Below are 72,089 nucleotides of genomic sequence, written 5' to 3'. Positions count from 1 at the left end.
CACAGTTTTGGTCTAAAAAGTTGCGCGAGACTTGAAAGTAAAAAGTCAGCGAGCCACGTGGTCAAAAATTTCGCGGGGCGGATTTATCGCGAAAAATGTTGAGGGGGGGGGGGGGGGCTGAATCAGCCCCCCCCCCAGTCTTTTTAGGGTTAAAGTAGGTAACAGAAAAATCTGTGAATACTCAATTATTTTATATATAGAACAGATAACATGACAGAGTAGGGTATATGTTTGATTTATAACAATATTACAATATCCATTAAATGATGTGTATAGTCGTAAATACACACAAACATATATTTTAGTGATATCCGTCACATGCAGGGGTTAATCAAACACGGCAATAATGTAACTTTTCATGATCATATATGCATTAATTATACATCCTAGTATTCCTCTATTATCACTTCTTCATCAAGATTCATCTTTTTTATTACTTTTTACAAATCAAAATAAAAAAAATAAATAAAATGAATTAATCTGGTAAAAAATTGAACAATATTGAAGAGTGAATATGGTTGCTAGGGAAAATAATGTTGCTAGGCAACAGTTTTGAAATAAAATATGTATGAAATATATATTTAGTTGCTAGGCATTATCATATCATTCAATCTGTAGTGATTTTTATCCTTGAAAATTTTATATTTATATATAAATTAGTATAATTAATTAATAAATCTAAATAATAAGTTGCTGCTTTGCATTAATCACAAAAATGGGCGTGGCCTATTCAAGGCTGGTTTCCGTGGTGGAGCTACACCCTGCGACAATTGTAACTCTCACTTCTGAAAAATTCAGAAAATTTTAAAGTTAAAAATTTGGCCTCTCGCCGCTCGCCTATTATTAAACATTAATCACTTTGGATGTTGTTTGAAGGTTTGCATGGTGGCATGTACAATTGCTATTAATCACTTTGTTGTTTATTTCTTAACGGAGAGGGACCCCCCCTCGCTGCTAGGGTCTTATACTCTACACATGTTATTGTAGTGCACATCTACATGTACCAATTATAAATCATCTAGGCCTCTACTCCTTGCACTACAAAACAATATTAAACATGTATAGGAGTTAGACACCCTATTCCATAGCTCTATCATAAACCCAGGGGGCTCCATCACCGTAGCGTCGGCAGCAGAGGACCGTCTCCCAAAGTTCTAAATTATAACCTACACATATACTAGATTGTATTGGAATTTTGATGTCAGAGTTAAAAACTCACGCTAAAGATTAGACATAGAATAGATCTAAAGTAACCTTTGTAGTTCTAGTAGATCTATAACGTTACTTGTTCAATATAAATGATAGATAGGCCAAACAAATGATTAGCGTATTAATGATGTAAACACAGTTTCAATTTTTGGCCCTGAGCTAGATCTATTCTAGTTCTCTTAGGTGAACTAGATTAGGTCTCGATTTTGATTTATAATAAAAGCATGAATGGAAGGAGCCAAAGCCAGACTCAGTCCAGGGGCAGGGCTGCACCACCTCATTCACTGGCCAGGACCAGGCCCAAACCAGAGTAGGCCTAGACTAAATGGTAGGGCCAGCTCAGCTCACCTAAGACAAGTTTACCTTAGATTTTTTTTTAGTTCTAGACTAAGTCTAAATTAGACCCTAGACTATATCTAGTCCTAGATAGGAAACTAGATAACAATAGATCTAGATCTAAACTACAACTTGATAAAGGGGCCAATCTATTACTTGCTAGGGCCTGGCCCTGCATTGACATCAGTGACAAGCCTGAATTTCAGGTTTGGTTTTTTTTTAATCTCCCAACATAGGCTCAGCACGACTAATTATTTAGGCCTGGGCTAGGCCCTCCGGTGAGTGACAGAACTGTATTGTATACATGTAGACTCTAGAGTGTCTAGTCTAGACTTCTAGTCTTATCTAGACAGTCCGGCTGTAACGTTAGACTAGGCCTAACTAGTACGTTAACGTAGATTTTTCCAGGAAGAACAGTGATGCTCTTAAAACAACTTAATTTCAAATACATGAAAATGTCCAAATAAATGTCGTGAAGATTAATTCAAACTGTTTTATGTCAGTGGTCATTCCACCCATTATTCATGTTCATCCGACACCGGAACCTTCAAATCAAAACTATTTAAACTGTTTTCTGACGGTGTGGATTCTATGCATTATTTGATTTCATTTGTCCGTGTCAGACGCCGGAACCTCCGGCTGGCACTACCGGCGTTGTACGGCTAAAGCAGCCGGAGAGTATCCAAGCAATCATTGCATAAAATTGACGGCGTTAATAATTCATTTAAACGATCTCTTCATACTTAGAAACTTTGAATTTTGGTCAGAACGTGACATATAACTATTATCTACGATATATAATAATGAAAATTGGATACATACCAAAATATGCCTCTATCCCGTCAAAATGGGAAGCCGAATACCCTTTTTCGCAAGAACTTGCTGCGGCTGAAAAATGACAACTTTTACCAAGTTTATGTCAACAGGCTCGTTCATGACTATTCAGTTTATGTAATGATGATTAAATCGCGTCATAAGCTAAAACAATACATAAATATTTTTATGCAACGGAATTTATGTCAACGGCATAAGCTATGCATGATTTTATGTCATGATCGAAATTTATGTCATTATGACATAAATTTTTATGCAACAGGGCCCTGGCCAGGCAATCGTAAATCGGCGCACACACACACCAATCCAATAAAATTGAATTTTACATCCTACCGGTTACCCATTGTAGGAAAATGACAAATGAAAAAGAGACTTGCCAAAAGACATTTGCGCCGGTTAGGATACGAACCCTTGATTTAAGAGTCTAGTGACTAAATGATACCTCCACAAAACCCACACAAACCCTCCTGCTTTTGATCGGCTGCTTACCTGCTGCAAATCGGCACTCTTCATAACGACTCAAAGCTGTTTCCCAATTGACCAAGGTAACAGCTTTCTTATAGCCATTTGGACCGCCATCGTGTATACGGGCGAAATCCTGGCAAGTAGGTTGACGTCCGAGGCGTTGGAAAGTAGCATAACGCGCCATGTAGCCTTGTACCGCCTGCTCGCTGCATTCAAATTCAGCCGTGCAATTCATCCAAGCTAGCACGGCAAGAATTAAGGGGAGAAAAAGAAATGTAAGTTTTAAAAACTAATTATTATTCAAGGAAAATTTGGTCATATTTCTAAACAGTATTTTGATAATTTGACAATCTCACTCAATTTAGAATTAAGGAGGAATGATACGTGTCAACTAAGTTTGAAGGGCGAAATGAACAATATACACACTATCAAAAAAAGGTTTACCCAATATTTGGTAAAATAGGAACATGCATGTCGGTTGGGTATTAAAAAAACAACCAAATATTTCGTAACGTTAACGCAATGTTGCGCTGGAATAGCTCAATATGGGGTTAAAAATTACACAGCAAACATGCGTGCTCCCTTTCTACTTAATATTGGGTAAAATTTTACTCAGTGGTTTTAGGGGGCATGTTCTTTTCTTCGAAGAAAGGACCGAAATTTTACTTACAGCCCATGAGTTCACCTCCTCTTAACCCCGCATCATTCCAGTATGCTTCTTTTATCTGGTATGGGCCGCATGAAAGTGAGTATACATCAAAATGACAAACAGGATTAGGTATTGTACACTCGGATTTGACCATGCAGATACACGCTAGACAGTCGGGTGAAACAGGAGTTGGGAGCGCTGGAAAAGAAAATTTGGGAGTATTACGAGGAGAACTATATCACTAATGACTAATTCTTCCAGGGGGGGGGGGCGAACTCAGTATATATTGCATAATGATGGGTATGTGCCGCGGAGGGGACCCCCATCCGTTCCAAGGCATGGCATTGTTGTCTAATTGCGCTTTTCACCGGCGAACTTCGCTAGCGAAGGGAAAAGTGTCTAGTATGAAAGGTACACAGGAGAACTTCACCAATGAAGTTCGCCGGCGAACTTCTCCACCTCTGGAGGTGAAGTTCTCCGGTTTGCTTTCATATTTTGAGCAATGTTTGTGATTTTGAAGAAGATGCGTATGTAACAAATAATTATTTCGAGCGCGAAGCGCGAGCAGAATTTTTTTATATGCGCTCTCACCTGATCGTACTGGACATTCAAAGCAGTTCTTTAATCATTAACAGGAAAGGTATATGACTATACACCTGATGCGAGAGCGGAGCGTGAGCGGAAACAAAATTTAGATTAACACCTAAAAACGGAACATCTCATGTTTCGTAAACATGGGGAAAAGGATGGATAATTGGATATCTACCTATATTAATAATGGCAGGACAATAATCTCAATACACATGCGTGTGCGTGTTTAGATTTATACCTAGAATCTTGACATTCTAATTCATTTTCAATGTGCGAAATATCTTATTAATAGCATTTAGAAAAAAGAACAATTAGACTAATTACAGATAGTCATCTTGCCAATTACAGTTTTATTATAATTTTAATAATGCAAGCGCGAAGTGCGAACAGAAAATATTTGATATTCCGTTCTGGAAAAAATGTGAGTTTAAACGATATTTCGAGCACTGTGTAGGAAAATGTATGGACATTTTGTAATTAGAAAAATGATGCATGGGTAAATAAATCTCTAACAAAAATAATGCGAGCGCATATTGCGAGCCGAAATTTTGATAAACTGTCATGAAAGAGGGATTTTAAATAATTTGTTAGAATTAATATAGGTATACATAAGTTCAATTTAAAATGCAAGCGCGCAAGCCTAGCTGATACTTTTCACAATCAGACCAGCCTGAAAAGGGATCTTTTTCAAAATTTAATGGAATACACGAAGAGAATAGTTACTTGACAAATCAAATAATGTTAGTACGAGCTGTATTAATTTTGTTGATATGTTTTGTCTATAGGCGTATTCTGCCACAATTGAATATTTAGACCATTAAACTTTAATTTTACAGAAAACTTTAAAAAAATCAATTTTTAAATCAAGCAAATAATGAAAGCTCGATGTCCGAGAAAGGTTTTGTACATTTACTTCAAAATTTTATACTATAAGCTCCATATATGTAGTCATGCATCTCATAGATTAGGCAATGCAAACAGGAATCGTGAGCAAATATTTTTGTGTTGTGACATGAAAGACGTTTTCCCTCGTCTTATTGTATTCACTCGTCTTTCTTCTCTTATTTTTCCTCTTATTTTTTTCCTTCTCCCTTCCCTTCTTTTTCTTTTTCCTTTCTTTCCCCTCTTTTGTTCCCTCCAAAAAGAGTGTGTGAGGGTTTGTATGTGTGTGTGTTGGGGGGACATTTGATATAGTTCCCCCCCCCCCTTAAAAAAGTGAGGGGACGCGTCCCGATTCCCCGTGGGATTTCAAACCATGGAAGCAATATTTGATTTGAAAGAAAAAAAATCTTATATAGCCTTTGTAGTCGAAACATGTGTAAAAATAGCATATTTTCATGAGAGATTTCTTTACTCTCGCCTGCTTCCGACTCGGATATAATAGCAAAATCAGGGTTTCTTGAAAAAAAAACCCCAAACCCCCAAATTGTAACCCTAAATGTATAAAAAATATATGAACATTTTTTTTTCTCTGAGTATTTGCAGGTTGCTCGAAAGTTATCCTAATTGTCCTAATCCTCGAATTTACCACTCGTAACGTTCTCCTAAATATCTCCAGTTCTGTCCTTATACAATCTGCATGCTGTCCGAGCCGAACACCGACAAATTTATTTAGATAATCCTTTCCTAGAACAGTCCAAAGAATGTCCTAGGACAATACGCAGACAGTCCTGGTCGCGCGTTTCCGTTTTACACCCTGGCGAAGGCAATCTCCGCAAAAATAGCTACAAAGCGACTGGTGAAGAGTCTACACACGTTGCTGGTTTCTCCCACACGACAACATAATCAACACAGCCACCGAACTCCAGCAAAGAGTTCAGAGGCTATAATATTTTGCAGTGGCGTTTGTATACACAAGAAATAAAGATTGAATTGAATTTAACAAGGAGGTGAAAAACCTATAGAAATAGGGCAATATCCAAAATTAATTTAGTAAGCAGTAATAATGGTGATAAGACGAGAATAATAACAATAGTACAAAACGAAGGAGGATCTAAGGCATGTAGAAATCAAGCAAGTTTGCTTGTTTCCACTTAAAATTGTTACATAATGTTTCTAGAATTGAAATATACTAGTTAAGAGTAGCAGTAGTATCGGTGGTAGGAATAGTAGAATTAGCATATTTTATTTCATCATTTAGAATCATATGTTTTGAAACAATAATAAGTGCAATCAACTGCTACATGCTGTAGATTCTCCTTCCTTAATATTCTTGTCTTATTATCATTACTGCTTACTAAATTAATTTTGACTATTACCCGAATTCTAGTTTTTTACCTCCTTGTGTATACAAACGCCACTGCAAAAGCATGTTCATGACGGCTATACATGAAGTGCCGTGGCCGTGTATGAACTCTGTGCTGGAGTTCATTGGCTGCGTAGATTGCATGTGGTGGTGTGGGAGAAACAAGCTTCGGTGTGTATACTCTTTACTAGTCGCTTTGTAGGTGTTTTTGCGGAGATCGCCTTCGGCAGGGTGTAAAACGGAAACGCGCGTCCTGGTCGTGTCCTAGGATAAAATCATTTGCATTATCTTTTACAGAATTTGGTTGCGAACAGCATGCCGAAATGACAAAAGTTGCTTTCGCAACCCTTCCTGGTCTTGTCCGCGCCCTAATGGAAAACCGCCTTTAAGGGGGTTTTCCCCTTAACGTCACGAGTGGTAAATTCAAGGACTAGGACAATTGGATAATTTTCGGACAACTTGCGAAAAATCCAAGAAAATTATCGTTTATATATTTTTTATGAATTTAGGGGTGTTATTTGGGGTTTGGGGTGCGCTTTTTTTTTAAAGAAAAGAATGAAGTAATTCGTCATGAAAGTACGCTTCTTAAAAACATTTTTCGACTACAAAGACTATATAGGATTTTATTTTGTTTCAAATCATATTGCATACATTGGTGGGAATTCTTGAGGGACAGGGAGGACGCGTCCCCTCCCCCCACCCTTTTTGGAACGAGCAAACAAGAAAAATGGAAAGAGAGGAAAAAGAAGGGAAAAGAGAAGAGAAAATGAAGAGGAAAAATAAGAGAAAGAAGAGTGAATAAAGTAAGATAAGGAGGGGTGGGATTTCATGTCACTATTTGAAAATTTCGCTCCCTTTGTGCTCGTATTGCCTAATCTATGAGATACATAACTTGCTCAATAGACTTATATTCAGCTTAAAATATCAAGTTTTAAAGTAAATATGCAGAATATTTCTCGGACACTGAGTTTTCAATTTGTTTGATTTACAAATAGGTTTTATTGTTTTCTGTAAAATGACTATTATAGTAAAAAAATGTTGATATTTAAACCATAAAATATAATATTTTATGGTTTAAATATCAACATTTTTCGCTCGCGGTGCGCACTAGCATTATTTGATTCGTCAAGTAACTATTCTCTTCGTGTATTCCATAATTTTTTGAAAAATATCAATTTTTAGGCTGGTCTGATTCTAAATAGTATCACCTAAGGCTACGTACTTGCATTTTGATTGGGGAGTTATGTATACCTATATCAATTGTTTGTCACTTATTTTTGTTAAAAGTATAGTAACTCATGCATCTTATTCATGCTAACAAAATGTCAGGTTTTCTGTCCTTAATATCAATTTCGCGCCTTTATTTGGCTTGTTAGATTAATAGGTAAGATAATAATATTTTCATGATTTCCTTATAATCATTGTCCTTTTTTCAGAACGGAATATCGACAAGTTTCGTCTCTCGACAAAAAACAAAAATCTCCTTAAATGTACCGGTCGCAACTCAAATTATATTTGTATTGATGAAAATATCAACTGCAACTCAAAATATATCAATTGATAAAAAGATCAACTTGCGCTTCGCACTCGCATCATTTATTTAGCGCGATCCATATCTAATTCGTAATTGCGCTTAAATCCATATTCTTTAGCTCGAAAAATCAAATATCTTTAGCTTGCGAATCGCGATCTTATTATTTATATTATCATAAAGAATGAAATTAAAATGTTAAGATTCTAGGTTTGAATCTAAACACACGCGCGTATGCTTATTAAGATACGAATCTCGTTCCAGTTTCAGATTAGATTATCAAATTATTAATGTAGGTATGTTATCCATTTATCCAATTATCCAACCTTTTCCTGATTTACAAAACGTGAGATGTCGAATTTCATTTAGGCTCGCGCTTTGCACTCACATCAAGTGTAAAGTCATAAACCCCTATCCTGTACGTGATTTTAAAAGGTGCTTAGAATGCCCTGTATTTAAGTGGAAATGCAAAAAAAAAATCAACTCGCGCTTCGCGCTCACATTATTTGATTGTTGATATATGTAAGCTAAAACAATTGTGTTTGTCGGTATAATGTAGTATTCACTTTTTGAAAGCAGATTTTGTGCATTTTTATACATGACAATAAATTATCTCGGATCTAAAGTAACTTTAAAAAGACTGCATATTTTCATAGCAAAGCCGAGGTTCCTTTTATAACATTACTTTCTAATAATTTTTCCACAAATTAATACATACATTACAAAAGAAGAAACGGGAAATTAGATTGCAAATTGCAGTCGACATGCAATTGCAGACCAAGGGGCGAGGTGGTTTTTCCCCCTTTAAAAAAGTACAGAAAAAAAATAAATGAAATGGGAAGGGAACCTTCAAAAATGATATGGTGGAAAAGCAAAAAGGGGGATGCCGTGCTGAATAACCAAAGAAGAGTGGAAAAGAGGAAGAAGAGTGAAGAAATTGACAGACGGGGAGAATATCACCGTTTCAGCTAGGTCAGTTTGTAGAAATTAATGGTTCATTTCGCTCTTCATACTTTCAATAGTTTAATTAAGAAGATTGTGCACGCTGTTCATTTTTACGAAAAATACTTTGGTCTTTACGTCTTTTCTTTTTCGTCCTTGATATTTGAAAGAAGTTCGAGCTTCGCGCTCATATTTTATGTTTATGAGAAATATGTTCTGACTCCCGCCTTGTAAACGGAGAGACTTAAATGGATTTGAATAACCAATTCCATCACCCAGGTGTTTTGTTATAAGATTGGCCTTCCCTGGCAGGAATTTAAAATGGATATGGTGTGATCAAACTGAAAATTTATAACCCATATGTCATCATGGTCACATTTCTTTTGACTTTTATTATTGAATTTTATTATTTGAAATTGTCATTTATTTTCTAAAGTCATTGTTCATTCCCTCATAAAGTTTCATTCTTCCCTCAACACGTGGTATTCCATTATTTTAACATTTTGTGCTTCAGGCAAGGAGTTCCTGATCGTCAAATTCGTACAAATTGAAATTTTGTATAATTCAAACAATTAAAAAAAAAATAGAGAATGAATGACATCATCGACTCTCTCATTTGGATGTAACTGGCTCGTTCATATAACTATTTTTGTTAAAAATAAGCGAAACTTTGAAATGTCATAACTTTCTTATTTTAGATCCGATTTTGAGGAAATTTTTAAAGCATTGTGCTTGTCTGATTTTTCTCTATTGATTCAAATCAACATTTTTCTGAAGTGGACTTGGCCTTTAACTATGTCTCTACACTATGACCAGGCCTGAACTCGGCTTGACATGGGTAAAAAAAATCATGTTAACTCTGAGAAAGCAACTCTTTCCACCAGTTTACCTAAGGACACGTTTGATATTTAGCGGTAATTTTTCTGACACTCTCGATTTAAGCCTGATTTGTTCACTATGTTATGCAGGGCTCACTGGTAGAGCAGTTGCTTAACGGAAGTGGCTAGCCAGGGTAGTAATATTATCATTATTACTATTATTATTATTACTATTATTATTATTATTATCAAGATGACTATTGATATTTTTTTTACATTATCAAGGCTACCATTAGCTATCATATTAAGGGCATATTATTTGGGTCGAAATACAATAAAATCGTGTTCTTACCAACGCAGTCAAATCCATTACCAGTATATCCAGCTAGGCATACACACGTATAACTTCCTATGTTGTTCACACACTCGGCGTTGACATGACAGACGTGGGTGCCCGATGTACATTCGTCGATATCTGAATGATTGTGATAATGTACAATTATCTGAGCAATAGCCCATAAAACACAAACAATACTATCCATGTGTACTATTGTGTCGTAATTATCTCATCATTATACGTATTGTTTATATTGAATCATTCTAATATCGTTACTGTTATGTTCATCATTATCAATTATTGTACATAAAAAATGGAGTGATTGATTATTTCCGAACATCAATGAAACATATAAAACACAAAATAAATAAAAGCTGTTAAAATAGTAATCATTGCATGCCGGTGGGAGCCGTAAGCACAGTGGCTTGAAGAAGAACGCCAGTATACGACCTTCACTGGCCAATGTCATCAATTGTAATTTTCATCGTTTTTATCATTAATGTTAAATCATATTAATAATCATCATGATAATGATAAATGAAGATTTTTAATTATTGCTATGATGGATACGGTTAATGTTATTAACTTCATGATCATATCAATTCAGATTTTTCGCTTCAGGATGAAAGACGTTCTCAAGAATCTAAAAAATATATTGTCAAAAGTCCGCCATGACAAATAATATCCAATAGGTCTTTGTCAAAACTTTGTCAAAAAATGTTGAATAAAACAACAGTTTAATCCTCGATAAAAAAAATACACAAAGGGATTTTGTTTTCAGTTCCTATATCTAGGAAGAAACTGCTTTTCGGGTTCACCAATTTTCGACAAAGTACTCGCAGCTGTTCATTGTCATTCGACATAAAAAAATAATACATTTACTGTGTACTTAAAGCAGTCGTGCGTCGCGGAGCGAAACTGTCTGATGACAAGTAGAATGAATAGATATCAGTAACAAATGTATTTACCAAAGTGTTTGTCAAATGTTAAACTCCTATCGAGCATAATTAGAGCCGTAATGTCATTCATTTCCCGAAAGATAGCATCTGTAAAGTTAAAGGACAAGTCCACCCCAACAAAAACTTGACTTAAATAAAAAGAGAAAATTCAAGCATAACACTGAAAATCCATCAAAATCGGATGTAAAATAAGAAAGTTATGGCATTTAAAGTTTCGTTTCATTTCACAAAACAGTTTTATGCTTCATCTCGGTCGGTATGCAAATGAGGGAACTGGTGACATCACTCACTCACTATTTCTTTTGTATTTTATTATATGAAATATCTTTATTTTCTCGTCATTGTCATGTAAAATAAAGTTTCATTCTTCCCTCAACACGTGGAATTCCATTATTTTAACATTTTGTGCTTCAGGCAAGGAGTTCCTGATCGTCAAATTCGTACAAATTGAAATTTTGTATAATTCAAACAATAAAAACAAAAAAAATAGAGAATGAATGACATCATCGACTCTCTCATTTGGATGTAACTGGCTCGTTCATATAACTATTTTTGTTAAAAATAAGCGAAACTTTGAAATGTCATAACTTTCTTATTTTAGATCCGATTTTGAGGAAATTTTTAAAACATTGTGCTTGTCTGATTTTTCTCTATTGATTCAAATCAACATTTTTCTGAAGTGGACTTGGCCTTTAACTATGTCTCTACACTATGACCAGGCCTGAACTCGGCTTGACATGGGTAAAAAAATCATTCTCTTATAAACATGATGTTAACTCTGAGAAAGCAACTCTTTCCACCAGTTTACCTAAGGACACGTTTGATATTTAGCGGTAATTTTTCTGACACTCTCGATTTAAGCCTGATTTGTTCACTATGTTATGCAGGGCTCACTGGTAGAGCAGTTGCTTAACGGAAGTGGCTAGCCAGGGTAGTAATATTATCATTATTACTATTATTATTATTACTATTATTATTATTATTATCAAGATGACTATTGATATTTTTTTTACATTATTAAGGCTACCATTAGCTATCATATTAAGGGCATATTATTTGGGTCGAAATACAATAAAATCGTGTTCTTACCAACGCAGTCAAATCCATTACCAGTATATCCAGCTAGGCATACACACGTATAACTTCCTATGTTGTTCACACACTCGGCGTTGACATGACAGACGTGGGTGCCCGATGTACATTCGTCGATATCTGAATGATTGTGATAATGTACAATTATCTGAGCAATAGCCCATAAAACACAAACAATACTATCCATGTGTACTATTGTGTCGTAATTATCTCATCATTATACGTATTGTTTATATTGAATCATTCTAATATCGTTACTGTTATGTTCATCATTATCAATTATTGTACATAAAAAATGGAGTGATTGATTATTTCCGAACATCAATGAAACATATAAAACACAAAATAAATAAAAGCTGTTAAAATAGTAATCATTGCATGCCGGTGGGAGCCGTAAGCACATTGGCTTGAAGAAGAACGCCAGTATACGACCATCACTGGCCAATGTCATCAATTGTAATTTTCATCGTTTTTATCATTAATGTTAAATCATATTAATAATCATCATGATAATGATAAATGAAGATTTTTAATTATTGCTATGATGGATACGGTTAATGTTATTAACTTCATGATCATATCAATTCAGATTTTTCGCTTCAGGATGAAAGACGTTCTCAAGAATCTAGAAAATATATTGTCAAAAGTCCGCCATGACAAATAATATCCAATAGGTCTTTGTCAAAACTTTGTCAAAAAATGTTGAATAAAACAACAGTTTAATTCTCGATAAAAAATACACAAAGGGATTTTGTTTTCAGTTCCTATATCTAGGAAGAAACTGCTTTTCGGGTTCACCAATTTTCGACAAAGTACTCGCAGCTGTTCATTGTCATTAGACATAAAAAAATAATATATTTACTGTGTTCTTAAAGCAGTCGTGCGTCGCGGAGCGAAACTGTCTGATGACAAGTAGAATGAATAGATATCAGTAACAAATGTATTTACCAAAGTGTTTGTCAAATGTTAAACTCCTATCGAGCATAATTAGAGCCGTAATGTCATTCATTTCCCGAAAGATAGCATCTGTAAAGTTAAAGGACAAGTCCACCCCAACAAAAACTTGACTTAAATAAAAAGAGAAAATTCAAGCATAACACTGAAAATCCATCAAAATCGGATGTAAAATAAGAAAGTTATGGCTTTTAAAGTTTCGTTTCATTTCACAAAACAGTTATATGCTTCATCTCGGTCGGTATGCAAATGAGGGAACTGGTGACATCACTCACTCACTATTTCTTTTGTATTTTATTTTATGAAATATCTTTATTTTCTCGTCATTGTCATGTAAAATAAAGTTTCATTCTTCCCTCAACACGTGGAATTCCATTATTTTAACATTTTGTGCTTCAGGCGAGGAGTTCCTGATCGTCAAATTCGTTCAAATTGAAATTTTGTATAATTCAAACAATAAAAAAAAGAGAAATAGAGAATGAATGACATCATCGACTCTCTAATTTGGATGTAACTGGCTCGTTCATATAACTATTTTTGTTAAAAATAAGCGAAACTTTGAAATGTCATAACTTTCTTATTTTAGATCCGATTTTGAGGAAATTTTTAAAGCATTGTGCTTGTCTGATTTTTCTCTATTGATTCAAATCAACATTTTTCTGAAGTGGACTTGGCTTTTAACTATGTCTCTACACTATGACCAGGCCTGAACTCGGCTTGACATGGGTAAAAAAAATCATTCTCTTATAAACATGATGTTAACTCTGAGAAAGCAACTCTTTCCACCAGTTTACCTAAGGACACGTTTGATATTTAGCGGTAATTTTTCTGACACTCTCGATTTAAGCCTGATTTGTTCACTATGTTATGCAGGGCTCACTGGTAGAGCAGTTGCTTAACGGAAGTGGCTAGCCAGGGTAGTAATATTATCATTATTACTATTATTATTATTACTATTATTATTATTATTATCAAGATGACTATTGATATTTTTTTTACATTATCAAGGCTACCATTAGCTATCATATTAAGGGCATATTATTTGGGTCGAAATACAATAAAATCGTGTTCTTACCAACGCAGTCAAATCCATTACCAGTATATCCAGCTAGGCATACGCACGTATAACTTCCTATGTTGTTCACACACTCGGCGTTGACATGACAGACGTGGGTGCCCGATGTACATTCGTCGATATCTGAATGATTGTGATAATGTACAATTATCTGAGCAATAGCCCATAAAACACAAACAATACTATCCATGTGTACTATTGTGTCGTAATTATCTCATCATTATACGTATTGTTTATATTGAATCATTCTAATATCGTTACTGTTATGTTCATCATTATCAATTATTCTACATAAAAAATGGAGTGATTGATTATTTCCGAACATCAATGAAACATATAAAACACAAAATAAATAAAAGCTGTTAAAATAGTAATCATTGCATGCCGGTGGGAGCCGTAAGCACATTGCCTTGAAGAAGAACGCCAGTATACGACCATCACTGGCCAATGTCATCAATTGTAATTTTCATCGTTTTTATCATTAATGTTAAATCATATTAATAATCATCATGATAATGATAAATGAAGATTTTTAATTATTGCTATGATGGATACGGTTAATGTTATTAACTTCATGATCATATCAATTCAGATTTTTCGCTTCAGGATGAAAGACGTTCTCAAGAATCTAGAAAATATATTGTCACAAGTCCGCCATGACAAATAATATCCAATAGGTCTTTGTCAAAACTTTGTCAAAAAATGTTGAATAAAACAACAGTTTAATTCTCGATAAAAAAATACACAAAGGGATTTTGTTTTCAGTTCCTATATCTAGGAAGAAACTGCTTTTCGGGTTCACCAATTTTCGACAAAGTACTCGCAGCTGTTCATTGTCATTTGACATAAAAAAATAATATATTTACTGTGTTCTTAAAGCAGTCGTGCGTCGCGGAGCGAAACTGTCTGATGACAAGTAGAATGAATAGATATCAGTAACAAATGTATTTACCAAAGTGTTTGTCAAATGTTAAACTCCTATCGAGCATAATTAGAGCCGTAATGTCATTCATTTCCCGAAAGATAGCATCTGTAAAGTTAAAGGACAAGTCCACCCCAACAAAAACTTGACTTAAATAAAAAGAGAAAATTCAAGCATAACACTGAAAATCCATCAAAATCGGATGTAAAATAAGAAAGTTATGGCTTTTAAAGTTTCGTCTCATTTCACAAAACAGTTATATGCTTCATCTCGGTCGGTATGCAAATGAGGGAACTGGTGACATCACTCACTCACTATTTCTTTTGTATTTTATTATATGAAATATCTTTATTTTCTCGTCATTGTCATGTAAAATAAAGTTTCATTCTTCCCTCAACACATGGAATTCCATTATTTTAACATTTTGTGCTTCAGGCAAGGAGTTCCTGATCGTCAAATTCGTACAAATTGAAATTTTGTATAATTCAAACAATAACAAAAAAGAAATAGAGAATGAATGACATCATCGACTCTCTCATTTGGATGTAACTGGCTCGTTCATATAACTATTTTTGTTAAAAATAAGCGAAACTTTGAAATGTCATAACTTTCTTATTTTAGATCCGATTTTGAGGAAATTTTTAAAGCATTGTGCTTGTCTGATTTTTCTCTATTGATTCAAATCAACATTTTTCTGAAGTGGACTTGGCCTTTAACTATGTCTCTACACTATGACCAGGCCTGAACTCGGCTTGACATGGGTAAAAAAAATCATTCTCTTATAAACATGATGTTAACTCTGAGAAAGCAACTCTTTCCACCAGTTTACCTAAGGACACGTTTGATATTTAGCGGTAATTTTTCTGACACTCTCGATTTAAGCCTGATTTGTTCACTATGTTATGCAGGGCTCACTGGTAGAGCAGTTGCTTAACGGAAGTGGCTAGCCAGGGTAGTAATATTATCATTATTACTATTATTATTATTACTATTATTATTATTATTATCAAGATGACTATTGATATTTTTTTTTACATTATTAAGGCTACCATTAGCTATCATATTAAGGGCATATTATTTGGGTCGAAATACAATAAAATCGTGTTCTTACCAACGCAGTCAAATCCATTACCAGTATATCCAGCTAGGCATACACACGTATAACTTCCTATGTTGTTCACACACTCGGCGTTGACATGACAGACGTGGGTGCCCGATGTACATTCGTCGATATCTGAATGATTGTGATAATGTACAATTATCTGAGCAATAGCCCATAAAACACAAACAATACTATCCATGTGTACTATTGTGTCGTTATTATCTCATCATTATACGTATTGTTTATATTGAATCATTCTAATATCGTTACTGTTATGTTCATCATTATCAATTATTCTACATAAAAAATGGAGTGATTGATTATTTCCGAACATCAATGAAACATAGAAAACACAAAATAAATCAAAACTGTTAAAATAGTAATCATTGCATGCCGGTGGGAGCCGTAAGCACATTGGTTTGAAGAAGAACGCCAGTATACGACCATCACTGGCCAATGTCATCAATTGTAATTTTCATCGTTTTTATCATTAATGTTAAATCATATTAATAATCATCATGATAATGATAAATGAAGATTTTTAATTATTGCTATGATGGATACGGTTAATGTTATTAACTTCATGATCATATCAATTCAGATTTTTCGCTTCAGGATGAAAGACGTTCTCAAGAATCTAGAAAATATATTGTCAAAAGTCCGCCATGACAAATAATATCCAATAGGTCTTTGTCAAAACTTTGTCAAAAAATGTTGAATAAAACAACAGTTTAATTCTCGATAAAAAAATACACAAAGGGATTTTGTTTTCAGTTCCTATATCTAGGAAGAAACTGCTTTTCGGGTTCACCAATTTTCGACAAAGTACTCGCAGCTGTTCATTGTCATTTGACATAAAAAAATAATACATTTACTGTGTACTTAAAGCAGTCGTGCGTCGCGGAGCGAAACTGTCTGATGACAAGTAGAATGAATAGATATCAGTAACAAATGTATTTACCAAAGTGTTTGTCAAATGTTAAACTCCTATCGAGCATAATTAGAGCCGTAATGTCATTCATTTCCCGAAAGATAGCATCTGTAAAGTTAAAGGACAAGTCCACCCCAACAAAAACTTGACTTAAATAAAAAGAGAAAATTCAAGCATAACACTGAAAATCCATCAAAATCGGATGTAAAATAAGAAAGTTATGGCATTTAAAGTTTCGTTTCATTTCACAAAACAGTTATATGCTTCATCTCGGTCGGTATGCAAATGAGGGAACTGGTGACATCACTCACTCACTATTTCTTTTGTATTTTATTATATGAAATATCTTTATTTTCTCGTCATTGTCATGTAAAATAAAGTTTCATTCTTCCCTCAACACGTGGAATTCCATTATTTTAACATTTTGTGCTTCAGGCAAGGAGTTCCTGATCGTCAAATTCGTACAAATTGAAATTTTGTATAATTCAAACAATAAAAAAAAAGAAATAGAGAATGAATGACATCATCGACTCTCTCATTTGGATGTAACTGGCTCGTTCATATAACTATTTTTGTTAAAAATAAGCGAAACTTTGAAATGTCATAACTTTCTTATTTTAGATCCGATTTTGAGGAAATTTTTAAAGCATTGTGCTTGTCTGATTTTTTTCTATTGATTCAAATCAACATTTTTCTGAAGTGGACTTGGCCTTTAACTATGTCTCTACACTATGACCAGGCCTGAACTCGGCTTGACATGGGTAAAAAAATCATTCTCTTATAAACATGATGTTAACTCTGAGAAAGCAACTCTTTCCACCAGTTTACCTAAGGACACGTTTGATATTTAGCGGTAATTTTTCTGACACTCTCGATTTAAGCCTGATTTGTTCACTATGTTATGCAGGGCTCACTGGTAGAGCAGTTGCTTAACGGAAGTGGCTAGCCAGGGTAGTAATATTATCATTATTACTATTATTATTATTACTATTATTATCATTATTATCAAGATGACTATTGATATTTTTTTTACATTATCAAGGCTACCATTAGCTATCATATTAAGGGCATATTATTTGGGTCGAAATACAATAAAATCGTGTTCTTACCAACGCAGTCAAATCCATTACCAGTATATCCAGCTAGGCATACACACGTAAAACTTCCTATGTTGTTCACACACTCGGCGTTGACATGACAGACGTGGGTGCCCGATGTACATTCGTCGATATCTGAATGATTGTGATAATGTACAATTATCTGAGCAATAGCCCATAAAACACAAACAATACTATCCATGTGTACTATTGTGTCGTAATTATCTCATCATTATACGTATTGTTTATATTGAATCATTCTAATATCGTTACTGTTATGTTCATCATTATCAATTATTGTACATAAAAAATGGAGTGATTGATTATTTCCGAACATCAATGAAACATATAAAACACAAAATAAATAAAAGCTGTTAAAATAGTAATCATTGCATGCCGGTGGGAGCCGTAAGCACAGTGGCTTGAAGAAGAACGCCAGTATACGACCTTCACTGGCCAATGTCATCAATTGTAATTTTCATCGTTTTTATCATTAATGTTAAATCATATTAATAATCATCATGATAATGATAAATGAAGATTTTTAATTATTGCTATGATGGATACGGTTAATGTTATTAACTTCATGATCATATCAATTCAGATTTTTCGCTTCAGGATGAAAGACGTTCTCAAGAATCTAGAAAATATATTGTCAAAAGTCCGCCATGACAAATAATATCCAATAGGTCTTTGTCAAAACTTTGTCAAAAAATGTTGAATAAAACAACAGTTTAATTCTCGATAAAAAAATACACAAAGGGATTTTGTTTTCAGTTCCTATATCTAGGAAGAAACTGCTTTTCGGGTTCACCAATTTTCGACAAAGTACTCGCAGCTGTTCATTGTCATTTGACATGAAAAAAATAATACATTTACTGTGTACTTAAAGCAGTTGTGCGTCGCGGAGCGAAACTGTCTGATGACAAGTAGAATGAATAGATATCAGTAACAAATGTATTTACCAAAGTGTTTGTCAAATGTTAAACTCCTATCGAGCATAATTAGAGCCGTAATGTCATTCATTTCCCGAAAGATAGCATCTGTAAAGTTAAAGGACAAGTCCACCCCAACAAAAACTTGACTTAAATAAAAAGAGAAAATTCAAGCATAACACTGAAAATCCATCAAAATCGGATGTAAAATAAGAAAGTTATGGCATTTAAAGTTCCGTTTCATTTCACAAAACAGTTATATGCTTCATCTCGGTCGGTATGCAAATGAGGGAACTGGTGACATCACTCACTCACTATTTCTTTTGTATTTTATTATATGAAATATCTTTATTTTCTCGTCATTGTCATGTAAAATAAAGTTTCATTCTTCCCTCAACACGTGGAATTCCATTATTTTAACATTTTGTGCTTCAGGCAAGGAGTTCCTGATCGTCAAATTCGTACAAATTGAAATTTTGTATAATTCAAACAATAAAAAAAAGAAATAGAGAATGAATGACATCATCGACTCTCTCATTTGGATGTAACTGGCTCGTTCATATAACTATTTTTGTTAAAAATAAGCGAAACTTTGAAATGTCATAACTTTCTTATTTTAGATCCGATTTTGAGGAAATTTTTAAAGCATTGTGCTTGTCTGATTTTTCTCTATTGATTCAAATCAACATTTTTCTGAAGTGGACTTGGCCTTTAACTATGTCTCTACACTATGACCAGGCCTGAACTCGGCTTGACATGGGTAAAAAAATCATTCTCTTATAAACATGATGTTAACTCTGAGAAAGCAACTCTTTCCACCAGTTTACCTAAGGACACGTTTGATATTTAGCGGTAATTTTTCTGACACTCTCGATTTAAGCCTGATTTGTTCACTATGTTATGCAGGGCTCACTGGTAGAGCAGTTGCTTAACGGAAGTGGCTAGCCAGGGTAGTAATATTATCATTATTACTATTATTATTATTACTATTATTATTATTATTATCAAGATGACTATTGATATTTTTTTTACATTATCAAGGCTACCATTAGCTATCATATTAAGGGCATATTATTTGGGTCGAAATACAATAAAATCGTGTTCTTACCAACGCAGTCAAATCCATTACCAGTATATCCAGCTAGGCACACACACGTATAACTTCCTATGTTGTTCACACACTCGGCGTTGACATGACAGACGTGGGTGCCCGATGTACATTCGTCGATATCTGAATGATTGTGATAATGTACAATTATCTGAGCAATAGCCCATAAAACACAAACAATACTATCCATGTGTACTATTGTGTCGTAATTATCTCATCATTATACGTATTGTTTATATTGAATCATTCTAATATCGTTACTGTTATGTTCATCATTATCAATTATTGTACATAAAAAATGGAGTGATTGATTGTTTCCGAACATCAATGAAACATATAAAACACAAAATAAATAAAAGCTGTTAAAATAGTAATCATTGCATGCCGGTGGGAGCCGTAAGCACATTGGCTTGAAGAAGAACGCCAGTATACGACCATCACTGGCCAATGTCATCAATTGTAATTTTCATCGTTTTTATCATTAATGTTAAATCATATTAATAATCATCATGATAATGATAAATGAAGATTTTTAATTATTGCTATGATGGATACGGTTAATGTTATTAACTTCATGATCATATCAATTCAGATTTTTCGCTTCAGGATGAAAGACGTTCTCAAGAATCTAGAAAATATATTGTCAAAAGTCCGCCATGACAAATAATATCCAATAGGTCTTTGTCAAAACTTTGTCAAAAAATGTTGAATAAAACAACAGTTTAATTCTCGATAAAAAAATACACAAAGGGATTTTGTTTTCAGTTCCTATATCTAGGAAGAAACTGCTTTTCGGGTTCACCAATTTTCGACAAAGTACTCGGAGCTGTTCATTGTCATTTGACATAAAAAATATAATATATTTACTGTGTTCTTAAAACAGTCGTGCGTCGCGGAGCGAAACTGTCTGATGACAAGTAGAATGAATAGATATCAGTAACAAATGTATTTACCAAAGTGTTTGTCAAATGTTTAACTCCTATCGAGCATAATTAGAGCCGTAATGTCATTCATTTCCCGAAAGATAGCATCTGTAAAGTTAAAGGACAAGTCCACCCCAACAAAAACTTGACTTAAATAAAAAGAGAAAATTCAAGCATAACACTGAAAATCCATCAAAATCGGATGTAAAATAAGAAAGTTATGGCATTTAAAGTTCCGTTTCATTTCACAAAACAGTTATATGCTTCATCTCGGTCGGTATGCAAATGAGGGAACTGGTGACATCACTCACTCACTATTTCTTTTGTATTTTATTATATGAAATATCTTTATTTTCTCGTCATTGTCATGTAAAATAAAGTTTCATTCTTCCCTCAACACGTGGAATTCCATTATTTTAACATTTTGTGCTTCAGGCAAGGAGTTCCTGATCGTCAAATTCGTACAAATTGAAATTTTGTATAATTCAAACAATAAAAAAAAGAAATAGAGAATGAATGACATCATCGACTCTCTCATTTGGATGTAACTGGCTCGTTCATATAACTATTTTTGTTAAAAATAAGCGAAACTTTGAAATGTCATAACTTTCTTATTTTAGATCCGATTTTGAGGAAATTTTTAAAGCATTGTGCCTGTCTGATTTTTCTCTATTGATTCAAATCAACATTTTTCTGAAGTGGACTTGGCCTTTAACTATGTCTCTACACTATGACCAGGCCTGAACTCGGCTTGACATGGGTAAAAAAATCATTCTCTTATAAACATGATGTTAACTCTGAGAAAGCAACTCTTTCCACCAGTTTACCTAAGGACACGTTTGATATTTAGCGGTAATTTTTCTGACACTCTCGATTTAAGCCTGATTTGTTCACTATGTTATGCAGGGCTCACTGGTAGAGCAGTTGCTTAACGGAAGTGGCTAGCCAGGGTAGTAATATTATCATTATTACTATTATTATTATTACTATTATTATTATTATTATCAAGATGACTATTGATATTTTTTTTACATTATCAAGGCTACCATTAGCTATCATATTAAGGGAATATTATTTGGGTCGAAATACAATAAAATCGTGTTCTTACCAACGCAGTCAAATCCATTACCAGTATATCCAGCTAGGCATACACACGTATAACTTCCTATGTTGTTCACACACTCGGCGTTGACATGACAGACGTGGGTGCCCGATGTACATTCGTCGATATCTGAATGATTGTGATAATGTACAATTATCTGAGCAATAGCCCATAAAACACAAACAATACTATCCATGTGTACTATTGTGTCGTAATTATCTCATCATTATACGTATTGTTTATATTGAATCATTCTAATATCGTTACTGTTATGTTCATCATTATCAATTATTGTACATAAAAAATGGAGTGATTGATTGTTTCCGAACATCAATGAAACATATAAAACACAAAATAAATAAAAGGTGTTAAAATAGTAATCATTGCATGCCGGTGGGAGCCGTAAGCACATTGGCTTGAAGAAGAACGCCAGTATACGACCATCACTGGCCAATGTCATCAATTGTAATTTTCATCGTTTTTATCATTAATGTTAAATCATATTAATAATCATCATGATAATGATAAATGAAGATTTTTAATTATTGCTATGATGGATACGGTTAATGTTATTAACTTCATGATCATATCAATTCAGATTTTTCGCTTCAGGATGAAAGACGTTCTCAAGAATCTAGAAAATATATTGTCAAAAGTCCGCCATGACAAATAATATCCAATAGGTCTTTGTCAAAACTTTGTCAAAAAATGTTGAATAAAACAACAGTTTAATTCTCGATAAAAAAATACACAAAGGGATTTTTTTTTCAGTTCCTATATCTAGGAAGAAACTGCTTTTCGGGTTCACCAATTTTCGACAAAGTACTCGCAGCTGTTCATTGTCATTTGACATGAAAATATAATATATTTACTGTGTTCTTAAAGCAGTCGTGCGTCGCGGAGCGAAACTGTCTGATGACAAGTAGAATGAATAGATATCAGTAACAAATGTATTTACCAAAGTGTTTGTCAAATGTTAAACTCCTATGGAGCATAATTAGAGCCGTAATGTCATTCATTTCCCGAAAGATAGCATCTGTAAAGTTAAAGGACAAGTCCACCCCAACAAAAACTTGACTTAAATAAAAAGAGAAAATTCAAGCATAACACTGAAAATCCATCAAAATCGGATGTAAAATAAGAAAGTTATGGCATTTAAAGTTTCGTTTCATTTCACAAAACAGTTATATGCTTCATCTCGGTCGGTATGCAAATGAGGGAACTGGTGACATCACTCACTCACTATTTCTTTTGTATTTTATTATATGAAATATCTTTATTTTCTCGTCATTGTCATGTAAAATAAAGTTTCATTCTTCCCTCAACACGTGGAATTCCATTATTTTAACATTTTGTGCTTCAGGCAAGGAGTTCCTGATCGTCAAATTCGTACAAATTGAAATTTTGTATAATTCAAACAATAAAAAAAAAGAAATAGAGAATGAATTACATCATCGACTCTCTCATTTGGATGTAACTGGCTCGTTCATATAACTATTTTTGTTAAAAATAAGCGAAACTTTGAAATGTCATAACTTTCTTATTTTAGATCCGATTTTGAGGAAATTTTTAAAGCATTGTGCTTGTCTGATTTTTCTCTATTGATTCAAATCAACATTTTTCTGAAGTGGACTTGGCCTTTAACTATGTGTCTACACTATGACCAGGCCTGAACTCGGCTTGACATGGGTAAAAAAAATCATTCTCTTATAAACATGATGTTAACTCTGAGAAAGCAACTCTTTCCACCAGTTTACCTAAGGACACGTTTGATATTTAGCGGTAATTTTTCTGACACTCTCGATTTAAGCCTGATTTGTTCACTATGTTATGCAGGGCTCACTGGTAGAGCAGTTGCTTAACGGAAGTGGCTAGCCAGGGTAGTAATATTATCATTATTACTATTATTGTTATTACTATTATTATTATTATTATCAAGATGACTATTGATATTTTTTTTACATTATCAAGGCTACCATTAGCTATCATATTAAGGGCATATTATTTGGGTCGAAATACAATAAAATCGTGTTCTTACCAACGCAGTCAAATCCATTACCAGTATATCCAGCTAGGCATACGCACGTATAACTTCGTATGTTGTTCACACACTCGGCGTTGACATGACAGACGTGGGTGCCCGATGTACATTCGTCGATATCTGAATGATTGTGATAATGTACAATTATCTGAGCAATAGCCCATAAAACACAAACAATACTATCCATGTGTACTATTGTGTCGTAATTATCTCATCATTATACGTATTGTTTATATTGAATCATTCTAATATCGTTACTGTTATGTTCATCATTATCAATTATTCTACATAAAAAATGGAGTGATTGATTATTTCCGAACATCAATGAAACATATAAAACACAAAATAAATCAAAACTGTTAAAATAGTAATCATTGCATGCCGGTGGGAGCCGTAAGCACATTGGCTTGAAGAAGAACGCCAGAATACGACCATCACTGGCCAATGTCATCAATTGTAATTTTCATCGTTTTTATCATTAATGTTAAATCATATTAATAATCATCATGATAATGATAAATGAAGATGTTTAATTATTGCTATGATGGATACGGTTAATGTTATTAACTTCATGATCATATCAATTCAGATTTTTCGCTTCAGGATGAAAGACGTTCTCAAGAATCTAGAAAATATATTGTCAAAAGTCCGCCATGACAAATAATATCCAATAGGTCTTTGTCAAAACTTTGTCAAAAAATGTTGAATAAAACAACAGTTTAATCCTCGATAAAAAAATACACAAAGGGATTTTGTTTTCAGTTCCTACATCTAGGAAGAAACTGCTTTTCGGGTTCACCAATTTTCGACAAAGTACTCGGAGCTGTTCATTGTCATTTGACATAAAAAATAATATATTTACTGTGTTCTTAAAGCAGTCGTGCGTCGCGGAGCGAAACTGTCTGATGACAAGTAGAATGAATAGATATCAGTAACAAATGTATTTACCAAAGTGTTTGTCAAATGTTAAACTCCAATCGAGCATAATTAGAGCCGTAATGTCATTCATTTCCCGAAAGATAGCATCTGTAAAGTTAAAGGACAAGTCCACCCCAACAAAAACTTGACTTAAATAAAAAGAGAAAATTCAAGCATAACACTGAAAATCCATCAAAATCGGATGTAAAATAAGAAAGTTATGGCATTTAAAGTTTCGTTTCATTTCACAAAACAGTTTTATGCTTCATCTCGGTCGGTATGCAAATGAGGGAACTGGTGACATCACTCACTCACTATTTCTTTTGTATTTTATTATATGAAATATCTTTATTTTCTCGTCATTGTCATGTAAAATAAAGTTTCATTCTTCCCTCAACACGTGGAATTCCATTATTTTAACATTTTGTGCTTCAGGCAAGGAGTTCCTGATCGTCAAATTCGTACAAATGGAAATTTTGTATAATTCAAACAATAAAAACAAAAAAAATAGAGAATGAATGACATCATCGACTCTCTCATTTGGATGTAACTGGCTCGTTCATATAACTATTTTTGTTAAAAATAAGCGAAACTTTGAAATGTCATAACTTTCTTATTTTAGATCCGATTTTGAGGAAATTTTTAAAGCATTGTGCTTGTCTGATTTTTCTCTATTGATTCAAATCAACATTTTTCTGAAGTGGACTTGGCCTTTAACTATGTCTCTACACTATGACCAGGCCTGAACTCGGCTTGACATGGGTAAAAAAAATCATTCTCTTATAAACATGATGTTAACTCTGAGAAAGCAACTCTTTCCACCAGTTTACCTAAGGACACGTTTGATATTTAGCGGTAATTTTTCTGACACTCTCGATTTAAGCCTGATTTGTTCACTGTGTTATGCAGGGCTCACTGGTAGAGCAGTTGCTTAACGGAAGTGGCTAGCCAGGGTAGTAATATTATCATTATTACTATTATTATTATTACTATTATTATTATTATTATCAAGATGACTATTGATATTTTTTTACATTATCAAGGCTACCATTAGCTTTCATATTAAGGGCATATTATTTGGGTCGAAATACAATAAAATCGTGTTCTTACCAACGCAGTCAAATCCATTACCAGTATATCCAGCTAGGCATACACACGTATAACTTCCTATGTTGTTCACACACTCGGCGTTGACATGACAGACGTGGGTGCCCGATGTACATTCGTCGATATCTGAATGATTGTGATAATGTACAATTATCTGAGCAATAGCCCATAAAACACAAACAATACTATCCATGTGTACTATTGTGTCGTAATTATCTCATCATTATACGTATTGTTTATATTGAATCATTCTAATATCGTTACTGTTATGTTCATCATTATCAATTATTCTACATAAAAAATGGAGTGATTGATTATTTCCGAACATCAATGAAACATATAAAACACAAAATAAATCAAAACTGTTAAAATAGTAATCATTGCATGCCGGTGGGAGCTGTAAGCACATTGGCTTGAAGAAGAACGCCAGTATACGACCATCACTGGCCTATGTCATCAATTGTAATTTTCATCGTTTTTATCATTAATGTTAAATCATATTAATAATCATCATGATAATGATAAATGAAGATTTTTTTATTATTGCTATGATGGATACGGTTAATGTTATTAACTTCATGATCATATCAATTCAGATTTTTCGCTTCAGGATGAAAGACGTTCTCAAGAATCTAGAAAATATATTGTCAAAAGTCCGCCATGACAAATAATATCCAATAGGTCTTTGTCAAAACTTTGTCAAAAAATGTTGAATAAAACAACAGTTTAATCCTCGATAAAAAAATACACAAAGGGATTTTGTTTTCAGTTTCTATATCTAGGAAGAAACTGCTTTTTGGGTTCACCAATTTTCGACAAAGTACTCGCAGCTGTTCATTGTCATTTGACATAAAAAAATAATATATTTACTGTGTTCTTAAAGCAGTCGTGCGTCGCGGAGCGAAACTGTCTGATGACAAGTAGAATGAATAGATATCAGTAACAAATGTATTTACCAGAACAGATTGTTCCGCTGCCATGACGAAAATCATGCTTTGAAGAGCAGTATACCCCCAATTTGGGCAGTTTCACTTATCATCAAATCTCTTCTCCCAGTACTACAAACCCTATTGCCCTCAAGCATGAAATTTAAGTGTAGAAACACCTGTTTCTTGACCTCGGTCCGAAGATAATTGGGACCTTTCGCAATCTTCACCGACGCTAATATTAGGGTCCCCTAACACAAATGTTAACGCTTAATCATACACTTGATTTTTAAGATTGATTGTACATTATAGTCAATAGAATCAAACGTAGAAAACTGTTCTACAATCAATGCTAAGCTTTGTGTTACCGGGGGATTACAGGCCCTACAAATCTGCCTTTCGTGTGCAAAATCCTTTCCCGCGACACCCGCACCATATGTGTATGTATATTACGACTGATGGCTGGAGATATTCGAAATGCAGGACCTAAAATAAGTTATGACATGGATAAGAGAGTGGTTTTTAAAAAAAATCGACTACATATTGAGAGAGGAAAAACTTACTGAATGAAGGCTTAGATATAGATCATTACAGTCCATCGAATCGATATTGCATTTAATGTGGATTATTGGTGGATCACTGGCAATTGATTTCATGGGTTAGATTAACCTCTCCAGCCGAACATTTCATTTCGCATGCGTTGATACACGTATGTACACAGCATGCAATACGTTTGACCAGGGACGTGTTGACCTCGCGGGTTTCTTTTGTTTCTTTTGTTTAACCCCTTCTACACAAACGATATGCCTCTAGCACACGATGTAATGGGCATTATGTTTTACTTTCCGCAGAAATGTGGATTAGATTCAAATTCCGGGGGGACCACTTCCATTGATGAGTGGATACCAGGCACGACCATGGGGTTTCGAACAGTACCCCGCTAAACAAGGGAAGCAATTAATTATTTTCCAGATTATGAAAATGCATCTCTTAACAAGTGTGAAACCCTACGAGTATTGGATATGTATCCCTTTTTCAGCATTTTAAACATCGTTTTGACACCTTTAATTATAACGTTACATAGGTCTATACGTAATGTACTTGCCCACTCTGTCCCCTTTTACGCGTAGTCGCTCTTAGTATCCACTAATCAATGGAAGTGGGCCCCCCGGCGGCCTCTCGAGCTCTAGGAGGAGTCAAATGTTGATTTGGAAAGTCGTCCTCAATCGGATATATCGCTGTTACCATAGTAGCAACCAGAATTTTGCACACGAAACGCATATTGAACGTATCCGTCGCAGATGCGAAACGAAAAAAAAATCTCATGTCACACAATTTGCATTGCCGGCCAGAGTTTTACGACGGGCCCTAAAGTCTCTTCCAAAATCAACTACCGTTGTAAATTAGCGTTCGCGTCCTCAAACGAAAGGTCGGGAATAAACCCTACAGCATCAACGGTCACAGCAGAGGGCCACACACGATGGATTGCAATGTGTGTAGTTCTGGTAAGTGAATGGAGTTCCATGTATACACGCGTTGATAGAAACTTTTTCTTCCTTTCTTTCTTTCTTTCTTTCGTTAAGACTGTATCAGTGCGTGAGTGAACGGCATGCATCCCATATTCCCAACCTTTCGTTTGAGGACGCATACGCTTATTTAGAACGGTAGTTCATTTTGGGAGAGACTTTGTGGCCCGTCGTCATGGTCGTAAAACTCCGTCCTGTAATGCAAATTGTGTGACATGGGATTTTTTTTTCGTTTTGCATCTGGAACGGAAACATTCAATTTGCGTTTCGTGTGCAAAATTCTGGTTGCTACTATGGTAACAGCGATATATCTGATTTAGGACGACTTTCCAAATCCAAATTTGGTTCCTCCCAGAGCTCGAGAGGCCGCCCGGGGACCCACTTCCCTTGAATGGTGGATACCAGGCGCGACCACACGTAAAAAGGGAAAGAGTGGGTATACGTATAGGCCTATGTAGCGTTATGAGGGTGTGAGAAACAATGATTAAAATACTGAAAAGGGATATATTTCCACTACTTGTAGGGTGTCACAACCCAAATACTTGTTGAGAGATGCATTTTCATAATCTGGAAAAGACCTTCCCTTGTTTAGGGTGCTTTTCGAAACCCCGTGGTCGCGCCTAGTATCGACCCCCCGGCAAACCCCCCATTTCTGCGGAAAAGTAAAACATACTGCCCATTACATTGTGTGCTATATAGAGGCATATCGTTTATGTAGAAGGTGCTGGCAAAAGAAAAAAAAACTCCGCAAATTTAGACGGTTTATGGCCTGTTGCATGCTGTGTACATGTCAACGCATGGAAAATGATTCGGCTTGAGAGGTGATCTGACCCATGGAATCAATTGCCAGTGATCCACAAATAATGCACATTAAATGCAATATCGATTCGATGGACTGTAATGATCTATATCTAAGCCTTAATTCGGTAAGTTTTTCCTTACTCAATATGTACTCGATTTGTTTGAAAAACCACTTTCTTATCCATGTCATAATCTACATTTCGCATGTCTCCAGCCATCTGGAGTCATAGCCATGATACAGGTACAGTCCCGCCCGAGCTTAGGCAGGCAAATGGCATGGCATGCTGGTATCGTATGAAAGAGCTTTGCACACGAAAATGAAGATCTATACGGCCTGTCACACAAAGCTTGGCAATGATTGTAAAACAATTTTCTACGTTTGATTGTATTGACTGTAATGTATAATCTAGAAATTCGAGTCTCTGATTAATCATTAACTTTTGAGTTACCCGACTCTAATCTCGCGTTGTAGAGATTTGCGAAAGGTGCCTATTTTCTTGCTGGACGGACAGAAACTATATGGGATGCATCTCGGTCCTTGCATGCTAAGCATACCGTAATTCTTATTCCGCTTACTTTCCTTATTTCGAGGTCGATTTTCTTCGTTCGAAATTGAAAATGGACTAGTATTGGATGTCTGAATGTAATATGCCTTTGAAAACGTGGTTAATATCGAATACAATAATTTCATTCCGAAGATCCTTCTACAGGCAGACAAGTCTTACGTAAAAGCACAGCTGTTGTTTATCATTTCGTCCTTGGCTCAACGTTCGTTTAGCTGGCCCGTGGTGGTGAACTTGAGACAAGGGGATTACCTGGCCAAGATGGGTTTATCGGGGTTGGAAATGTTGTTTGAGATTTTCCAAACGAAAAAAGGGGTATCCGACCGCAGTTTGCAGTCCGAAGTGCGGTCGAGAATCAAACGGGAAATTTTCGTAATGCGGCCCTCATATCCGTCATTGCAAATACACGTATAGCCAAAAGTGCTGTCTTCACATCGTGCATTGACGTCACATTCATCGATCGACAATGCACATTCACTAAAACCTAAATCAATCATTGAAAAAAATGCAGAGTGCAGGCAGAAGTAGTAGTAGTAATTGCTTTAGTGAAAATAGAAGCACCAGGAGAAGAAGAATAGAGGGAGTACATGTAGTCGAAGTAGTATAGCAGTAGTACATGTATTATTATTAGTAGTAGAAGTAGTAGCAGCAGCAGTAGCAGGAGAAATACAATAGCAGGAGTAAAAGCAGTAGTAGTACTGGTAGTAGTAGTAGAAGCAGTAGTAGTAGTAGTAGTAGTAGTAGTAGTAGTAGTAGTAGTAGAAGTAGTAGTAGTAGTAGTAGTAGTAGTAGAGAAGAAGAACTTAAGTAGTATAATTTGTAGTACCATACTCGTAGTAGAAGTTATGATTCCCAAACAACAAAAATATATATTACAAATCGGATGATTATAATGATGATATAACAATACTAATAATAGTAATTACTATAGTAAATGGCAATGATCATGAGATTTATAGTGAAATGATTACAATTACAAAAATAGTTGACAATAATGCCCTTACCATGACATTACTTTTAATATTTATTTCTTTAGATATATTGTGTACTGAGGAAATGATGAATTACACGGGATTTGAAAAGTGTAGTAGTAGTAATACTAGTAAAAGAAGAAGAAGTAGTAGTAGTAGTGGTCGTCGTGGTAGTACTAGAAGAAAAAAAAAGTAAGTTATAGTAATGAGGGTAATAGTACCATTACAAGTATAAGAATTAATAGAGAAAGTAGTAGCATTGAATTTTATCTACACCTCAAGCTATAAGAATCATCTATTATGATGACATTTATATTTTGGAAAGAGTATAAAAAAAAATATTCAAAATTTCACGATTCAATGAACATTCAGTGAAAACCAAAAATATGATTTTCAAATGTATTGTTTCATTTTGGGAACTGAAACTATCTCAACTTTCTTTTCCGTTTATGCTCATGACCAATTAACAGGCGTCCGTGATTCTAAGGCGTTTTATCAAGCATTCACACATGAATGAACATGTGAAATGTGAATATATTTTTTTTACGTTTTTGGAAAAATGCAATTGCTTACCTTTGATATGTGTCACAAACTGTTTTGCGTTTTTTTTTTCATTTGATTTTTAAGAAAGGGGGAATGGCATTTTCAAAGTCACAGACTCATTTTGAGGGGTCATGATATGAACAATGGGGGCCACTCTGTTTTAAATGTGACTTAATTGCTGTTTTTTATCATCCATCATTTTATCGACAAACATACTTTCTGATTTTTTTACACTTATTGGTTGAGCGACCAAACTTGGTAACTATTTATGAATGAATAATCTTTATGTTGTATAAAGTCATCCTTTTCCTAACAATTTCTCAGGATCAGATAAATTTATGGACTAATCAGTTATGGATACAGTATTTGAAAATGAGGAGGGGAACTGATCAATTGGGAGAGGGGAGCCACTTACAATTATAATTTTTGACACGTGTTTTATGTTACAGAGGGTACTGTCATAAACCTATATGATGATATGTTACAACGTGTTGGGGTTCACTCAACCATGAGCATACGTTATCAAACTTTTGTGTGGAATGGATAGTGAAACATCATAAGTATTATAAAATGTACACACACACAAAAAAAATTTCGCCTAACCCCGTACTTACATAATCTGAAAAAAGACTCTTTGTGACTTTCAAAAATTGTGATTTTTTATTTAATCTTTGATTTATACTCATGCATGACCCAACATTCCATTCTCATTATTTTTCACAAGAGTTGTATAATGAGTGTTGAAAAAATCTACGAAATATTACATCTCAAGATCTCTTTCCGTTCAAAACTTACGGCATTTATTTATATGTAGCAGCACAAAACTCATTCGAACAACAACACATTTATCAGTTGATAAATCTACATGTATAGAGAGAGACAGATGGATGGATGGGTAAACAGTAATAGCCTTTAACTTAGAGAGTGAAACCGTGCGGTACAGAGCGAGGAGAGAAATAGAGATAAAGATTAAAATAAAGAAAGAGAAAAAGGAGAAACATTAACAAACCTGCGAAAGGAGGCAATTTGGTTGTTGTGAAGCTTTCAGTTGTTGAATCCCCGGATGTTGTGCTTTCCATATTGACTGATTTGTCCGAAAAAGAAATAATTATAAAAATTGCTTCATTTGTGTACATGTCTTTAAATTATCTAACACCACAATATAGTACATTTGTTAAGAGGTTGAACGCTGCATTTTTTAGTACAAATGTCCCACTTGGCACAAATGTTCCTTGAGTCAAAAGAAAAAGATTCATCCAAAGAGACACGCTGTATCTATGCAAAAAAGCAAATAATTTGCATAAATTTGCATATTATGTCGATCTAGTGAAAACAAGTATTTAAGAATATATGTTTCACCAGAACTGCCCTAAAATTGGAAATAAAGACTTAGGGTAAGAAAGGGAAGAAAATTGTCATAAAATGATTGGGATATCCTTGTTTATTATTACCTAATTTACGTAAATTATGCAAATTAATTTAACAGAGTATTTTTTCATGAATACTAAACTGTTTTTATAAATAGCAGCAATTAATACACAATGTCAACGCTCTACATGAAAGAGAATATAATAGCGAAAACGGTGATATGCTTCATGACAGTATTAGTGTCTTAATTTGCTTAGAAAGAGGGCAAATATGTCAAAATGTAAGACGTGATATTGCGCAAAAAACGAGACCAAAACAACCTCCATGTCACAGTCACACTCACGAATCGGACAATAAAGCGACCAGTGGTACGTCATACGAGATAACACAATCTCAACACAATAGCTTCCATCGGTTTATCGTATCGCTTTTGTTGGTGTGTCTGCCACACCATAATGTATGATATATACGGGCAAATTGCATTTAGGTATCGGTAAAACACTATTTGTTTTTAATTTGTTTCTCTTGGAAAATTTACAGGAGAAATTACTTTGCAGGTTACTACTTTAATGAAGCTCTGGCACATGAATCATGACGACTGTACCCTACCTCAATCCATATTTTAACTTTATTAAAATATATATATTTCGGAGACCCAAAAGTGGCAAATTTGCATTCTCCCCGGCATTCCCGCTACTTACAAAACCAGTTTGACGTGTATTATTGACTTTGAAAAGACAGATGTACACAACAAAAAACTGTGGTGTTAACCGATGTACATAGTGGACAACATCAGATCTTTTACACCGAGGTTAAATTGGTGGTGTTAGTTTTACAACTATAGGTGTTATTACAACACCTTTGGTTGTTACATTTACACTCTTTTGTGTTATGTTCAATCTCTAGGTTGTAATTTTAACGCCTCGTGGTGTGGTCCTCTATTAACACCAATTGGTGTCAGTTTTAACACCACAGTATTTACAGTGTATGTGATATCAGTTAACTTGATTCCTGAAGAAAGTTTTTGTTGTTGTTGTTTGTTTAAGCCCACGGGAGCCCCCCGAATTTACCCTATCCCTCTCCATATTTCGACACTAAATGCAAAATATCATGTTTTAATTCAATTTAAGTTTATTTTGCTCTCTGCATAAAAATGAACACAAATGTGGTAAAATACATAGGAACAAAGTTTACATATCAACAACGACATAAAAAAGCATTGGGAGGGAAGCAGCCAAAAAGGAAAAGAATATCCTTATAAAAAGGCCGACCCAACTTACTTTAAAAAGAATAATAGTTATTGACAAAAGCAATCGGCAAGGTAAATTGCGTATTTTGTTATAATAAATCATTTTTTTTATCTCTATATAATTATATTTACATTCATCACTATTGATATTATTATAATTATTATTATTATTAATATTTTTATAATGACTATTATTATTGCTCTGCCTTTTGTAATAATGCTCCAGCACAGTAAAGGCTATAACCAAAGAGGAGCATGCCTAGGATACCCTTTCCCCTTTTGCTTTTATGTATTCAAAAATAGTTGATTGGCTTTAGAACTCTTAAAATATTACTTTTGTTTGTATTGATGTCTTAGAATAGATTGAGAAGAAGATATTCGACAATTGACATGTAGAAGAGCTGTGGTACATTGAAGAACAGTCACACGTAAGCTCTAAAATACTCAAACCCTTTGATTAAATTTAAATTTTTTTAGAGCCCAATCGGAAGAAAGATGCATTTCTACTACACACAGTAAAACCTACTTAGGTTTTCCTCTTGAAAGAAAGAAGGAATTGTTTTATATCGAATAAAACAAGTTCTTTACATGACGGTGGCCTTTCGAAGTTGCCCAACCCTTTATTTTGTTTTGACAATATATATAAAATATTGTCGAAATGAAGCCCTCATCTGGAAAAGGGCACTTTTTAAAGGTATCATCTACATTATATAGAGGAGGCCATGGCACTGGGAAGCGGGGGCTGAAGCACCCGCAAGATTTTCCCGGGGGGGGGTGCTGCGTGTATTATTCTCAATAGACAGCACCCTCTGGAGTTCCAGCAGATGTGACAAAACGAAAAAAAAGAAAACCGTTACCAAAATAACCTTCATTTTGTAGTGCAATCTTTTTTGAAAAAAAAATGATAAACATGTTCGACAAGTGATCTAAATAGGCATTAACATACATGTCAAGTTTAAATCAATATAATCAATATCATTAAATATCATAAAATCAATATAATTATATATATCATAAAAAGAATGGAGGGGTCCACTGAAAAGCAAAGCTTGTAGAATGTGGACCCCTCAAAAAATAGATACTAGGAATATTGAAATATAACTAAAGGAAAACATGAAGTTAACGAATAGGGCAAATAATAATAATAATAAATAACACGAAAAAAAACATAACACAGGAAAATGAGGTGGAAAATTGACAATGGAAAATATTCAACAAAACCACAATTCTTGCATTACCTTTTCAAAAACTGTATTCGAGACTCAGATTTAAATCGATAACGATCAACGTAATTCTTAGGATAAAAAAACATCGACGTGACCTATTATCCCAAAGTAACAAGTCGCCTGAAATCAATGATAGATTTTTATTGAACGTGGAAAGCTATATATGTAAATTGCCGAAAATCGATCCGAAATAACCACTTATTATTTGGAAGAAATTCGCTGACAGCGTCAGAGAAAAAAATCAAATCAAATGTTTTCGGTGTATATTTCAGCATGGGATATAACTACTATACAAAATTAGTGAAACTTCAAATAGTCCGAAAAATTGATAAAAATCAGTCGTCGGTACTGACTATATCACAAAATCTTTGAAAGGAACAATTATATTGTCTAAAAGAAAAACATCATGCACGGATGTAGAGTCGGACTTTTACTGGTTACGAATTCGCAATAAAAGCTAGTTGGACAAGATTTCACCCCCCCCCCCCCGAAAAAAGAAGAAGTCATGATCACCTATTTTACGAGGTGCACAATTCTGCATACATTCGTAATTCCGAAGCTTCGTTATGCCGAAGGTTCGGTTATTCCGAAGGTTCGTAATTCCGAAGGTTCCTTAATCTGAAAAACAGAATAGGGTTCGTAATTCCGAAGGTTCGTTAATCCGAAAAAAATGAGGTTCGTAATTCCGAAGGTTCGTAAATCTGAATACGAAATAAGGTTCCTTAATCTAAAAGGTTCGTATTTCCGAAAATAAAATGACATTAGTTTCCTTGATGGTTTTTATCACAGAGGTAAGAATTGTATGGGTAACTGTGTTTCATTCGGTGTAAGAAGGTCTGCTATACTTGTGAAGTCAGTGGGGAAGGTCGTGGACACTCGGTCTTGTGGGAAGTTCCTCCTAGGGTATACAGACGTTACTGCATGCATGGACCTACTAGCAAATGCTGCATGTAATCAATTTTTGACAAAAAGTAATAATTGGAATCAAAGAAGGGTAATTGAGGCTCTGATGTAAATAAGACCCTCAGTTAAATTCATACAAATGTGTCAAATGGATTGTTTTTTTGTATGGTATTTGTAACAGTACATATTCCTCAGCACATATTTTAAGCATGGAAAATCTCTTGTAGCCAAATGGACATGGCCAGGAGGAGTACAAACGTAGCAGCACCTGAAATAAAATTTGAAAGCAGCATCATAAACATTTTTTATGCATTTTTGTTTACCTTTGTCAGTGTTTATTGTACATGCCGGTATTGTTTTAAAATTCACCACTTTTCCTCTTTTTTCTAACCGGAAGCCTATGAACTTTAAATGCACGACTGGGCAAATGAGCCCCCCCCCCTCCTGTTTAAAACAGAATGAGCACCGCATGGTTATAGGTGATAAAACGTTAAACCAAGAGTAGACATTTTTGTACTTAGTTTATATTGTTCTATCTTGTTTTATGCACTATGCAAAGGAATAAAGAGGTGACATCATAAATTTAATATTTTTGGACACTGAGAGCGAACGAAAAGTTGCCATCTGTTTTAATGATGGGAACTTGATTTGTCAGATTTGTTATTGGTGGCGCGATCTCATGTTTGATGGAAGGGGGCGAAGCGATTGTGGGCAGAAGCAATTCTCGTCGTTTTTGGAGAAAGTCCCTATTTGCTAACCCAAGGAAAATAAGTCTGACTGCTTATGAGAGGGAAACTGAATGCGCATGATAGTGTACATTTTCCCCATTATTTCTTTCTAAACTTCTTGCTGTTCTGGAGCTAGATTGAGCAGGTTCTCAGCGGTTGACGTGATCCTTTCCGCAAACATTCGTAATTCCGAAGCTTCGTAATTCCGAAGATTCGTATTTCCGAAGGTTCGTAATTCCGAAGGTTTGTCAATCCGAAAACGAAATAAGGTTCGAAATTCCGAAGGTTCGTCAATCCGAAAACGAAATAAGGTTCGTTAATCCAATAACAAAATGAGGTTCGTAATTCCGAAGGTTTGTCAATCCGAAAACGAAATAAGGTTCGTTAATCCGAAAACGAAATAAGGTTCGTTAATCCGAAAACGAAATAAGGTTCGTAATTCCGAAGGTTCGTTAATCCGAAAACGAAATGAGGTTCGTAATTCTGAAGGTTCGTCAATCCGAAAACGAAATAAGGTTCGTTAATCCGAAAATTAGATAAAATTCATATTTCCGAAAATGAAAATTATTAATTTTGGTTACAAAAACGGTGTTGTCATTACAAGATTACACGATATTATGCAAAGATAGTAATAACGATCGATTATACATGCGTGTGTTGTGGCCAAAAGCATGTATTTCATTAAGAATAGGCGCCCTGATCAAGCATATCAAGCTAATTTCGATTTTATCTGAGCAATTGCTGCCTAAGCAAATGGTTTAAAGATGCAGGGGATCAAGTGTGTTAATTGGTCGCGTGCGAGTAACCTCTAGATAATAGGATTTGTATTGGAGGGGATGTCGTTTTTAATAATAGCTTCTGCTGGTAATAAAAAATAAAACTAATACTAATAATGATCCTTGTGAGATGTTGAAAGCGCGAATCGCAAGCTCAAACAAGTAGACATTTCATGTAACAAGACGTGAACTTAAACATTCTGAGTATTTTTTGTAATCGTGAGAAAGATGTGTATCTTTCTGAAGAATTAACTCGGGGGCGAGTTGTAATTTGTTTATATACTGACCTGGGGCCCGTTGCATAAAACTTTTTACCTGAGCAAACTCAGATTGTTTTTTACCGGAGTTTTTGTCCTGTGCTAAAGTAAATGGCGGAAATCAGACTAACCTTAGTTTTCAGTTTTTACCAGAGTAAAACGTTTTATGCAACAGGCTTCTAAGTAATATTTCATGAACTGCATTTAATGACTCATGAATAGAATATATATCTCACGAACTAAATAATGAGAGCGCGAACCGCAAGCATAACATTTGTGATATTCCACCTGAAAACTGGACATTTTATACTTTTTTGTAACCAGGAATAGTTTCTCAGTCAACAATACTTGATGCGAGCGAGAAAAATGAGCCAAAATTTTCCGATTTTCCAACCTGAAAACTGGACATTCTAAGCATTCTTGTAAAAAAAATATAATAGCTGGGAGAACAGTTTTCAGAACTGAAGTGGCTTCCCTGGGTAAATAATATCAATATCATCATTACAATTCTAGGCCTACATGAAATTTCCAATAGTTTGAGCACGTGATTCTCACAAGGATGCCCTTTTAACAGTAATTGACCAAAAAGGCGAATTTTACATCTTCAGATTTGATTTCTTTCCCCCAAAACTGCATGCTCCCTACGCTCGCAGAAATGAAACGTGAATGCATAATTTATCAATCAGTGATCACTTAATTTTTTTTTGCTCAATTCAATTACTTCAAAACACACAACCTCTTTATACAGATGATAATCTCATGGTGAAAATATACGTTTGCACCAAATTGCCCCTATTGGCCCTTTTTTTGGCTCCCCCAGAAAAATATGTTCCGCCGCCACTGGTTGAATTACGCATCGTCTTCTTGGCTAACTGCAAAAAGTTCTTAAAATATCCCCTTTAGATCAGGTAAGAGCTTATATATTTAAAATTTTTGTTTGCGCTTCTTGCTCGCAGTTATTATCTAAATTTAGTTAAATAGGCATCTCGTTTTGAAGATCACTAACATATTGCCCATCATATTAAAATAAGGCATTGTCTCGCCTGCATATTGCAGTCATGAAGAGAATGTATGTCAAAACTATGCTATATGACTTCCGACTCGGAGGCTGTCAGCAGTTTAGGGGGTGAATTGTGGTTCTGACAGTTTACATATGCAATAATGCTATAGGCCTACTTTATCCCTAGGAAATGAGATAACACTAAGAATGCTGTTAATACTATGAAGTTATAATGATTTCCATGGAAGTAAGGAAATGAATGTTAGTGAAAAAGAATGTAATTCATAATAATGTTAGTGAAAACTTTTAGTCCAAGAGCATTAGGCCAAAATAGCCTTAAGAAAGGAAATTTTAGGTAACGAGCTGATTTTTCAGGATAGGTCCAGGAATATGTCTAGAATAACATACTAAAAGTCCTCATGTATCCTCCTTGAGGGTTTTCCGTAATTCAAGATGGCGTCCAAAATGGCCGCCATTACAGAAAATGGCCATAACGCTCTCATTATCCGATCTAGACATAAAATTTTGGTGCATATTTCATGGTTTAAAGGTGTGAAAGAGCTATTGATACAGGTTGGAGTGAACATAAGCAGACCAGTAAACCCCAAAATTCAAGATGGCGTCTAAGATGGCCGCCAAAGCCTAAAAATCCACAATTTATCTATTGCTTATGTTAGTATCTTTAATTCTGTTTCTATTCAATGCATGGTTTTAAGGGTCAAGTAGTACATTTGGACAAGTTACAAGGACAGTCAGTGGTCAAGTATGTCCAAAAATCCAAGATTTCTTCCAAAAATGGGGTTTAAAATGGCTTATATTACATACAAATGGACATAGTACATTTAATATCTGCCTGGATATATGATTGTGATGTCCACATCATAGTTTGAAGGGAATGGTTAAAAAGACACTCAGTGGTCAAGTATGTCTAAAAATCAGAGACAACTTCCAAAAATGGAGTCTAAATTGACTGCTGTTCCTGAAAAATTGACATAAAAATCAAATACGGCTTGTAGAATGGAGTTTAAACTTGACATAGCTCATCTAATGTCTGCCTGGGAGATAATATTTTGGTGTCTAAACCATGGTTTAAGGGTGAGATAATACATAAGGACAGGTTAAAAGGACATTGCAGTGGTCCAATATGTCCAAAAATCCAAGATGGTTTCCAAAAATGGAGTCTAAATTGACTACTATTACTAAAAAATTTACATATTTCATTAAAAATCCACCAGAGAGACATGATTTTGATGTCTAAGCTATGGTTTTAAAGGGTCAAAAGATCCACCAGGACAAATAAAAAGGACCGCCAGAGGTCTAATATGTCCAGAAATCCAAGATGAATTCCAAAAATGGAGTCTAAATTGACTGCTGCTACTGAAAAATTGAATTACTTCATTAAGAATCTACCCGAGATATATGATTTTGGTCCTGGGGGGCCACTTACATTGACGAGTGGATACCATGCGCGACCAAAAAAAAACACGTAAAAAGGATTTCTTTTTCACGATAGGGCACGTTACGTACGTAACGTGATAAGGGTGTCAAAAACACAAAAATAATGAAAAAGGGTATCTATTTCGCTAGGAAAATTACGTGTTTGGGGTCGAATTTGCGGGAATGATAAAACAAAATTAAAAGTTTTCTAATGGATGTCCTTTTTGCCCCAACACTTCGGCCCGAATTCACAAAGGTGGTTTCTGCAGAAACCATGGTTTTAACCGTGGGTTTTGCTGATTTTGGTATTCACAAAGGTGGTTTCAAATGAAACCATGGTTTTAACCGTGGGTTTTCGGCATGATTTTGAGTCAACTGTTTTAGGTGGTTTCAAACCGTGGGTTTTAGGAAAACCATGGTTTTTAGGCACATTGACCAATCACAGATCAGTATTTCGGTACATTGCTGAGCAAGTGCAGAGACGACGATAAATCAGCTTTGCACGAAATGAAGAGGAGCGAAGCACTTAAAATCGGTATTTGCCGAGCTGTGAGAACATCGTAAGTAATTTACCATTTTATAGTGACAATGAATATTTTTTTCTACGTCTGCATGTATTTGTTTGGAAAGAAATATTATAATTAATGCTGTAAATGCATGCAAAGTTAAGAGCGGAACGGTTTTCTTGGGATGGAAAAAGCATTATCGCACGCAAGTTATTTTCCAGTCCCACGCGTGAAGTTTTGTGTCCTGTGAAACTATAACGAAGAGCTGTCCCACCGACTCGCTCAGGAGAAGGCATAACCCAGGGGGCTCCCGGCCGCGTAGCGGTCGGGAACCCAGGATCGTACGTCAAAATAACTCTCCGAATAAATAGTTAAAACAGAAATCAAGCACTTACCATGATTATATGGATGATGGTCTAACGAGTGGCAGTTTTTCTGACATCTGGGCACAGACTGGAACCTCAAAAAACGAAAAGTTTTCTCCTAGTTCTACCCCCGTCTCGATCGACCATTTTTGTTATGAATTGTAACAAAATGGCCGATCGATACGGGGGTAGGAGAGAACTTTTCGTTTTTTGAGGTTCCAGTCTGTGCCCAGATGTCAGGAAAACTGCCACTCGTTAGACCTTCGTCCATATAATCGTGGTAAGTGCATAATTTCTGTTTTCATAATTTATCTTGCTAGATATTTTGACCATAATCTACCCTTGTCCCGTGAGTATGGGTCAATACATGAGCTCCTGGGCGCCGGACCGCTACACAGGCCGGCGCTCCCTGGGTTAGCCTTGGGTAGGCCCTAGCCTAGGGCTATGTCAGTGTGTGTCGAAGCTGGTAAACAATTGATGGAATCCCCTTCAATATCCACATCACTGCAAATTGGTTAAATACACTAAATTTAAGTTTTATACCTTTTTTACACCTTATATAATAAAAGGAATAAATATTCTTATAGGGCCTAAATAATCAGATCGATCTGGTGGCAATTTTTTTTGCAAAATCTTCCCATCCCTTGCTGCGCACTGCGTAATATAATAGGCTTGACTCGCTTTGTTTACATGATGTAGCTACAATACGATGAGCTACGTTATGAAGCACCGTTCTGTAGAACAATTAATTGAATGGACTATTTTAACAAATCACCCCAAATGATAATAAGAATTTACATTTTGGTTGGAAATCTGGCAGGTTTGAAGAGATGTTGAATTATGTTTCATGTCCATTAGATTTAAAGCTTAATTTAATCATCTATCTGTACTTTGTTTATTTCCGCAGTAAATTTTTGAATGGATGAAAACATCTTACAAGTTAACATGCACAGGCTGTCCTGAGAGACTATTAAAGGAGGATTGTAAGAGAGGTATGTTCATTTTTGTTGTCGTTTCTATGTGGAGTTTTGTCTATTTTCTAAATTTTTTCTTTGTCACCGTCTAAAACTTTTTTATCATAAAATTTGTTGTCATGATAAAGAACCACTTATTTTGATCAATTTCAATCTTGGTTGATGTACACATCTGACAGTGACTGAATTAATCTAAATTCTGTATCACATGGTCCTAGAGTATAATGCCTAAATGTCAAATATTTGTAGATCAAGTTTATCAATTTAAATTTAACTTTATGAGAATGACGATCTGATTAGGTTGTGGGCAAAAAAGTCAACTGACCAAATATATGCAGATTTAAAAGGTAGGCCTATTAATTTTGACAGTACGCAATAAAGGCAGTTAAGAATACATATTTTTTGTTAATGTTTAAATAGTTTATTTTGCTTCTCACTCTAACTCAATAGGAATATGCCAACAAGAACTGCAATTAGGAGTCGTTGACAGGAGGAAACTTTTTAAAAGAGACCACACACTACCCCATCAACATTCTTGAAGATGATCCGAGCCTGAAGATGGACAAAGGGCCTAGTGATAGACTACCTTTCTGCAAGTATTGACAATTCTGCTTTTGTATGGTGTAAGTATTTTTTTAATAAGAAAGTTATATGACAATAACATCTCATGAAAAGCCTAGTGTATTTCAAGTATTAGTGATATTCTTGTAAGAAGGAAGACTCAATGTAAAAAGTGATAAGAAATTTTGGCAACTCAACTGCCTATTTTTAATTTACAATGAACTGTGCATATGATAATACAATCAGAAATGTAAATTAGAACTATGTATTGTCGTCCATTGTGGACAGATTCTTCCAAAATCCCTAATTTACATTAAAGAAAAAAATTTGAGAGGTTGCATCATAATCTTGGTTATTTTAAAAAAGTATTGCATCGGCTATGCTCAATGCATGTTTGTCACACAAATGTTTATGGGATACGGATAGGTTTAGCCTTTAGACCAGTAAAGTGATTTTTAAAGGATTCCATATGGGAACCAGTGTTTTTTTTCAAATCTTACAATGTAAAGACAATAGAATAGTTACATTTTGTTTTCTCTTTGTCATCGTAAAAAAATAAAAATAAAAACGCAGAGTAAGATGCAACTTCTGGCAATATGTCTTCATTTACAGGATAATTTCAGGGAATACGTGGTGATGAGGCATCAGTGTTGCAATCATCTGTTTGTGAGACTTGATCAAAGATGTTTCGCAAGCCATAGCAAGAAAAAAGAGGTTTTGTGAGAACTTCAACAACCAGAGATGAGATTGAGGCTACCCAACAACAACTGTATGAGTGATTGATGGGACCCATGTCTATACAAGAATTCCTGGAGGGAAACAAGCCTTGTACTTTCCTGAAGGGCAAGTCCACCCCAACAAAAAGTTTCTTTGATATAATAGAGAAAAGTCCAATGAGCATAACACTGGACATTTCATCAAAATTTGACGTAAAATGAGAAAGTGTTGACATTTTGAAGTTTCGCTTATTTTCACAAAACAGATATATGCACATCCTGGTCAGTATGCAAATGAGTGACAAAGTGACGTTCTCCACTCAGTGTTTCTTTTTGTAATATACTAGTATCATGATTTTTTCCCCCCCTCATAATGTGTATAAAGTACAGGTGTAACATGGTTTGATTTCTCCCTGAAACTGTTGTAAAAAGCCATTGTGGCAACCTATACTCAATTCGATGAAGAGTTTTCTCATAATTGTGAATTCTGTAAAAAAATCAAGCATTATGATATACATGTATTTCTACAGAAGAAACAGTAATTGCGTGACATAGAATTGTTTGCATATCACCTGTTTTATCACTTGATTAAAGGAAACCAAAACCTAAGAAAAGAATCAATCTTATTGTAAAGAGTAAAATGAAAGGAACAATTTAAAAAAAGTTTCATCAAAATCGGTTATGAAATAAGCAAGTTATGGAAGATTAAAAAGTCTTGTTGTACTTTCTATGTGGATCCTCAAATTGGCAAACGTGCTTCAAAATGGCTGATTTTGTGGACAACTCTCCATTTGTTTTGTACACATATTTTCAGATTTTCATCTTTATTTTACATATTTCACATTATCGCCTCCTGACCTTGACATATATGGTGTGGATTATATTTTCCCAATGACATATGTTGTGCTCAAAAGGAGGCAAGATGCAACTTGAAAGATAATGAGGAAAATCTGAAAATCTGTGTACAAAACAAATGGAGAGTTGTCCACAAAATCAGCCATTTTGAAGCACGTTTGCCAATTTGAGGATGCCCATAGAAAGTACAACAAGAGTTTTCAAACTCCCATAACTTGCTTATTTCATAACCGATTTTGATGAAACTTTTTTTAAATTGTTCCTTTCATTTTACTCTTTCCAGTAAGATTGCCTCTCTTCTTGGGTTTTGGTTTCCTTTAATTAATTTCTTATTTTACATCCTATTTTGACGTTTTCAGTGTCATGCATGTTTTATTTATCTCTATTCCATTCACATTTTTAACACTTTTTTAAAGGGGTGGGGGGGGGGGGGTTGAATCAACCTCCCTTGAGATCTCTGCCAATGATCACATTAACGCCTTGAAAATTGGTATGATAATAGTGGGGGATGTCATGTGCAGTGCTGTTTGGTTAATTTTTCCGAAATCGTCAGATCTTTTACATTAATTAATCATGCTAATTTCTGCATAAATCATACTTTTATACCATTGCAAACAATCAAAATGAAAAAAATCCTAGATTGAAAATGAATTTCTTATGTATTTTATTGGTTTATGAATTTCTTATGTATATCTTTGTTTTTCAAACTTGTTTTTTGCCAAAATTATAGCAGAACATTTTTTTGAAGCATAATTATTCTGAAATCAAGTAATTTCACCTGTGAAAGTAAAAATAATCATGTCCATATGAAGAAGATGAGAAAATTCAACATTGACTTTGTACACAAAATCACGTTTTGGAGAAATTTTGGGTCTGACATGCACTTATGTAAAGTTGAGTAATTTTCCAACAGCATGCCCATGCATCGTAAATTTGATCTCAAAAGATGTGCATGACTTCAAAGTTAAAAGTCGGCGAGTAGAATGGTCGTAAAATTTCGCACAGCGGAATGGTTGTGGAATATGTTGAGGGAGGGGGTTCATTCACCCTACCCCCACCATAGTTCTGTGCCCCCCCTGGGTTTTACATGTAGGGTTAAAAGAGCACATTATTACTAAGAATTTCACATGAATACAAGTATTTGAAATGAACTTTTATCAAATTTAGTTTCTTTCAGACTACATGTATCTTCAATTATTTTTTCATTAAAAAAACGTTATTTAATCAGGACGCATCAAATGCAAATTCCTCATTTACTTCTTCATGTGAAATATTCTCACATAATTTAAATTGTCTATTTCAAATGCTTAAGATTAAAACTTTGATAGCTCACAGAAAGTTTATTGCATGCCCCAAAACATACGTATGTGTCCATGGGGGTCATCGATTCCAATTGCTCTTTCTTTGTTTTTGCATCAGATGTGTTTACACTTTGTACAGATAACCATTGGGGATTAAATACCATATGCATGTCCAAGAGGATAAATAAGGTCAAAAGATCATATAGCATACACTTTAGTTTGATTTTGATATCAGGCGAGACTGGTGGTTCACCTTGTTTTTTGTTGAAATGTATTCTTTTCAAGTGTCCTCAGGGCAACGGCCTAGCTAGGGCAACCAGGTAGCCTTATGAGTAGAGCTCAACTGGCAAACAGGAAAACACTAGCTTGGCCTGGCACATGCACATTTAGGGAGCATGAATGAAACAAATTAAAAGGGCAATTAATGCATTTTCTTGGAAAAAATATAATTTCAATTGACCCCACAGGATAACCTGATGGCCTAGTTTGGGAAACCAGGTAGCCTAACAAGTAGAGCTCGACTCAGGCAACCAGAAAAATACCAGCTAATAATTAACAATAATAATTATTCATTTGGGCCATTATTGTATTATTATACAAGAATGATGTGGCAATATATCAAAACTTAGACCTTATTATTTCACAAATTTTTGTAATTTTGAAATGTTTTTAAAATGCCAATTGATTATTAGATTTTCAGTGTGTTATATTTTTATGTAATTTCCTGGTGTGATTTTCCAAGGTGCAAGATGGTTTCATGCAAATTAAAGATATACAGAAATGATAAGAAGAGTAGTCTTGCCTTTTTTCTGATTTGGACGAAATAATCATGAAGATGATCAAGATGACTTTGGTGGTGATGATGGTGTTGCTGATGGTGACAAGTGTGGTGGTGGTTGTACATGTAATGGTGGTGACGATGTTGGTGGTGATGAAAATGAGGTTGATGACAATAAAGATGATGGCAATGGTGATGTTAGTGTTGATGATGATGGTAATATTGATGACGATAGTAATGATCATCCCCCTTTCATCTTCATCACTCCTCTGATTTATATGTATCCCTCTCATCTATCTACAACTCTCCTCTAATCATCTCCATCCCTCGTCTCACCATCTACATCACTCTATCCTTTCATCTCTCATCTTCATCCTCAGTTCCCCTCCATCCCTCATCTCCTTCATTCCTCCCATTATCTCCACCACCCTCATCAACTCTATTCCTCTCAACATCTCCATTTTTCTTATATCTCCATTCATCTCAAGAAAATGCATATACACAAGATAGAATTCAACAGTAAAAATACTTGTTTTGAAATATAATATCCCTCTGTGAAGTGGGTTTTATTATTTGCCATATGAAGTTGAATAATTACATAGTGAACACTGTACACTTAACCAAATTTGCATTTTTGAAAGAGAAACTGAAAGTTTCATGCACATTTTCAGTGGATATAAAAGTTTTCATTAAAATTAAATTTTCAAAAATTCCAGGGGGGGGGGCAACTGCTGCGTAGAGCCATGCTTTTGAACATTTTTGGGGCCGGGATTATATCGTCCTAAGCTGGCCCCCATGTATATTTTCCCTTAATACATTTTTGGGGCCGGGAAAAAAACACCCGACCCCCCCCCCCCTGCAGCTAGCTCCTGTGCATGTGTACTATACATGCAATTTTAGCCTGAATGATGAATCAAACATCTACAAATCAAGAAATTGAAGCCTATTACCACTTAAAACCAAGCTACACACCATGGAAAATAAATACATTTCAAAAAAGTAGAAGGGCAGATCCTACGATGTAAAGCTTCATCTAATTTTGTCTGAAGGAGAGCAGCAATAGACATTCTTCTTTGATCGATAATTAACAGGCTTTAAATAGTCCTACAACATCGTTGGAGTAAACTAAAGTCAGCCAAGCTCGGCTCTTTGACTGTACATTCACACTTCCATTGGGGATATCTTCGCCGGGTCTGAATCGCCCCGGCAGCTACGGGGGCCGAGCTACTAATATTACGATGAAAAGCACCGAATCTTTATTCCGTTTTTCGCTACTCACGATCACAGAGAAAGTTGACAAACCTTAACAAATCAGGCATCTACACTAAGTTTTACTCTTCCTATGAAGAAATTGAGTTATGGGAATACAAGAGAGTCTATCTTCTGCGACAAAAGTGAAGAAAATAAATTATGATCACAAAATTAAGTCAGTTGTTGAGCGGGGTCCCGGGGCCGAGTCGATCACCAATACAGTACAGCAGCTAATACATCTGAACCTGGGAATCGCAAGATACTAGTAGCTAGAAGCGCATAAAATTACACCTTTTTCAATTTATTATATTTCAACGAAAAAAAGTCGTAGTAATTGAAGAATCAGACCGTACTTGCCACTTATGCCAGTGCTAGCTGTAGAATGTAAGTTTTCAATGAAACTGAGCATGCTCAGTACGCGCTAAAAAGGGGAAATCCCTGGTTTTGAGGCAAAACCCACGGTTTAAACCATGGTTTCATTTGAGTCCACTGTTGAAACCATGGTTTCATTTGAGACCACTGTTGAAACCGTGGGTTTTAGAAACCATCGTTTGTGAATACCAAATTTTAGAAACCATGGTTTTTCAAAAACCATGGTTTCTAAAACCCACGGTTTCTAAAAACCATGGTTTCAAACGAAACCACCTTTGTGAATTCGGGCCCAAATGTTCGTGTTGAGTCGGGTCCGATTTACGCGAGGTGTAGAAGGCGGGGTGTGGAGCCGTGATATGTGCAAACGCCGGGATATGTGCAAACAACGGTATATGTGCAAAATTTCGCCGGGATTTGTGCAAACAACGGAATTTGTGCAAACGCCACGCCGGGAAATGTGCAAATCTGTCAAAATTTATCAACGGCATCTGTGCAAACGTGACGACGGGATTTGTGCAAATGAACAATTTTCACGGGAAAAGTGCAAACCTCCGGGATATGTGCAAATCACTGCATTTATCCATATAAAGGCTATTTCTAATGAAATGTTTCATAAAATTACTGTTAAAAATGAGAAACATGCCTGCATAAGGGAGAAGCTATACAGTGACATCGGCAATGAAAAGCTATTCAGAGAGGCAGGGGGGGGGGACTGTTGCACCCACAAATGTAATAACACTTTACCCACAAATGTAATAATTTTTGATCGCCCACAAATGTAATAATGACTTTACCCACAAATGTTATAAATTTGAAGGGCTTTTTGGCAAATCCGTTCTCAACTAAAATCCTATAGTAATGCGTTCATATAGCACACAAGTGCAAAGTCTCTTTTCCTGACCCGGTTATTTAACAAATTATAATATAAATCCAAAGTCTTTATTCCAGACCCGGTTGTTTCAAAAATAATATAAACCCAAAGTCTCTCTTTCCAGACCCGGTTGTTTAAAAAATAATGATATAAATCCAAAGTCTTTTTTCCATACCTTGTTGTTTAAAGAATTATGATATAATTCCAAAGTCTTTTTTCCAGACCCGGTTATTTCAAAAATTATAACTTAAGTCCAAACTAAGATACAATAATGATATTCCAGTGGAATAAAAATGAGAATCGAGCTTAGTCTTTTCTCCAGACGCTAATAGTAAATTGAGAATCAAGCATAGTCTTTGCTCCAGACCCGGTAACTAAAAGCTGAAACCCTATAGTAATGCATTTATATTGCACAAAAATGCGAAATCTTTTTTCTATACCCGCTTAATTCAAATATTATAATATAAGTCCAAAGTCTTTTTTCCAGAGACGGTTATTTCAAAAATTATAATAATTCTAAAAAACAAAGACCCATGATGCTATTTATGCTAAATAACGTTGTTGTTGTTGTTAGCTTGGGTTTTGAGGCGCGTGTCATTCAGATATGAATGTCATTCAGATATGAAAATATAGCGTAGTCTTTTTGTCAGACCCAGTTATAAAAATCATTAAAAACACAACAATAACAACAACAAAAGAACGACCCTGCAAACCATAACAAATAATTTATTGTATATTCCTTCTTTTTTATGAAAAAAAACCACACAAATAACAGAACAAAAAAAACTGAGAAATAAGAATTCAGTAACCAATAGGGGGATTACTTCCCGAAAACGATAAGGTTGTTGATCAACGATCTATGATATATTATATAAAAGAAAAACATTCGATCAAGAGGGGATAACCATTCCATTCCATGTTTTCATTTGGCAATAAGTCATGATTGACTATTTTTGCCACCCACTGTATGAGAAGTAGGGTAACAATTTTAATTAGTGTTATTTTTATTACTTCTTTTTTATCATTATTATTTCTTATATATTCATTTTTTTTATTCTATGAAAAAAATAAAACAAAACCTTTAAATATAAAACAAAAAGCTGAGGAATAAGATATCAGCACACAATATGAGGATTACTTCCCCAAAACGATAAGGTTGTTGATCGACGATCTATGAGATATTATATAAAAGAAAATTATTCTAACGATAGGGGATAACGTTTTAACAAGTTCTTCGGTACTTTAAATTTTCAGTGTACCAAGCACCATTTGTAATATATTCAGCATTTTTTTTTATTAGTTACAATACCAATAATCTCAGAGGCCTAAGATATATTTTCTGGGGTTATATTGACCCGTAAAGTAAAGAGAGAGACAGAGAGAAAGGATTAATGTGATCAAGAAGTGATAAGATAGGGAAAAAATTATTTTAAATGACTGAAAGAGAGACAGGCAAAGAAAGAGGAGCCCCCTCCCACACCCGTACCAGAGTTACGGGGTTAGGCTGTCCCGTCGATGGATTCAGGTCCATCAACATCTTGAGGTTTGATCTTTCCAGGGGACAAACGTCTTTAAATATGGTGTAGTCTTTGCTCTAGACCATGTTATTTCAAAAAAGGAAATTATTAGAAAGGATAAAAACAGACAAACAATATTAACAAAGACGCCACAATCTCATTAATGTAGAATAACGTTGTTGTTATTTTGGGTTTTTAAGGCGCGTACCATTCAGATCTGAATATTTACGCCTTTTATTAATTTGTCGTTTTTGTGGTATGCGTTATCACAGTTTTTTTATAGTTTGGGAGAGGCTGGTGTCTAAATTTTCCTGATTAATCCTTTGCTTAATTTGTATTTTTAAGAGAACTGGGTGTGGGGTAAAGACAACTCTCTAAACCCAAGCATTTTAACTGGGTTTAATTAAAAAAAAATTGGACTTAGCTTTGTTTTTTTTTCAATATTTTTTTATCTTATAAATAACTGGGTCTAGACGAAGGTCTAAGCATAATATCCATGTTATTCAACAGGAATAAGAATATGACAAAGTCTAATGTTTTTAAGAATGTTTAAATTAATTTCTTAATGACTGGGTCTGTAAAAGAGACAACGCTCTAAACGTGTGCTTTTCTACTTGGTCTTAATTTGGAAGATTGTTCTTAGATTCGCTGTTGGGGGTTGGGTTTTATTGGTTTTTTATTCATGAAATAATTGTGTCTGGAGAAAAGTCTGCAATCGATCTCCATGTTATTCCACAGTAGTTAGATTATTGGGTATTCGTTTTAGAATATGGGTAAAAACTATTAAAAAAAATAGTAATAACAAAGTCTGGAGAAAGGACGTTTGCTATATCCATGCATAATTACGATGTTTTGTAGGGGTCTTAGTAATATTATATAAAGAAAGAAACTGGGTGTGGGGTAAAGACATATTTTTTTAGTGGGTGTAACTTTTGAAAATTGGTTTTAGATTTGATTTTCTTTTTTAATTCATTTTTTTATATAACCTGGTCTGGAGGAAAGAGAACGTTTTAAAACTTGTGTTATTCCAAAAGAATGTGATAGGGTCTTATGTTAGAAGATTCTTTTTCGTAATTTTTGTAATGATTAGGTCTGGAATAAAGACAACGTTCTAAACTTCTTTTTAAAAACAGGTTCTTAGGTTTTAGGATTGCTTGGTCTTAGATTTAGAGTTATTTCTAATTTTACTATTAGCGTTATTTTGAAAAACAAATGACTGAGTCTGGCTGAAAGGCTACGCTATATGTCCATGTTATCCAGCATTAATAAGATTATGGAGTCTTCATACAGTTTTTGTTGTTGTTTTGTTATTTACAATTTTTGAATAACAGGGTTTGGAGAAAAGGCTAAGCTCGATTTTGTTTTTTTTTTCCCCACTGGAATATCATTATGGTATCTAAGTTTGGACTTATATTATAATCTTTGAAATAACCGGGTCTGGAAATTTTTTTTGGACTTATATTATAATTTCTTGAAACTACCGGGTCTGGAAACGAGACTTTGGACTTTTGTGCTATATGAAGGCATTACTAGAGGGTTTCAGTTTCTAGTTTTAAATAACCAGGTCTGGAGAAAAGACTATGCTTGATTCTCAATTTACTCATGGCGAATATATTCACAATACATTCCGTATAATTCAAAACAACAACAAAGACATTGATTCCACCAGTTTTAATTAACTGGGTCTGGAGAGAAGACTAAGCTTGATTCTTATGTTTATTCCACTGGAACATTATTATCATATCTTAGTTTGGACTTATATCATAATATTTGAAATAACGGGGTCTGGAAAAAAAAGACTTTGGACTTATATTATAATTTTTTAAAACAACCGGGTTAGGAATAAAGACTTTGGATTTACCTTATAATTTTTTAAACAACCGGGTCTGGAGGAAAGACTTTGGACTATATTATAATATTTGAAACAACCGAGTCTGGAATAAAGACTTTGGATTTATATTATAATCTTCTAAACAACCGGGTCTGGAGAAAAGACTTTGGACTTATATTATTATTTTTTAAACAATCGGGTCTCAAATAAAGATTTTGGGCTTATATTATGCATTTTTAAACAATCGGGTCTGGAAAAAAGACTTTGGACTTATATTAGAATTTTTGAAACAACCGGGTCTGGAAAAAAGACTTTGGACATATATTATAATTTTTTAAACAACCGGGTCTGGAAAAAAGACTTTGGACATATATTATATTTTTTGAAATATCCGGGTCTGGAAAAAAGACTTTGGACTTATATTATTATTTTTGAAACAACCGGGTCTGGAATAAAGACTTTGGATTTATATTATAATTTGTTAAATAACCGGGTCAGGAAAAGAGACTTTGCACTTGTGTGCTATATGAACGCATTACTATAGGATTTTCGTTAAGAACGGATTTGCCAAAAAGCCCTTCAAATTTATAACATTTGTGGGTAAAGTATTATTACATTTGTGGGCGTTATTACATTTGTGGGTGCAACAGTTCCCCCCCCCCCCTCCCTGCCTCTCTGAATAGCTTTTCATTGCCGATGTCACTGTATAGCTTCTCCCTTATGCAGGCATGTTTCTCATTTTTTAACAGTAATTTTATGAAACATTTCATTAGAAATAGCTTTTATATGGATAAATGCAGTGATTTGCACATATCCCGGAGGTTTGCACTTTTCCCGTGAAAATTGTTCATTTGCACATATCCCGTCGTCACGTTTGCACAGATGCCGTTGATAAATTTTGACAGATTTGCACATTTCCCGGCGTGGCGTTTGCACAAATTCCGTTGTTTGCACAAATCCCGGCGAAATTTTGCACATATACCGTTGTTTGCACATATCCCGGCGTTTGCACATATCACGGCTCCACAGGGGGGTCGTACTTACCCAAATAAGGTAAAGCCGACGACCGAAGGACCCGTAAAAATAAAACACTGATTACTGTACTTATTTAGGGGTTCATTTCAGGGAATATTTGCCAAGAGTATCGTTTTGTTTCCAATACTTGTTAAGGGTAGGGTTTCACACGCCAATACTTGTCAAGGGGTGCATTTTCAGAATATGGAAATTACGTATTTAGGGTGCTTTTCGAGACCCCATGGTCGCGCATGGTATCCACTCGTGAATGGAAGTGGCCCCCCGGGGTGTCCCGACAAATCCCTCTCAATCTTCCACCTACCCCCTTAAAAAATTTTATCGATTTTCCTACTATTTCGTCAGTTTCTTACTTCTTTTTTACTTTTCTTTTTTTCTGGCGAATAGCATAGTAGAAAAGGATCCATATAAAGAAAAAAGACAGGTCCACCGTATATTTTTTTCTTTACGGCAAACAGTGGCCGCCGGGCGGTTTTGCTAATGGAGGGGTTGAGCTGAATGTGGGAGGGAGTGATCCGCCCCCCCCCCAAAAAAAAAAAAAAAATAAATAAATAAAAAATGTATTCACTGACGCCTCCTTGCGACTCCATCACCTCTGTATTATTTAACTGAACGATTAAAAAGATAGAGACGAAACGGGATAAAAATCTTTCATGATTTATTTGTTAATTTTTTTTTTCAGTTGTGAAAAACCCAGAACGGTTAAAAAATGAATACAATGGAAGAACATAATAAAAACTTTTAATTTGGATATTACAATTTCATGAGATGAAAATGATTTACTTTTTCTCATTGTGATGAACAGTAGTCGGTACCATAGCTATTTTGGAGGGAAAGGGAGATAAAAGAAAAATGAATTGTAGACGAGACGAGGAGAGCGTTGGGAGGTATGATTTCAGATCCACGGATTCACATTTACACCCTTCACTCTTTCGAAATTGCAACGGAAAACATATTGAATACTGGTATGCAATCCTCGAGAACATTTTTTTTTTTATTACAAACTATAATTCATGAAAAGAAGATACCAAAGATGATTTTTAGTGAATCGTTGAGGCCACCGTCTTGAAGCCCCTCAAAGTCACATAATAGTTTCGGACTTTCGTTGCGCGGTGTTAAATCACCATCATCGCACTTGCAAGGGAAACTTCACGCTTTTTTATTCATTCTGGAAAATAAAGGTATTTGGTATGCTGTGATTTCACCCAAAACGGATTATCGTTGTAATTATACACTTTGCAAGTGATCTCTACAATTAGGTAAAGAGACTATTCATGAGTAGCGGGACAATAGGCAATGAAAAAAGCATTAGAACAGACAACAAAGAGGTATCGATCGAACCCGACCTGTCCGCGCGTGCTGATTGCCCTTACGCATTTTTGTACACAGTGCCTATTGACTTGGGAAAAAGCGAAGATTTTACAAAATAACACGACTTTTTCCTCGTAAATTTCTTAACTATTCTGTTGATTCCAGAAGCAAAACCTTTATTTCTAGAAAAAAAATGTCTGATCTTTCATCTTTACATTTACTAAAAATCCTGAAAATGCATCAGATTGGCGCAATTAGCAATTGATTAGGAAAACACCGCCACAGATCAACCGCCAATACCAGCAATGTACCAAAACGGCCCCGCCGCAGGGAGAGGTATCGGGATTCGCGGGTCCGCATGCAAAGGGTTAATAAGTTTAAGACAAAAAATGATCAGTTCTTAAATTCAAAACCTGATACAAAGGTTGCAAAGAAAAAAAGGAAAAAGTATGCAAAAAAAAAAGCTTTCGGACCAAATTTTACTGATTTGTATTTTTTTTTTTTGGGGGGGGCAGCTTTACTCAAGATTAAGAGGATCTTACCATAACAGACAGGAACAGGCGCAGAAAGGGTCCCATTATCACACATAAGCTCTGTTAGAAAGCCAGGACCGGTAGAGAAGCCCATGTTACAGGCTATAACGATACTTGCATCATGGTCCAAAGAATCAGCAATTGTTTGATTTGAGAAAGGGATTGCATCTATGTCACAGTTTTCTGCAATAGGAAATACAGTGATCCCTCTTTAACATATTACCAAAAATTAAACCAGAATTATTCTTTATTCAATTAGGACCCAAGCAAACTTGCCTATTTGTAAAGAAAACTATTGTAACAAACAAGAAATATTAATTACAACAGAATTCCAAAAAGGATAAACATTTTTTTTAGAAATTAATCCCTCCAAAATGTACGACAAAAAATAATCAGATCTTAATTTGAAAACCTGATAAAAAGGTGCCATATAAAAAAAAGGAAAAGTTTGGAAATCTCAATTTTCGGACCAATCTTGTTGTTTTTAATAGGCAGCTTTTTGCTATATTGAAAGGATCTTACCATAACAGACAGGAACAGGCACGGAAAGGGTACCGTTATCACACATGAGCTCTGTTACAATGCCCGTACCGGTAGAGTAGCCCATGTTACAGGCTATAACGATACTTGCATTATGGTCCGAAGATTCAGCCATTGTTTGATTTGAGAAAGGAATTGCATCTATGTCACAGTTTTCTGCAATAGGGAAAAATAGGGAAAAAAGGGATCCCTTGGTAACATTTTACAAAAAAATAAAAGAGAATTATTCTTTATTCAATTAGGACCCCAAAAAACTTGCCTAATTGTTAATAAAACAATTTTAACAAACAAGAAATAGTTATAAAAATAAAATGAAAAAAGGGTAAACATTTTTTTTTTATTAATTCTTATGAAGTGTAAGACAAAAAAATGATCAGTTCTTAAATTCAAAACCTGATAAAAAGGTTGCATATAAGAAAAGGAAAAAGTATGCAAAAAAAAAGCTTTTGGACCAAATTTTACTGATTTGTTTTTGGGGGGGCAGCTTTACTCAAGATTAAGAGGATCTTACCATAACAGACAGGAACAGGCGCAGAAAGGGTCCCATTATCACACATAAGCTCTGTTAGAATGCCGGTACCGGTAGAGAAGCCCATGTTACATGCTATAACGATACTTGCATCATGGTCCAAAGAATCAGCCATTGTTTGATTTGAGAAAGGAATTGCGTCTATGTCACAGTTTTCTGCAATAGGAAATAAAGGGATCCCTCGGTAACATATTACAAGAAATTAAAACAGAATTATCGTTTAATCAATTAGGATCCCAAAAAATGCCTAAATTTAAAGAAAAAATGTCAAAAACAAGACATATTTATTACAACAAAATGACAAAAAGGTTTAACATTTTTTTAGAAATTATTTCTTAAAAAAAAGTAAAAATAAAAATGATCAGTTCTTAATATCAAAACCCGATTAAAACAAAGTGGCCTAGAAAACAAAGATTGCATATCTTAATTTTCGGACGAAATTTTACTGATTTCTTTTTTATTGGGCAGCTTTAGTCAACATTAAGAGGATCTTACCAAAACAGACAGGAATAGGGACAGAAAGGGTCCCATTATAACATAAGAGCTCTGTTAGAATGCCGGTACCGGTAGAGTAGCCCTTGTTACAGGCTATAACGATACTTGCATCATGGTCCAAAGAATCAGCAATTGTTTGATTTGAGAAAGGGATTGCATCTATGTCACAGTTTTCTGCAATAGGAAATACAGTGATCCCTCTTTAACATATTACCAAAAATTAAACCAGAATTATTCTTTATTCAATTAGGACCCAAGCAAACTTGCCTATTTGTAAAGAAAACTATTGTAACAAACAAGAAATATTAATTACAACAGAATTCCAAAAAGGATAAACATTTTTTTTAGAAATTAATCCCTCCAAAATGTACGACAAAAAATAATCAGATCTTAATTTGAAAACCTGATAAAAAGGTGCCATATAAAAAAAAGGAAAAGTTTGGAAATCTCAATTTTCGGACCAATCTTGTTGTTTTTAATAGGCAGCTTTTTGCTATATTGAAAGGATCTTACCATAACAGACAGGAACAGGCACGGAAAGGGTACCGTTATCACACATGAGCTCTGTTACAATGCCCGTACCGGTAGAGTAGCCCATGTTACAGGCTATAACGATACTTGCATTATGGTCCGAAGATTCAGCCATTGTTTGATTTGAGAAAGGAATTGCATCTATGTCACAGTTTTCTGCAATAGGGAAAAATAGGGAAAAAAGGGATCCCTTGGTAACATTTTACAAAAAAATAAAAGAGAATTATTCTTTATTCAATTAGGACCCCAAAAAACTTGCCTAATTGTTAATAAAACAATTTTAACAAACAAGAAATAGTTATAAAAATAAAATGAAAAAAGGGTAAACATTTTTTTTTTATTAATTCTTATGAAGTGTAAGACAAAAAAATGATCAGTTCTTAAATTCAAAACCTGATAAAAAGGTTGCATATAAGAAAAGGAAAAAGTATGCAAAAAAAAAGCTTTTGGACCAAATTTTACTGATTTGTTTTTGGGGGGGCAGCTTTACTCAAGATTAAGAGGATCTTACCATAACAGACAGGAACAGGCGCAGAAAGGGTCCCATTATCACACATAAGCTCTGTTAGAATGCCGGTACCGGTAGAGAAGCCCATGTTACATGCTATAACGATACTTGCATCATGGTCCAAAGAATCAGCCATTGTTTGATTTGAGAAAGGAATTGCGTCTATGTCACAGTTTTCTGCAATAGGAAATAAAGGGATCCCTCGGTAACATATTACAAGAAATTAAAACAGAATTATCGTTTAATCAATTAGGATCCCAAAAAATGCCTAAATTTAAAGAAAAAATGTCAAAAACAAGACATATTTATTACAACAAAATGACAAAAAGGTTTAACATTTTTTTAGAAATTATTTCTTAAAAAAAAGTAAAAATAAAAATGATCAGTTCTTAATATCAAAACCCGATTAAAACAAAGTGGCCTAGAAAACAAAGATTGCATATCTTAATTTTCGGACGAAATTTTACTGATTTCTTTTTTATTGGGCAGCTTTAGTCAACATTAAGAGGATCTTACCAAAACAGACAGGAATAGGGACAGAAAGGGTCCCATTATAACATAAGAGCTCTGTTAGAATGCCGGTACCGGTAGAGTAGCCCTTGTTACAGGCTATAACGATACTTGCATCATGGTCCAAAGAATCAGCCATTGTTTGATTTGAGAAAGGAATTGCATCTATGTCACAGTTTTCTGCAATACGGAAAAAAGGGATCCCTCGGTAACATATTACAAAAAAATAAAAGAGAAGTATTCTTTATTCAATTAGGACCCCAAAAGACTTGCCTAATTGTAAATAAAACAATATTACAAACAATAAATAGTTATGAAAATAGAATGAAAAAAAGGGTAAACTTTTTTTTTAATTGATTCTTAAGAAGTGTAAGACAAAAATGATCAGTTCTTAAATTCAAAACCTGATAAAAGGTTGCATATAAAAAAGGGAAAAAGTATGCAAAAAAAGCTTTTGGACGAAATTTTATTGATTTTTTTTTTTTTGGGGGGGGCAGCTTTACTCAAGATTAAGAGGATCTTACCATAACAGACAGGAACAGGCGCAGAAAGGGTCCCATTATCACACAAAAGCTCTGTTAGAATGCCAGTACCGGTAGAGAAGCCCATGTTACAGGCTATAACAATACTTGCATCATGGTCCAAAGAATCAGCCATTGTTTGATTTGAGAAAGGAATTGCATCTATGTCACAGTTGTCTGCAATGGGAAATAAAGGGATCCCTCGTTAACATATTACCAAAAATTAAACCAGAATTATTCTTTGATCAATTAGGACCCAAACAAACTTGCCTAATTGTAAAGAAAACTATTGTAACAAACAAGAAATATTAATTACAACAAAATTCAAAAAAAGATAAACATTTTATTAGAAATTAATCCCTTCAAAATGTAAGACAAAATATGATCAGATCTTAATTTCAAAACCTGATAAAAAGGTGGCATATAAAAAAGGAAAAGTTTGCAAATCTCAATTTTCCGACCAATCTTGTTGATTTTAATGGGCAGCTTTTTCCTATATTGAAAGGATCTTACCATAACAGACAGGAACAGGCGCAGAAAGGGTACCGTTATCACACATGAGCTCTGTTACAATGCCCGTACCAGTAGAGTAGCCCATGTTACAGGCTATTACGATGCTTGCATCATGGTCTAAAGAATCAGCCATTGTTTGATTTGAGAAAGGAATTGCATCTATGTCACAGTTTTCTGCAATAGGAAATAAAGGGATCCCTCGTTAACATATTACCAAAAATTAAACCAGAATTATTCTTTAATCAATTAGGATCCCAAAAAATTGCCAAAATATAAAGAAAAAAAAATGTCAAAAACAAGAAATATTTATTACAACAAAATGACAAAAAGGTTAAACATTTTTTTATAAATTAATCCTTAAAAAATGTAAAATAAAAATGATCAGTACTTAATATCAAAACCCGATTAAAACAAAGTGGCCTAGAAATCAAAGTTTGCATATCTTAATTTTCGGACGAAATTTTACTGATTTCTTTTTTATCTGTTCTGTGTTGATTTCGTGTTGATTTTAATTTACTCCATTGGCTCTTTTTTTAGATAAGCAGTTTTCAGCAGCTTCTTTTTGCCTTTGATCTCCTTTTCTGCTGTTGTATCATTCCCATGTGATCCTCCTTATCTAATTTGTCTTGTTTTATCCATATTTGTTTGATTTTTCTGTACTTGTATTTTAGTGTTTTCCTTTTACTTTCTTTCCACAGTTTAACTTGCATTACTTTGTTTTCTCTGGTATCTTTGTCTGTTCTAATTTTACCTTCTCTCCCATTTTGTAATACATCCTTTCTATCCCAGGGTCTTTTCTGATCTGTTCTGTGTTGATTTTATTTTTCAGTTTGATTTAATTAACTTTGCGTATTCTTATATCATTCTGTTTTAGGTCCAGTTCTAATTTAATCCACTTTTCTCTTTCTTTATATTTTGTATTTTAGTGTTTTCTTATTTACTTTCCTTCCACAGTTAAACTTGTACAACTTTGTTTTTTCTGGTATCTTTGTCTGTTCTAATTTTACCTTCTCTCCCATTTTGTAATACATCCTTTCTATCCCAGGGTCTTTTCTGATCTGTTCTGTGTCGATTTTACTTTTCAGCTTGATTCAATTAACTTTGTGTATTCTTATTATCATTGTTTTAGGTCCAGTTCAAATTTACTCCACTTTTCTCTTTCTTTATATTTTGCATTCTAGTGTTTTCTTATTTACTATCCTTCCACAGTTAAACTTGTATAACTTTGTTTTTCTGGTATATTTGTCTGTTCTAATTTTACCTTCTCTCCCATATTTTGTAGTACTTCCTTTCTATCCCAGGGTCCTAATCTGTTCTGTGTCCATTTTACCTTTCAGCTTGATTTAATTAACTTTGTGTATTTTTTTTCAGTTCTAATTTACTTTACTTTTTTCTCTTTATATTTTGTTTTGTTATGAATATCCATTTTCTTTGCTTTGCACTTTTTTTTTATTCTAGGTCTCTTTTCTACCATGACTAACCATCTATCTTTATTTCACCAGCTCAGGAAGATCAAGTTGAAGGCCCTCAAGACCTCTTTTCACCAGGACAATTACAGATTGTATTCCCTCAATCGCATTCTACCCACAGGTCTCCAACTTCATTGCACTCCCGGTCTCGGTACTCTCACACCTGAACTTCGCAAACGCTGGAACCAGACCTTATATGGAGCTTCAGTTCGACTAATTAACATCCTCTCTGAACAGTGTATTGCTTCTCTTGATTCCTTTTCAGCTGACATCAGTAGCTTGGAAGACAAACTACGTTCTTGTTGTACCCACACCCAGTGGCTTCAGTATAATGATGAAATTGAATCTGATCTATCTAAACACAGGTGTCTCCTCACTGAACGCAGGAACAAGAAAATAGGTAACCTCACAAAGAAGCGACAACGGTCTAGATTTAGACGACATACCAATAACAATGATGCATCCCCCAATTTGGTTGTTAATCTCTCATCCTCCCCTCTCTCCCAAGCAGAAACCTCTCTTCTCTCTAAAGGACTCAAGTTTTGCCCTACGCCACCAGAAGTTGAACAGATAGCTCTCAGCCAAGACCTCTCTACATTTTATCGCAGGATACGTCTCAAAGAGTTCTTTTTAGATGAACCCCCTTCTGATCCCGAGCCCTTCTACCGGAAAAGCACATGGACTCCGCCCAAGAATAGAGTTCCTTCCTTGAAACTCACATTCAAGCTGTCTCATCCCAAGTTTGCTCCACACACTCGACACCAGAGCACATGACAACCTCCCTCGAAAAGAACGCCAGGCTCTCTCATCACTCAAAAACAGGTCCGGCATCATCATCAAGCCTGCAAAGGATCAGCCGTCGTCATCATGGACCGCCAGCAGTACATCGATGAAGCCATGAAACATCTCAATAATCGATCTCACTATGCACTCCTTGATTCTGACCCCACTTGTAATTTCTCCCTACAGATCCAATCGACACTGAATGACATGAAAGACAACAAGCATCTCTCCGAGAAGGCCCACAAATATCTCTCCCCTACTAATGCTAAACCTGCCCGCTTCTATCTCCTCCCCAAGATCCACAAACCTGTCAACCCTGGTCGACCCATCCTCTCAGGCAATGGTTCCCCAACAGAGAACGTCTCCTTTTTTGTTGATTACCACATTAAACCCCTTGTCTCACGTGCACCTCTTACATCCACGACACTCCAGACTTTCTCAGGAAACTCAATGACATCAAAGACCAGATACCGGAGACTGCAATCATCGGCACTTTGGATGTTTCTTCACTGTACACCAATATTCCCCACGATGAAGGTATCAAAGCATCATGTGAAGCCTTGGCCGCCAGCGGCCATTCCAGTCCCCCCCATTTCCGATATCAAATCTCTGATGTCTCATGTACTAACAAAAAACAACTTCACTTTCATGGACCAGCACTACCTACAGATATTCGGCACAGCAATGGGTACTCGGATGGCTCCTTCATTCGCCTGTCTCTTCATGACCAAGCTGGAACAGCAGATGTTAGATTCAGCCCCTGTCGCCCTTGGATTTGGTGGCGTTACATCGACGACATTTTCTTCATCTGGACCAGGGAGGAAGATAGCCTCCACACATTAATTGACCACATCAATTCCTTCCTCAGGACCACCAAATTCACTTCTGATTTCTCCCAACAGGAAAACCACTTCCTTGATGTAACAGTCCAGAAAAAGCCTAACGGTATCACCACCACCCTGTACACTAAACCCACAGATACCCACCAGTACCTCCACTCATCCAGCTGCCACCCTCGTCACTGCAAAACCGGCATCGCTTACAGTCAAGCCCTCAGACCTTGCTGCATCTGCTCCGAGGACCCTGATTTCTCCTTCCATACCAGGAATTTACAGAAACATCTCTGTGCCAGGGGCCACGGGGCCAGGTCAGTTCAGCTGGCAATCAACAAAGTTCGTTCTCTCCCCAGATCTGAAGTTCTCAAACCTAAAAGTGACAAGAAGACTACCGACAGAATATCGCTTGTGACCACCTTCCATCCCAATCTACCCCCTCTCCGCAAAATCCTGTGTGATAACCACCACATTTTACACACTTCTGATCGTCTCCAACAGGCCGTTCCCGATACATCTTCTAGCATACCGACGCCCACCGAATCTCAGGGACCTCATTGTTCGTGCTGAATTGCCCTCCCTCACTAACCATTCTTCTCCCATACAGCATGGCACCTTCAAATGCACCAGCAACAGGTGTATCATATGTGAAATACACATTCATGAGGGCGACACTCTCTCCAGCAACTCTACCAGCCTTTCTCACCGCTACCACTAATGTTGTATATCTCATCACTTGCAGAGTTTGTAGGGTACAATACGTAGGGAAACCAAGACCACACTCAAGAAACGATTCTACGGGCACAGATCCACCGTCAACACAGCAAAGCTGGACACTCCAGTTGGCCGCCATTTTAACCTTCCCAACCACTCCATCACTGACATGATGCTACAAGGCATCGAATCTTTAGGTACCCGTCCTGACTCAGTCCGTACTAGCAGAGAGAAGCTCTGGATGAGACGACTTCGCACCATCCAACCTCATGGCCTGAACATCCAAGAGGGGAACGACTGATTACTCCTTCTTTTCCACTTTCCATTTGTGTACACATATTTTTTCCCTCAGCTTTTTTAGATTAGTCACTTTATAGTTTCTTCCTCTACTTTCCTCCCATATCTCATACAAGCTCAGCTCCAATTTTTTCTCCCTTATTCAGGCAATATAATAATCATCATATATTTATTTATTTTTTCTCTCCACCCACCTCTTAGATTTACCACTTATTTATTTTTCCCTTTTGCTCCATATCTTAATCCTTCTTGGCTTGAGGTATTTCTTTGGATTACTCATACCTACTTCCCTTTGTGTCTACCTACTCCCTTTCTTTCTTCCCCTTCATTAACCTGATTGGTCATTTCTTCTCACTAATGCCCCTTTTGTCTCCTTGTTTCTAGTGTTGCTGTTGGATGTTTGTGGTCTATATCATGGTTGTTCCACTTTTTATGTTTGTCATTTTGCCTCCGACAAAGATTCTGCTAGGATCGAAAGCTTAGGCCCCTTTTGACTCTCTTCTTTTTTATTTGGCAGCTTTAGTCAAGATTAAGAGGATCTTACCAAAACAGACAGGAAGAGGGACAGAAAGGGTCCCATTATAACACAAGAGCTCTGCTAGAATGCCGGTACCGGTAGAGTAGTCCATGTTACAGGCTATAACGATACTTGCATCATGGTCCAAAGAATCAGCCATTGTTTGATTTGAGAAAGGAATTGCATGTATGTCACAGTTTTCTGCAATAGGGAAAAAGGGATCCCTCGGTAACATATTACAAAAAATTAAAAGAGAAGTATTCTTTATTCAATTAGGACCCAAAAAACTTGCCTAATTGTAAATAAAACAATTTTAACAAACGAGAAATATTAATTACAACAAAATTCAAAAAAAGATAAACATTTTTTTTAGAAATTAATCCCTTCAAAATGTAAGACAAAATATGATCAGATCTTAATTTCAAAACCTGATAAAAAGGTTGCATATAAGAAAGGGAAAAAGTATGCAAAAAAAGCTTTTGGACCAAATTTTACTGATTTTTTTTTTAGGGGGGGGGCAGCTTTACTCAAGATTAAGAGGATCTTACCATAACAGACAGGAACAGGCGCAGAAAGGATCCCATTATCACACATAAGCTCTGTTAGAATGCCAGTACCGGTAGAGAAGCCCATGTTACAGGCTATAACGATACTTGCATCATGGTCCAAAGAATCAGCCATTGTTTGATTTGAGAAAGGAATTGCATCTATGTCACAGTTTTCTGCTATAGGAAATAAAGGGATCCCTCGTTAACATATTACCAAAAGTAAACCAGAATTATTCTTTACTCAATTAGGACCCAAACAAACTTGCCTATTTGTAAAGAAAACTATTGTAACAAACAAGAAATATTAATTACAACAAAATTCAAAAAAAGATAAACATTTTTTTTTAGAAATTAATCCCTTCAAAATGTAAGACAAAATATGATCAGATCTTAATTTCAAAACCTGATAAAAAGGTGGCATATAAAAAAAAGGAAGAGTTTGCATATCTCAATTTTCGGAACAATCTTGTTGTTTTTAATGGGCAGCTTTTTCCTATATTGAAAGGATCTTACCATAACAGACAGGAACAGGCGCAGAAAGGGTACCGTTATCACACATGAGCTCTGTTACAATGCCCGTACCGGTAGAGTAGCCCATGTTACAGGATATTACGATGCTTGCATCATGGTCTAAAGAATCAGCCATTGTTTGATTTGAGAAAGGAATTGCATCTATGTCACAGTTTTCTGCAATAGGGAAAAAAAGATCCCTCGGTAACATATTACAAACAATTAAAAGAGAATTATTCTTTATTCAATTAGGACCCCAATAAACTTGCCTAATTGTAAATAAAACAATTTTAACAAACAAGAAATAGTTATAAAAATAAAATGAAAAAAAGGGTAAACATCTTTTTTCTAATTAATTCTTAAGAAGTGTAAGACAAAAATGACCAGTTCTTAAATTCAAAACCTGATAAAAACGTTGCATATAAGAAAGGGAAAAAGTATGCAGAAAATGCTTTTGGACCAAATTTTACTGATTTTTTTTTTTTTTTTTTGGGGGGGGAGCTTTACTCAAGTTTAAGAGGATTTTACCATAACAGACAGGAACAGGCGCAGAAAGGGTCCCATTATCACACATAAGCTCTGTTAAAATGCCAGTACCGGTAGAGAAGCCCATGTTACAGGCTATAACGATACTTGCATCATGGTCCAAAGAATCAGCCATTGTTTGATTTGAGAAAGGAATTTCTTCTATGTCACAGTTTTCTGCAATAGGAAATAAAGGGATCCCTCGTTAACATATTACCAAAAAGTAAACCAGAATTATTCTTTAATCAATTAGGACCCAAACAAACTTGCCTATTTGTAAAGAAAACTATTGTAACAAACAAGAAATATTAATTACAACAAAATTAACAAAAAACATCCCTTCAAAATGTAAGACAAAATATGATCAGATCTTAATTTCAAAACCTGATAAAAAGGTGGCATATAAAAAAGGAAAAGTTTACCAAAAATTAAACCAGAATCATTCTTTAATCAATTAGGACCCAAACAAATTTGCCTAAATTTAAAGAAAAAAGGTCAAGAACAAGAAAAAATTATTACAATAAAATGCCAAAAATGTTAAACATTTTTTAGAAATGAATCCTTCAAAAATGTAAAAAAAAATGATCAGTTCTTAATATCAAAACTCGATTAAAACAAAGTGGCCTATAAAACAAAGTTTGTAAATCTTAATTTTCGGAACAAATTTTACTGATTTTTTTTATTGGGCAGCTTTACTCAATATTAAGAGGATCTTACCAAAACAGACAGGAAGAATGACAGAAAGGGTCCCATAAATAAAAAATAATTATGATAATGGAATGACCCGAAAAGAGAGCAAGTATATTTTGAAATAAATCCTTAAAGTACATAAAATATGCATGTAGTCACGTAATACAATCACAACCACATAAAGACAAAGAGGCACATTAAAAAAAGCAATAAAAAAAATCCACATTTTCCGATCAACATGATCAATTCAATCAATTCTTTTGACTCGGCAGCTTTATTCAAGTTTAATGTGATCTCACCATAACAGACAGGAAGAGGCATAAGAAAGGGTTCCGTTATCACATATGAGCTCTGTCAGGATGCCGGTAGAGAACCCAATGCATTCTGAAAGCCACATGCATATTTTGAGGGGTTATACAATGAACAGGGGGGGGGGGCATATTCAAGAATAATTGCTGTTTTTTTATCATCCATCATTTTATCAACACACATACTTCCTAATTTTTTGCGACATGGTTGAGCCAGCACGCTGGAAATTTATTGATTACTCATCCATGACCCAACCGATCAATCTCATCTCTTTCACAAGAGTTGCTTAATGATTGTAGAAAATCACCTATGAAATATCATATCTCAAAATTATTCGCTTCAAATATTAGAGCATTTTACTTAGGAGGGGGCTTACTCATTTTGTGGAGTATAGAATCATAAGTGGTCTGATTTAAATCGAATCATTATTGCGGTTAAAGCCGAATTGCAATTATAGAGTAATAATAGCAGAAAACTCCTTTGAACAACAGAACAAATAAATTGGTAAATAAATATAGAGATAGACAGACGGATGGAAGGATTAATAGATGGGTAGATAGATAAAGAAATAGCGAGTGAATCAGTGAGAGAGAAAGAGCGGGGGGGGGGGGATAAAAAGAGAAAAGGGAAAACATTAACACCCATGTGGTAGTATATATAACATTTGTGGAGGTAGGCATTTTAGTTGTTGAATAAATACCTGTCATGAAGATGTCAACTGATGGATAACCTGAAGTTGAGCCTTCCATCGTATCATCTGTATTAAAAGGGGAAAAAGACAGAACAGTAGATCAAAATAATATCAAATTGTTACTTGAACATTTGCGTGAATCCGTGACGTCACACTCTTCAAGTGGGGGTGGATTAAATAATAGATCGTCCCCTGATTTACGCCTTTGTATTAGAACATTTGATATACAGTGCGTCCTAGAAAAAAGACGAAAGCGAAATTTATCGATGATTCATCATAACTTAATCATAAATACGAAATGAACTACCATTGTAAAGCTTAAAATCTACTCTTTCATCTAAAATTACTTAGATTATTTCTCATTCACGCATGAGTGAGCAAAAAAAATTGAAGAGGGGATGCCAAAAAGTCATTTGGCCGGCTGTATCCGGGGTTCAAAAAGAAAACCACATTTTAAAAAAGTTCAATATGTGCTCTTTAATTTGATACTTCAATTACCGAAAATGGTCAAGGAAAAACAAAGTTCTGGTTATTTGAAATAAGGCTTGAATTTCAATACATGTAATTTCATAAAATGAAGAGGTTTTACAAGCTAGCGTTCAAACTCACTCGACACTCCGCTTTGTTGATGATCGGCCATGCATTAAGTCTTTTGTTAACCATGCGATAGCTTCTGTGGAAACGGTGAAAACACGTTTATTTATAATACAAGCATTATTTCAATTATTTTTTTTTTTAGTTCTTTACCAATTTTTGTAATGAAGGTATCAAATAAAAGAGCAGATATCGAACTTTTTGGGCATGTGATTTTCTTATTGAAATTTAGAACCCCCCCCCCCACCAAATGAGTTTTTAGTATCCTTTCTTCAAATAGCTTTCGCTCAGTCATGCGTAAATGAGGAATAATCTAAGTAATATCAGATGAAAGTGGCGATTCTGAGCTTTACAATGGTAGGTCATTTGTCTGTTGCTTTGTGATTAAGTCATGATAAATCATCGCTTAATCTCGGTTTCGTTTTTTCGGGGACGCACTATAGGCCTTTATTAACTTTTATATACACAACAAAAAAAGTAAGTCCCCTCCCTAAACAAACTTCAATAATTTCCGAACCATTCCGAACCATTGCGAGTTTTTGATATATTTTTACATGAGCGTGTAGGTAATTTTATAAGCTACTCTCTGAGTAAATGTTGTGGACGTATCTTACGTCATGCTTCAGTGAGCACCGTCAGAAGGCAAAAATGTCACTTTTCAAAAGTCACAAGCAAAATATCATGACTTTGATTCCATTTTATTGGAACTAATTCCACATTCTCATCATGAAAATTAGTCAGAAGGCTTGTAAAAGGTACTTTCTAAAAGACGATACAACTTTTTAAGCTAAATTTCACGGTTGAATAAACTCAAGTCCAAATTTGCTATAATTGGATTTTTACACATTTCTATCAATAAAAATGCTAAAATATGATGACAGTTATTTTGGTGAAGACTATCTTCAACAATATTCATCGTTTCACGGTTCAATGAACATTTATTGGAAACAAAAAATGCGATTTTCAAATATCGTAGGCAAGTATTGCTTCATTTTGGTAACTGAAATTGATCTTTTCTCAACTCAATGTGCAAGGTTTGATGAAATAACTTTTGGCAGAAGTAACAAAAACCGTCCATGAAACAAACGCTCATTTCATAATTATTTGTTAACATTTTGACTTCCTCTCTCATAGACTTGCATACATTATGGGTGCATAATGTTTAAGCATACGTAACCCCTTTTCAATATGGTAGAACTTTTTTTCAAGGCTATCTTTAGCATTGTCGTTTGGCAGTAATGTTTATCAACCTTTGGGCAGAATTCCGTGCAAAAATGAGATCGATTTGTTTATTTATGGACGAGTGAGCACATATCAAAGTGGGAAAATTGGTATTTTGGTTTGAAATGTGTCTTTAATTGCTGTTGATTTTTTCATCCATCATTTCTAGCACCAAGCACTTTTCGAACTTTAACAACTTTCATTGTTGAGCGAGCACATTCGAAAAGTTAGGAATGAATACTATTTATACTGCATAAATGTATTCTATTCCTAACAATAATCAGTTGAATGTAATGACAGATCAGTGGCGGATCCAAAATTTTAAATGGGGGAGGGCCTATAAACGGGGGAGCCATCAACATTTTCAAAGTTTAACATGATCTAACAAGTTGTAGAAGATACTACCAAAAACCCTATGATGAATCGTCACAATACAGGGGCCGCAGAGCAGTTTTCAAAGTGGGGGGGGGGGGGCTGACCATGCCAAAAATCACAATCGTATTAATTTTTTGTACTTGCTTATGGAAAAAAAGTGGGGGGCTTCAGCACCCAGCGCCCCCCCCCCCCCTCCCCGGCTTCCGCGGCCCCTGCAATACATCGTGCTCACTCAACCATGAACATACGATATCAAAATTTGGTCTGAAGTGGTTAAATGATGAATAGTAATAGTAACACCATAAAATTCACCGAAAACAATTTTTTCCCAACTTTGTATTTGCACAATCTGAAAAACGACTACTGTGACTTTCAAAAATGGTCATTTTTAATTCAATCTTTAACTACTCATGCATGACTCAACTGATCAATCTCATTTTTCCCCAGGAGTTGCTTAATGAGAATAGAAAACCACCCATGAAATATCATATCTCAAAATAATTCAGTTCAAAAGTTACAGCAATTTGATTTAGGGGGGACTTACTTTTTTATTGTGTATAGATTGTAAAATTTAAAATATTTCACAAGACCCTAATTCTTTCAATATTTTTATCATAATTCCCTTTTTAAAATCTATTTGAGACTCACATTTAAATCGAGAATAATCAATATAATTCTTAGGATTAAAAAAAAATCGATGTGACCTGTTATCCCGAAGAAAACAAGTCACCTGAAACCAATAATAAATTTTTGTGGGAAGTGTGTATGTAAATTGTCAAAATCAATCCAAAATAACCCACATAAATACTTGAATTACCAAAAAATAGCTGAGAGCGCCAGAGAAAAAGAAAATCAAGTGTTGAAGTTTGGTGTGTACTTCAGCATGAGACAATGGGGTCACAAGCGGGGGGGGGGCAGGGGGTGCCCCAAATACATTTTTTATTTGGGGGGGGCAAAATCTCGTTTTGTCCCCCCCCCCATCATGTGCCTCCTTAAAAGTAGAAAATTATAAATTATTTAGAAACAAAAGTAGACGATGAAGGCACTATTCTGCCTAAAAATTTTCATTTCCATTGTCAAAAATGAAAAATAATTTCGCTCCTGACGGGACAATTACATATCATAGTAGTCCTAAGCCTCGCGTCTTTTGACAAACATGTCCCTCTGTGAAACATACCTTTGATAAGCCCCTTATCCATCTTATTACAGTGTGATAAAGTTTAACTCTTGAATTAATACATTTCAGACTAAAACCGAATGGCAAATTGAGAATGGTTCACCAATGCATGCTGGCTGTGTCGGCTAACAAAAGCGCGGTTTGTTTAAATGAGCGTAGTCCCGAAAAAGACAGTAAAACAGAAAAGGTTAAAGAGGCTTGAGTAGTTGGGTTATTTGATAAATGAGAAGATGCAAGCTTGAGTCGGCGAATGGAGTGCAAAGCAGGAGTACTCATATATCAACTACTCAAGCCTCTTCAACCTTTTCTGGTTTACTGTCTTTTTCAGGACAATGCTCATTTAAACAAAATTTACTCGACTATTAATAGTCCACTTCCTCCCCTATCAATGTAACTTCCTCTATCCACTTTTTCGAAAACTCCACATGGTGTTCCGTCAACCACATCAGCTATTGGAATGTAATTGTTTTCTTCTAAATAATGCTACATAATGTACATTATGAACTGCGGTAGTTTGTTCAATCAGTAGGTGTTAATGATTATTTACAAATGAATATTTCCTGGAATTTGATATAATTATCATTTCCAAGTTATGGCCACATTTCCTCCAGGAAATATATAAAGAAAAAAGAAGATTTTAAAGGAGTCATCCAAAAGTGCTTCCCAGCCGTACAAAACATGCAAAAGGAAACACATAAATCGAGAAATGTTTTAAACTCTAATGATTTCAGAAAAGTTTTAAATTGTTAGACAGTTTAATAAGCTTGTCATATTTCTTTTTCCTCCAGTTATAAAATTTGAAACGTATTGTTCATGCAAGGATAATCAGCGACTATTACCAATGCTGGTGTCAGAAATTATTTGCACAGATTTGGGATTTAAGTGCTTATCGACGTCTGCCATGTCAAAACAATATGAAAGTTCGAATTTGAAAAGACATTATAATTTCTTTTGTTTCTGTTGTTACTCTTCTTTTGCTTAATACACTCCTCGTTCTTACAGGAATTACTTGAAACTTATTATGATTGTGCTCTCTCGTGTCGTCCTTCTATGTAAATCTACATGAATAAATGTTTCTGTAAGGATATTGCATGAAAATTGTAATTTTGGTATTTTTAGTCAATATAAGCGTAATACGTAATTTAATTTATTATACATGAAAACCACATTCCGAAGCGATCGTTTTGGCGTAGATTTCATAGTCTTTTGTAGTAAATTCTATGTTTTATTCTCCAAAAAAAAATATTTCTAAATGTTCTTAGAAACGCAACTTTTATACTCCATTTTTATACAGAGTCCTTACCGTGGGTGGTCCCACTCCCTCTCCCGCTCGATCGCTTCGGTACCCCACGCTGTCAAAAATATTGTACCCCCTTCGGGATTTTGCCCCCTAAAGGCAAAAGTGTTCCTGGCGCCTG

General features: G+C 35.0%; 1 protein-coding gene and 5 long non-coding RNA genes across 6 annotated transcripts; 3 read left to right on the top strand and 3 right to left on the bottom strand.

The window, feature by feature from the left end:
- Nucleotides 1-9,978: 9,978 nt before the first annotated feature.
- On the bottom strand, nucleotides 9,979-18,212 carry LOC121421132. Its single transcript, XR_005970943.1, has 5 exons — nucleotides 18,102-18,212; nucleotides 16,071-16,193; nucleotides 14,038-14,160; nucleotides 12,006-12,128; nucleotides 9,979-10,095 (listed from the first exon to the last, which is right to left on the bottom strand). It is a non-coding gene; the product is annotated as an uncharacterized LOC121421132 (long non-coding RNA).
- Nucleotides 18,213-20,175: 1,963 nt separating this feature from the next.
- Nucleotides 20,176-24,236, bottom strand: LOC121421327. The gene is made up of 3 exons (XR_005970955.1): nucleotides 24,196-24,236; nucleotides 22,164-22,286; nucleotides 20,176-20,255 (listed from the first exon to the last, which is right to left on the bottom strand). It is a non-coding gene; the product is annotated as an uncharacterized LOC121421327 (long non-coding RNA).
- A 16,541-nt stretch (nucleotides 24,237-40,777) lies between these two features.
- LOC121421496 lies at nucleotides 40,778-44,169 on the top strand. The gene is made up of 4 exons (XR_005970982.1): nucleotides 40,778-41,057; nucleotides 42,276-42,360; nucleotides 42,793-42,965; nucleotides 43,516-44,169. It is a non-coding gene; the product is annotated as an uncharacterized LOC121421496 (long non-coding RNA).
- A 671-nt stretch (nucleotides 44,170-44,840) lies between these two features.
- LOC121421423 lies at nucleotides 44,841-46,385 on the top strand. Its single transcript, XR_005970973.1, has 2 exons — nucleotides 44,841-44,964; nucleotides 46,130-46,385. It is a non-coding gene; the product is annotated as an uncharacterized LOC121421423 (long non-coding RNA).
- An 11,455-nt stretch (nucleotides 46,386-57,840) lies between these two features.
- Nucleotides 57,841-59,456, bottom strand: LOC121421117. The gene is made up of 2 exons (XR_005970941.1): nucleotides 59,419-59,456; nucleotides 57,841-58,051 (listed from the first exon to the last, which is right to left on the bottom strand). It is a non-coding gene; the product is annotated as an uncharacterized LOC121421117 (long non-coding RNA).
- Nucleotides 59,457-61,754: 2,298 nt separating this feature from the next.
- Nucleotides 61,755-63,073, top strand: LOC121421956. The gene is made up of 2 exons (XM_041616756.1): nucleotides 61,755-62,007; nucleotides 62,103-63,073. The coding sequence occupies exons 1-2, from the start codon at nucleotides 61,755-61,757 to the stop codon at nucleotides 63,071-63,073; spliced, it is 1,224 nt and encodes a 407-aa protein (XP_041472690.1).
- Nucleotides 63,074-72,089: the final 9,016 nt, after the last annotated feature.

Source organism: Lytechinus variegatus, chromosome 9 (genome assembly GCF_018143015.1).
Source record: "Lytechinus variegatus isolate NC3 chromosome 9, Lvar_3.0, whole genome shotgun sequence".
NCBI lineage: Eukaryota > Metazoa > Echinodermata > Echinoidea > Temnopleuroida > Toxopneustidae > Lytechinus > Lytechinus variegatus.
Note: the sequence above shows the minus strand (reverse complement) of the source record. Positions and strands in the feature narration are given on the sequence as shown.

What these genes read in the sequence shown, in the direction of transcription:
- LOC121421956 (XM_041616756.1), top strand. Translation starts at nt 61,755, where the DNA reads ATGGACCGCCAGCAGTACATCGATGAAGCCATGAAACATCTCAATAAT. An exon ending in TGGTCGACCCATCCTCTCAG is followed by an intron (nt 62,008 to 62,102) that starts GCAATGGTTCCC and finishes ACGACACTCCAG; the next exon opens with ACTTTCTCAGGAAACTCAAT.